Genomic DNA, 72,089 nt, shown 5'->3' with positions numbered 1-72,089 from the left:
TCTAAAATATACATAATGTTAAGATGTTCTAAGTCTAGCTTGTTTTTAACTTCTCTTTGAAATGTCAAGGTTCAAAATCTATAATGTAGTGAGTTGTATTGTTGTATTTGTTCTTCATATTTGTCGCTCCTTAAATAGGGAGAGGAGAGAAATAGACATTGAAGACTTTCACTAAAAGGTTGGATAACCTTTATACTTGATTAGACACATCAAGAAAACAACTTTCTGTAAGAGGAATTATCCATTGAAGCTAAGACAACCAAGAAGAGAATTTTTCTTAAGTCTCCACGTGATCAAAAGGTCTCTGAGTCTGTCACAATTGCCTCATTGAAGAGACTCTACTTTAGAGATTGAATTTCTTCAGACTTCACTCTTCAGGGGCTGATCACTTCATAGTTCACTCCCTCGCTTCTGAAGCTTCAGAGTCTGGATCACCAGAGGATGACTTTCTTCAGAGTTGACTTCTTCAGAGTTTGTATCTTCCATCAGAGCCAGAGTCTTCATAAGAGATCTTTAGAGCCAGAGTCTGATCTTTATATGGAAATTCCTCAAACTTCTCTTTACCTATTCTTTAATCATATAATCCTGCATACTTGAAATAGATGTTAGAATACCCAATTGTTCTTTAAATACTTTGTGATCATAAAAACACAAGGGATATGGTATCAACCAATTTTGTTCCAACAATCTTCCCCTTTTTTATGATGAAAAACATAAGTATTTAAGAATAATGGTTGTTGATTTAATTAGCCTGTTGATTTCAGGGTCTGAGGTTTGTAAGCTCCCTTAGAGTCTGATAATCCAAAGGGTGAGGTTTGTAAGCTCCTCATAAGTCCTATTCACTTTAATTAAATTCCTTTAACATCATAATAAAATTAATCTTCAGAAACAAAATTAAGAATCAGTAGAGTAATCATCAAATTTAGGTGCTTAAAAAGGTATAATAAGTGAAAGAAAAATACGGAAGAAAAATAACCATTTTTGGAAGAAAAAAAATAATTCTAAATAAAATTAAGTTAAAATCAGTCTTTACTTCCCTTTAGTCAAAGAAACTTTTGAAAAGGATTGGGCTAGTATAGTTGATAAAAACATCTTCAATTTTCAAGAAGGTCAAGTCTCAGTACTGACAATTAAGCACAGATAAGCAGGGGTAAGAACTGGGAAGATGTGCATGAAGACCAATACCAGTTTCTATTTCATGCATTCATTGGTGCATAGATATCAAAACTGACTACGCGTTATCCCAAACAGTCTATAAATAGAAGATTTGCATTATCAACAAGATCACATTCCTCTTCTTCCAAACTCCTCTTTTCAATTAGTATGGGCAAGCCAAAGCAGGATAAGAGTTTGATGAGATAGTTTTCTATGGATATTAGTAAGATCATGAAGAAGCAAGAGAAGGAAGATAAAATCAGATACGTTGAAGCTGCAAAAGCTCAGAAAGCCGTAGAAGCTGAAGGATCAAGCATATTTTCCCGAGCCTCTAAGATAGGGGAAATTTGGAGACAACAATGAAGAATACCAAAAGGAATGAGGATCTTGCTGAAGAATTTGAATATAACTCAGATGATTATTAGGAATGGATTGAATACCTCAGAACTACCAACTAAAGGTTGTAACCTTTTATCATGCATTTGTTGTCTTCAGAAACTGATTCTGAATCTTGTACTCATTTAATTTGATCAATAAAACAGATCCTTTTCTCATATCTTCTTATAATAATGCTTGTTATCCATTACCAACCTTTGATTTAACCACTGATATTGAGATTTCATAACAACTTTCAACCATTTCAACCATAAAAAAATTTTAAAAAAATTGACTAGGGAGAATCATGACATGATTTTATTTTACCAAAATTAAAATATGAAGTCCCGATTATTATAGCTCAGAGTATGAGCAAATAAGCAAAAACTGAAATCTTAATAGATATAAGACCAAGTTAAAACGATTTTCAGTTTGTGACACATAAGTGGGATGTATAAAACAAAGATAGTTTTAACAGAGAAACCACATATACGCCATCAGAAACATTCAATCAAGTTTTGAGTATCAGAGGTTGAGATGCATCAAAATTTACTACACATCAGAAGTTGTCAAAGCTTTTGATCATACTAGCTTCTAACCATATCAGTTTCCGATTCTCCATTCAGAAGCAAGCACTAATCTTCCATAAAATGCATGTTCAGATTCTTTTTAATAAAATCAAATCTTTCTATTGTAAGAGGCTTGGTAAAATATAAGCCCATTGATGATTTGTATCAGTGAACTGTATATCTATTACACCTTTATGAACCTAATCTCCAATAAAATGATGTTTTATGTCTATATGCTTGGTTATAGAATGTTGAACTGGATTTTTAGTTAAACAGATGGAAGCAGTATTATCACATAAGATGGGAATATTGTTTCCACTAATATGATAATCTTCCAACTGATATTTCATCCAGGGGAGTTGTGCTCAACACTCAACAGCTGAGATGCATTATGCTTCTTCTGTGGACAATGCAATAGTTGTCTGTCTTTTACAAGCCTAGGATATTAGGTTTTCACCTATGAATTAACAGTTTCCACTAGTGGATTTTCTTTCAATTCTATCCCGAACATAGTCAGCATCACAAAATCCAACTAGCTTGTAATCTAGGATTTTTTTTATAAAGTAACCATATATTAGTTGTTTCCGTCTAATACTTGAAGATCCTCTTAACAACAGTAAAATGGGTCTCCCTAGGATATGATTGGAATCTTGCACACATACACACATTGAACAAAATATATGGCCTAGAAGTTGTTAAGTAGAGTAAGTAACCAATCCTACCTCTCTACAACTTCTAACAGACTTTGGAGCTTTCTTCTTCTTTGTTCAGATTGGATGTTGGATGTATATGAATGTTCATAACGTTTCAGTCTTCAAGGTTGAACTTCTTCATAAGTTCCTTAGTATATTTTGACCAATGAACATAGACTTTATCTTTGCTTTGGTTGATCTGAGTTCTAAGAAAGAACTTTGATTCCCCCGTCATGCTTATCTTTAATTTAGCCTGCATGGTCTCAGAAAATTCTTTGCAAAAAGATGTGTTAGTAGAACCAAAAATCATGTCATCAACATAAACTTGGACAATTAAGATTTCCTTATTCATAGTCTTTCTGAACAATGTAGTGTCAACATGGCCTTGTTGAAAGATTTTCTAACAAGAAATTACTCAGTCTCTCATACGTCTTGGAGCTTGTTTGAGTCTATAAAGTGATTTTTTAAGTTTAAAAAAAATATGGGTGGATTGAGTCCTCAAACCCAAGTTTTTTTAATAAACTTCTTCAAAAATGACTCCATTTAGGAAACCACTCTTGACATCTATTTGATATAAAACACTGTCATGATTAATAACATAAGAGAGAAGAAGTTTGATTACCTCTAACCTTGCAACTGGTGCAAAGGCTTCAAAGAAATGTATACCTTCTTATGGACTGTAGCCTTGATCTATCAATCTAGATTTGTTTCTTACCATCTCTCCTTGCCATTAAGCTTGTTCCTGAACACCCATTGTGTTCCGATGATGTTCTTATAATGAGGTATGCGAACCAGATCCCACACATCATTCATTTGAAATTGGTTCAGTTCTTTTTGCATGAATACAATCCATCCATTATCAGGTAAGGATTTATCAAAAGAAGTTGGTTTTATAAATGAGATAGGTCCCAACATTGAATGCACATCTCTGAATGCATATCTTGTTTTTAGAGGACTATCTTTGTTTCCAATGATTAATTCTTCGGGATGAGAAGACTTATACTTGAAGGTTTTTCATGATTGTGAAGCTTCTTGAGAGTCACAATGAGCTTTTTCAGAACTTGCTTCCTCTGGATGTGTTTCATAAGTTGGGTTTGGTTCTGTACCACCAGCTTCTTAACATCTAGCTTCTAAAGCTCTAGCTTCTGAACATTCATCTTCTGAAAGGATCATAGCTTCTTATCCACCAGCTTCTGGAGAGACTTCTTATATATGAAATTCTGAAGAAAAAAATTCAACTAGCTCTGACATTTTATTGTCAGACTCTTTGTCATCAAATTTGATATGTATAGATTTTTCAACCACTTTGGTTTCAGATTTATACACCATGTATGCCTTTGAGTGTTCAGAGTATCCTAAAAAGATACCCTTTTGAGCTTTGGCATCAAATTTCTTTAGATATAATTTATTGTTTAAGATGTAACACGTGCATCCAAACTGATGAAATAAAGAAATGTTAAGTTTTCTTCCTTTGAACAACTCATATGCAGTTTTGTTCAGAATGGGTCTGATGTAGGTCCTGTTTTGAACATAACATGTGTTTACATCTTCTGCCCACAAGTATTTCGGTAAGTTATTTTCATGAATCATGGTTCTGGCCATTTCTTGTAAGGATTTGTTCTTCCTCTCTACAACTCCATTTTGCTATAGAGTTATAGGAAAAGAGAACTCATGGAGGATTCCATGTTTTCCACAAAAATTTTCAAAAGGTTCGTTTTCAAATTATCCTCCATGATCACTCCTTACTTTTAATTTTTTTTTACCCTTTTTCATTTTGTACTTGTATGCATAAGACACTAAACACATCATATGATTTATCCTTGGTTATAAGGAATTTAACCCAAGACCATCTACTAAATTCATCAACTATGACAAGTCCATATTTCTTCCCATTGATTGATGCAGTACTAACAGGATCGAATAAATCAATGTGAAGCAATTCTACGGGTCTAGAGGTAGAGACAATTCTTTATTTAAAAGAGGTTTTGTTAACTTTCCCAATTTGGCATGCTCCACAGAGAGCATCTGAATAATAGTTAAGATTTGGTAGCCCCTTAACAAGTTTTTACTTGCTAAGCTTGGAGATTAATCTCAAGTTAGCATGAACTAAATTTTTGTGTCCGACCCATTTTTCATCATTCACTAATAGAAGGCAAACTACCTTCTGATCACCCAATTCAGAAAAATTGATTTTGTAAACATTGCCTTTCCTCTTACCCTTTAACACTAGAGACTTATTAGATTCCTTCATGATTGTACATGTGTTCTAATTAAACACTAATTCATTACCACTATCATAAAATTAACCTATGCTAAGTAGGTTATGGTTTAGTCCATCTACCAACCTGATATCATTAATAGATAAAGAGGAGTTACCAATAGTACATGTTGTAAAACCCTAATTTTTAACCCTAAGATCCCACATCTCATTTGCATCTTTTGCATACAAGCAAGGTCATATCTTGACCTTTCCCCTATTCATCTTTGGGTTTTCTTCTTGCAGGGATCACCAAGTACCTCTTTGTTTTACCTTTTCGTTTATTTGATTCATTTCTTATCTAACCACTAATCAAAATACCAAAAATATGTTTTGTTTCTCTTAAGCTTATTGTGCAAGGTAGGTCTCCTCAAGTCAAAAGCATCTCAAAGTTTGGTGGCCTACTGATGCGTGCTTTTCGCAATTATACGAATGCGTCAGAGTAATATAAAAGATTTTCAAATCCATAGAGACCAAGTGTCAATCTATCGTTATCTATTGTTACAATGTTTATCTAAGGTAATCGAAATAGGGGTTTTTAGAGTGAACAATGAAAAATAAAGTATTAAATAAAATTCAATTGATAAAGATAGGTTCGAATGTAATTCACATAATCAATTAATAATCCAAGTACTTGCTAATAGAATTACTTATGGGCAGTGTTTCCTACTTTGAAAAGAACCAATTTAACGGGAACTGTCGCTTTCGCATATTCAGAACCAAGTTGTACTCCCTAATCAAACCCTCTTATTGTCACTTATAAAAAGGCGCGCATTGCGTTAGAGTAGTAAACCTATTTTTAAGAAATATAGTATCTTGACTAAGTTGAAAAGTATTTTGACCTGGATTTCTTAACCAAAAGAGATTCTCATGAACCAGACTCTAAACTTATAAACGCGTCTGAAAATAGTTTTAAAATCACTTTTCTTTTTAAGTTAAAAACTCCTAATGAACTAAACAAAGCGCTTTCGCTGTATTTGAAGTAGTTAAAAACAACTAAGTTTAAAAAGACGTTGGACGACTTTCGATCTTACCCAACGGAAAATAAGTGCGGGAAAACATAAGTTGAAAGTCAAAATAGCCCTTAAGTGTTTCTACGAACAATTGTACGAATTATCGGTTTAATTACGATCCTTACATTCTAACCTTTATAGGTTTAGCTAGACATGGTAAAGTAAATGTGCATTTTAATTTAAATAAAAGTAGTGCGAGTGCGGAAAGTAAATAAAAGTAGTGTGAGTGCGAAAAGTAAATAAAAGTAGTGCGGTGCGAGAAATAAACAAAGTAAAGTGCGAGTGAGGGAAAGTAAACAAAGTAAAGGCGGTGCGGGAAATTAAATAAAAGTAGTGTGGTGCGAGAAATAAACAAAGTAAAATGAGAGTGTGAGAAATAAACAAAGTAAAGGTAGTGCGGGAAAATAAAGTAGACAAAGGTAAAGCAATAAAACCTGCTCCAATCGGAGGGTTGAATAAAGTGCGTAACAAAAATGAAAATGGCGGCAGGATTAAACTTCCTTCCAAAGTTTCTCCAAACTCGATTACAAACTCGATTACATAGTGTGGCAACACTCCGATGTGAAGCGATTACCACTTTTAGAATACTGATATATGCCTAGTTGTAACTAAGTTTGGATGAAGAAACAATTGAAATCAAGACTCTATTTATAGGCAAGGAAAATAATGGAAATGACAAGGATGCCCCTAAGTTTGAATTTGGGAGGGAAACATCTTTGTTCATGTAGCGTCCGCCACAACATCATGGCGCCCGCCACAAGAGTAAATTGTGGCGCCCAATTGGAGATAGTGGGAGATGTGGAAGTTGAGGGGAAGTTGAACTAGGACACGTCATGGCGCCGGCCACAGTGGAAGCCATAAGTGTAAAATGCTGATTTTTAGGCTTTTTAGCTCATTTTCACTCCTTTTCTCGATCGGGGCTCCAATTAGACTGAAAACCTGAAAACAAAGAAAAACATAGTAATAACATAACCAAATAAGAATAAAACAACTAAAATGCATGCGAAATCGGAGTCAAAAATACGGCGAATTTCAGTGTCATGAAATTCTCCCACGCTTAAACCCTTGCTTGTCCTCAAGCAAGACACTTAAAAGCTCAAAGAAGAAAAATCGATGTCAACGAGTGATTCGGGATGCAGTGATAGGTACTAACTGAGTGAACTAAGGGTATCGTGATGACACTTATCCGCAGACACGGACATAAACTCCATTCCTATATTAACCAACCCATATTATCCCACAATACCTAGGCCTACCTCTTCATCTCTTTTTGGGTCCTTTTCATTCAGGCGCAATCACATTAAGCCCGTTACCCGTACATGCTTCATAGCAGAGTGACCGGTTAGTGATTTTGATCCTAAACATGGGGTTTCTGGCACATAAATCTGTGTAAACCCTTTTATTTGGCCCAAATGCAGTTGTGGGGGATCGGATCATAATCTGCCCTACCGAGTTCAGCGCCAGATACCTCCGAACCAACTAACAGCGGGTGAGTTTTTCTTTTTCTTTTTATTTTTGGAGCAATTTTTTACAACTTTTTGGTTTAAATGACTCTGTGAGGGTTACCTATCCCGGAGTTGCCTTTTTCTTTTATTTATTTCACTGGATCATTCACTTATGTTCATCGGTCCCCTACGTAGAGGATGCTTAGGCCGGAGCTGGTTGCTGGAATAAACTACTGAGGACTATACTGAAATGATAATTAAGGTCATGGTATATGGGGTTTCGGGATTGATTCCTATATTCATGAAGTCTATGGTGCTAAAACAATACTGATGTTTCAAAAAGTTCTCCCAAGTCACCACATCCTAACTCAAACCTGTCTTAAAGCCCAAAAACTTTCAGAATAACACCATTTTCTTTTGCAAAATTTTTTTTTGGTAGGGATAAAGGAATGGGGAGATTAGGATGTACTAAAGATACACTATACTGGTGACTCGTCAGACACATGCATTTTCTAAAACACTCTAACTAAAAGCGAAATAAAACCAAGTAAACAACTAAAAAGCAATAAAAATAAACAATCTAACTAAAAACAACAAAGAAAAATAGAAAGCGATGAAATCTCCTCCCACACTTAAATTGAACATTGTCCCCAATGTTTCGAAATAAGATAAGGGGAGAGTAACCTGTCACACTACTGCTGACCACTGGTTCCTTCGCCATCCTGAGGTGGACGACGGGATCTGCTGTGACGACGGTCTCTCTGATCCATCCTGGCTTATAAGGCATCCTGAGCAGTCCTCACCTCTCGAAGGTTGCCTAAAATGGAACCCTGAGTGGCCTCTATCAGCGCAGAATGCTGAAGGTGGTAGTTCCACTGACGGGATTGCTCATTTGTGATCGCAAGTAGAGTCTGTGCAACAGTCTCATAGGATCGATCTGTCCTCCGCTGCGATTCTTGCATGAAGCTCATGTTGTCTGCCAGTAGTTGCTGATTGATAGAGAGTAGGTAATCACGCTTTTGTTCTCTAGCCATGTGGTCGCGCCACATCTCCTCAGTAATATAGAATCCAGGAGCAGAACCTACAAAAGAAGAAGATGGTGCGGTGTGTGGTGGTGAAGGGTGATGGGGGGACACATGAGGTACGGGAGATTGCTATCTCCGATCAAACTATTCATCAGTGTCGTGTCCCTCCTCATCAGGAACATTAGGAGGAAGTGGACCCAAAACGGGTGGAACATCTAAAACATAGGTCCAATTCCTTTCATTACGTACATCAGTACGTCTAGTGCATGGTAAGACAACAAATGGGATAGCTATACCATGAATCATAAGCACATAACCTCCCTCTCTTCTCACTCAGCACAATTTCATATCTCTCAGAAATTTAAGGTTGATTGTGCGAGGAGCTAAGGGATCTAAGGTAGCTATCTCATTGGTCAGGTTAAGAGCCCGAGCAATAGACGTAATGAGTCCTCCAAAAACAATAGGTCCCGCTTTATTAAGAGTTAAAGCCATATGAGCAATCATAAACGGGACCGAATTAATCCTCCTATTTGTGAGGCTTCATTGTAAAAATAGAAGCTCCCGAGCATTAACCTTGTTTGGGTTCTCCTGGCCAAAAATAGTACATGCCAACAGATATCTAAAAACTCTGATGGTCGGGTTATGGATGGTCGAGCCAAGAATTCCTTCAAAAGAATTTATTGAAGTATTAGACAATCTCTGCCAGAAGGAAAACACCTCGACCGACCAATCTGAATCCAAAGGGCCCTCACAAATAACACCTTTCCCATGAGGAATTCCTAACAGACTTGCTAGTTCATCGGTACTAAACTCATACTCAACAACAAACATTCGAAATTTAATAGTACCAACTGTACTAGCAGTGTTAGGACTGACAATATAAATTAAAGAACTTAAAAACTCGACTGTCGGTCGCTTAAAGGTAGGTTCTTTGTTTGAAAAGATAGTGTGCAACCCTAAAAAATCTAACAAATGAAAAACACTATGGTAGATACCCAAAGTATAAAGACAATTATCATCCACGTACCTCGTCGGAAGAATTTCCTGATTTTGCAACCTTTCAATAATCCTTCTCTGCCTATCCCCAGGTTTCCCTTCGCGAAGAATATATCCGTTAAACTCCATTGTTTTGCTCTTGGAATATGATGAAGAAGATGAAGATGGGTTTATATAAATAGGATGGTAAAGGTGGGATTTTTATGAATATTGATGGATGAAAATTAAAATGGAAGTTGGGAAGGTAACTTGTATGGTGGGAAGATGAGAAATGTAGGAGCTTTTATGGGGTTCAAGGGAGTTTTTGGAAGAGGAAAAATGGGTTTTCGAAGTTTGAAGGGTTAAAAATGGTGAAATATGTGAATCTGCCCCGAGTTTATTAGACGCTGTGGCGGGCGCCACAATATCCATGGTGGGCGCCACAAGAGCAATTGCAGTTGGGCCGAATTTTGACTCATTTGGTATGGGCTTCTCCATGCTCTTTTTGTTCTGGGGGTCCGGATAGCATTTTCATTGTTTTTCCTAGTGAAATAAAGCTTGCACAATTTATGAAAAATAAAATTAAACATTAAACAAATAAAATAATGCTATTAGATTATAATATAAATATAAATAAAATAAACACACATAAGATATATATATATATATATATATATATATATATATATATATATATATATATATATATATATATATATATATATATATATATCAAAGTGCTAACATAATTAGAAAATATACCGAATGCGATAATATAAAATAAGTCAGGGAAATGCAAAAAATAATATAAGCATAAATGAGAAAAAATAAACGAGACGGTAAACTCAAACAGCAGGGGGCTCCTCTCCCTGACTGGATCCACGAAGTACGACTATCTCCCGACGAAGCTCTTCGTGACCTTCCAAAGCATAACTCCAGTTAGTTGGGTCATGAACACTGGTCATCATCGGGTCTGGCAGTGTAAAGTAGTGTATCGTCTCGCTATCAATCAACAATCTGAACTGTCTAGGATTGAAAGAGGATCTCCTCATCAATCCTCTGGTCAAGCAGAAATCAATATCCATAGTAGTATAGCTACAGAAGGTCCTGAGATTGAGCAGCTTCCGGGACAGACCTAAGGCAATGGCAATCTGCGTGACAATCCCTCCTACATGAATAACTCCTTCAGATGATCCGGCAATACTGCTAAGGCCATACAACAGAAAGTTCCCACATGCAACAGGGCCTGACTGGGATGCCTAAAATAACAAAAATATCTCCTCCTCACTCAGCAAAGTCTTAGCATCTGGTCTTCCAAGAAAAGAGTGCGCCAATATCATCTGGAAATACCTCATAGCAGGGTTGTGGATAACCTGGGACAACTGAGTGGAAGGATCCTGACTTCCTCCACCAGAGATATCGCTCCAGAATTTCTCCACTTCCTTACTCAGAAAGTATCCCATCGGTGTCTCAGGGATATTGTCGGGGGTAGTCTAAAACCCTAATAAGTCACCGAACTCCTTCTGGCAGAAAGAGTACTCAATCCTGAATAGCCTGAAAACAGCATGTCCATCTGGACCGGAGTAAGGATCATAATCGAACGAGCTGAGGAACTCCAAAGTCAAGTTCCTGTATGTGTTGTGATCGGAAAAATAGCAAGTGTACTATTTTTACCGATGTAGTAATAAGGAGTTTATTTCCAAGTATCGATCTCAGGGATTGCGTAGGAAATACTTACTTAACTTCGATTTTACCAGAACAAAAAGATAATGGTTTGGTTGTTTTTGGAATTTCAACAAGAAACACAAAATACAGTAAAAAGTAAGTGATTAAGAGAAAACATGCTAGGATGGGTGGTTGATTTAACCAGTTAAGAATTCAGTCAATATTTCCTTAATACGCATGAAACATTCAATTACCTAACCTCTGAATGATCTTCCTTAAGTCCTCAAGAAAGAAACTATTAAACTACCAATTCTTATCAAATGCCCATTCAATAAATCCTTGGTTTTAATCATAAATAAAATCGAGGTTTTCGGTGGTTTACAAAAGTTACTAGTCCTAGATGATGCATTCATAAACCGTATTGTGTGAAAACCCTCACAATCACAATCCTGTTATTGAAAGTCATAGATCAATTTGTATTTGTCCGATACAAAAGCATAACAACATCACACAATTGAATTGAAATAAGTAACATGGTAATAAGGAAATCATTAGTTCAAATTCATAACATAGGATCAAATCAGGACCACCCCCCTAACATAGGGGGTTTAGCCTCTCATAGTATTAACCGAAATCATAGTATGAAAATTAGACATTACAAAGAACTAGGAGATTTTGATCTTCAATGGTTGAAACCCCTGAATCTCGCCGTCTATAGCGTATAGGTGCCATAGGGCGCTGGTAGAGAACTATGTAACGCTCCCTCTGGGCGTCATCTCTGAAAGCCACGTGCATGTCATCAAAGTTCTGCATCCTGCAAAGGTTAGGGAAAAGGATCCTGAAAACACATACATTGCAAATGATATTTATTCCTGACGAAAATATGATTAAAAATAAAATAAAGTAAATAAATGCAAAAAAGTAAAACAAGAATAGAAAACCGTGGGTTGCCTCCCAAGCAGCGCTTGTTTAACGTCGTTAGCTTGACGATCGGAACTTTTATATCTGTCGTAGGAATTGGTGGATCTATCAGAGTGTGGCTCGAGTAGTCTGTTGGAATGTCTCCTCCTTCATAGAGCTTCAGTTTTTGCCCATTTACAATGAATGGAATACAGGTTTCATTCTTGATTTCTACAGCTCCGGATCTCAGAATCTTAGATATTTTGAAAGGGCCAGTCCATCTTGAACTCAGCTTCCCAGGGAAAAGTCGTAACCTAGAATTGAACAGGAGAACAGGGTCGCCTATATTGAAATCTTTTTTCACTATTCTTTTGTCATGCCAAGCTTTTGTTCTCTCTTTGTATATTTTGGCATTCTCGTAGCCAGATTGTCTGAGTTCTTCCAGTTTGTGGATGTCAAGGATATGTTTTCCACCAGCGGTCAGGTAATCCAAATTCAAAGTTTTAATGGCCCAATAGGCCTTATGCTCTAATTCAAAAGGTAAATGACAGGATTTTCCATAGACTAGTTGGTAGGGAGTTGTTCCTATAGGGGTTTTGAAAGCGGTTATGTAGGCCCATAATGCTTCTTGAAGCTTCTGAGACCAGTCTCTTCTAGATATAGAAACAATTTTTTCTAGAATTTATTTTATCTCCTTATTGGATACTTTTACTTGGCCACTAGTCTGTGGGTGGTATGGTGTCGCTACTCTATGCCTAACTCCATATTTGCTTAAAAGTTTATCAAATATTCTCGATATGAAGTGCGATCCTCCATCGCTTATGACTAAACGGGGTGTTCCAAATCTGGGGAATATGTAGTTTTTAAATAACTTGATCACCACTCTAGTGTCGTTTGTGGGTGCAGCTATAGCTTCAATCCACTTAGACACGTAGTCCACAGCTACTAAGATATACTTGTTTCCTAAGGATGGTGGGAAAGGTCCCATGAAATCTATACCCCAAACGTTGAAGAGTTCTACTTCTTCAAAGTTTCTTAGAGGCATTTCGTCATGTCTTGAAATATTTCCCGTGCGTTGGCATCTATCACATTTGACAATGCAAGCATGAACATCTCGCCACATGGTAGGCCAGAATAAGCCAGCTTGAAGAATCTTGGCGTATGCCTTAGAGGTGCTCGCATGTCCACCATAGGGTGCGGAGTGACAATGCTCAATTATACCTTTTACCTCCTCTTCTGGAACGCAACGAAGAAAAATGACGTCTTTACCCCTTTTGAAAAGGAGCGGTTCGTCCCAATAAAAGTTTCTTACATCGTTGAAGAACTTTTTCTTCCGGTGGTAGTCAAGATTGGGGGGTATGATATCAGCAGCTAGATAATTAACAAAGTCTGCATACCATGGCACGTTACTTACAACTAAGGATTTTTGGAAATGCTCATGAGGGCCTAGGCTATCATCTTCAATGGCTTCTAGTCTAGCTATCAGTCTATCATAGGCAAAACCATCATTTATGGGTACTAAGTCTGGTTTCAGGTGTTCTAGCCTAGAGAGGTGATCAACTTCTACATTTTTAGTGCCTTTTTTATCTCTGATATCTAAATCAAACTCTTGTAGTAACAGAATCCATCGGAGTAACCTGGGCTTGGAATCTTTTTTACTTAATAGGTAACGAATGGCAGCATGATCGGTGTAAACTATAATTTTGGCTCCTACTAGATAAGATTTGAATTTGTTTATAGCAAAAACTACAGCTAGTAGTTCTTTTTCAGTTGTTGCGTAGTTAAGTTGGGCAGTGTCTAGGGTTCTACTGGCATAATAAATCACATATAATTTTTTATCTTTCCTTTGTCCTAGAACGGCTCCAACGACATAATCACTAGCGTCGCACATTATCTCAAAAGGTTCTGACCAATCAGGGGGTTGCATAATAGGTGCTGAAATCAACGCTTGTTTTAAATGATTAAATGCTTCATTACATTTTCCATTGAAAATGAATTCAGCATCTTTCATTAAAATGCCAGTTAAAGGTTTAGTTATTTAGGAGAAGTCCTTGTTAAAACGTCGGTAGAATCCAGCGTGTCCAAGGAAACTTCGGACTTCTCTGATAGTTTTGGGTGGTTTTAGATTCTCTATGACTTCTATCTTAGCTCTATATACCTCAATACCTTTTTCGGAAACTATATGTCCTAAAAAAATCCCTTCGGTGACCACGAAATGACACTTTTCCTAGTTTAGCACAAGGTTCACCTCCACGCATCTCTCCAGGATTTTCTCAAGGTTAGTAAGACAATTTTGGAAATCAAATCCGCAAACCGAGAAATCATCCATAAATACTTCCATGATACCATCTAGGTAATCTGCAAAGATTGACATCATGCAGCGTTGGAAAGTAGCTGGGGCGTTACAGAGTCCGAATGACATTCGTCTATAGGCAAAAGTTCCATAAAGGCATGTAAAGGTAGTTTTTCTTGATCTTCAGGGTGGATAGGTATTTGGAAGAATCCAGAGTATCCATCTAGATAGCAGAAGTAAGAGTTGTAAGAACAAAAATAGTTCTACAACAGACTCTAGGATTTTGATGATAACAAAGGATGAAACCAAAATTGGCACTCTAACGAAAAGTTTCTAAGTGTGCAGGACTCTGAACAAGAACAAAGGAATCTGATCGCTTTATCAGATACAGAATAAAATTAGATACAAAGTACCAGAAGATCAGAAGTATCTAAAGTGGAAACGCTCCCTAGAAGTTCTGACTCTGAGCAAAACAACATATCAGAATATCAGAAGCATCTGAAGAAGAAGCACGCCCCAGAAGTTCTGACTCTGAGCAACAACATATCAGAACACCAGAAGCTCTCAACTTCCTCTGAAGTCAACACTGATGATCTAAAAGACCAAGACTACCAAAAGCTCTAATGTCATTTCTCAGATCTCAGTTTAATAGAGTAATTCAGACTTTGACGAAGAATTTCCTTATCCAGAAAGAGTAACGACAACTACAACTTCAAAGGGAAAGAAACCATATTTGGAAAGAAGTTATTCAGGGAGACAAACTTGTTTTGGCAAGAAACAACAGAAGTTATGGCATTAAACTCTCATCAAGACAAAATATCTGCCATCACTACAGCGGTCCTTTCACCTCTATATAAAGGACGGCAAACCTCATTGAGAGACACCTAAACGCACATAAATACTCTACTCTCTCTCTTAATCTTTCACGAGCTTTTGCTCATAACGTGAAACTTCTTACTTGCTCAAATTTCTGTAATATTTGCTTTATCCTAGAAGCATTCTAGATTACAAATTCTGTCTTTACCTAAATTGATTTTTTACTCCTCAAGTGACTCTTCACAGTCTGTATACTTGAGAGGACTAAGAGATCTTTCTATTAGACGTTGGTTGTAATAATCTTTCAAGATTAGTGGATTAAGTCCTTGTTGAAGGCGAAATCACCTTGGCCGGGTGGACTGGAGTAACTTTGTGTTATAAGCGAACCAGTATAAAATCCTGTGTGATTTTATTTTGCAAAAGCGCTTATTTTCCAAAACAATTCAAACCCCCCTTTCTTGTTTTTCTCACCTTCAATTGGTATCAGAGCTTCGGCTCTGTTATTGATTTTGCAATCAAACACTTAACCGTGTAGAGAGATCCAGAACGAGAAAAACTATGGCTCAGACAAATGAAAGAGACAGTTACAATGTTAAGCCTCCTGTCTTTGATGGAGAGAAATTCGATTACTGGAAGGATAGAATTGAAAGTTTCTTTCTAGGCTATGACGCTGATCTCTGGGACATTGTCACAGATGGATACAAACTTCCTGTAACTAATGCTGGAGTTGAAGTTCCCAGAAGCAAGATGACAGATGATCAGAAGCGCGAATTCAAGAATCATCACAAAGCCAGAACGATACTTCTCAATGCCATATCCTATAATGAGTATGAAAAAATCACCAACAGGGAAACAACTAAAGATATACTTGACTCCCTGAAGATGACTCATGAAGGAAACTCTCAGGTCAAAGAAACAAAGGCTCTGGCTCTAATCCAGAAATATGAAGCCTTCAAAATGGAGGATGATGAAGCTATAGAGGTAATGTTCTATAGATTCCAAACTCTTATTGCAGGTCTCAAAGTACTAGACAAAGGATACACAACTGCAGACCACGTCAAAAAGATAGTCAGAAGCTTGCCAAAAAAGTGGAGACCCATGGTCACTGCATTAAAGCTTTCAAAGGATCTGAACAACATCAGCCTTGAAGAGCTTGTCAGTTCACTCAGAAGTCATGAGATAGAACTGGAGGAAGATGAGCCTCAGAAGAAGAACAAATTTGTAGCATTAAAGTCCATATCTGAAAGACGCAAGCCTGATAGGAACAAAGCCTTCCAGGCCGAAACAGAAGATGCTGATGACTCTGAGCAGGAAGATTCTGATGATGAAGAAGAATTGTCCCTCCTAACTAGAAGAGTTAAACAACTCTGGAAAAAGAGGAACAATAACTTCAGGAGACCAAGACCCAGAGGGGATCGATCAGAATCAACCTCAAAAGGTAAAACTAACAAAGATGTTACTTGTTATGAATGTAAAGAAACAGGTCACTACAGGAACGAATGCCCAAAGTTAAAGAAAGACAGCTCCAGAAAAGATAGCTTCAAGAAAAACTCCCTCAGAACCAAGAAGGGATTAATGGCCACCTGGAATGACAGCGAATCTGACTCATCAGAATCTGACTCTGATGAACAGGCAAATGTGGCATTCATGGCTACCACATCCAGGAGCACTTCAGATGAAGAATCTAAATCAGAAGAGGTATTTTCTGAACTCTCTCGATCTGACCTAGAATCATGCCTGTCTGAAACTCTTAGCTCATATCAGAAACTAAAACAAAGATTTAAAGCAATAAAAGGTTGTCTTGAAGAAAATTTTGAAGAATGTGGCAAACTTGAGATGACAATTCTAGAACTAAAAGATGAAAACAAAATTTTAACATCACTAAGAGATGCAGCAAAGAAAAATTGTTTAAAACTAGAAGAAGCGTTATCTCAAGCTCCACAAACTTCAAACACGATAATTTATAAGTACGAAAAAGCCTTTCAAAAGTTTCTGAAAAATGGGATAGGAAGGAGTGTAATGGCATCCATGATTTATGGAGTCAGTCAGAACAATAGAAGAGGAATTGGGTATGATCCTAAGGAAGATAAAACTTCTACTAGTGACCAACCTAAATCCCCATTTTCATATCACTATACACACACACAAGAAAAAAAGTTTGATAATGCTAGAAAACCCAAGGTAATCAGAAACTCTGGGAAAACTAATCATAAAGGACCCAAGAGACTCTGGGTACCAAAAGATAAGATTGTTTATGTTGCAGATATCTTATGCAGCAAAGTTCAAACACCAGTCATGGTACCTGGACTCTGGATGCTCGCGACACATGACGGGAAGAAAGTCTATGTTCCAAAGCCTTGAACTTAAAGACGTTGGATTTGTAGGTTTCGGAGGAGATCAGAAAGGAAGGATCAGAGGCTCCGGAACTATTGGTAATGGTACTCTTCCCTCTATATCTGATGTTCTTTACGTAGAAGGATTAATGCATAACCTGTTATCCATAAGTCAATCAAGTGATAACGGTTATGATGTAATCTTTAATCAAAAAACATGTAAAGCCATAAATCAAAACAATGGTTCTGTCCTATTCACAGGCAAGAGGAAAAACAATATTTATAAAATTAATCTGTCTGATTTAAAAGAACAAAATGTGAAGTGTCTGATGTCCGTTCACGAAGAGCAATGGGTATGGCATAGACGCTTGGGCCACATTAGCATGAGGAATTTATCTCAGCTAAATAAACTCGAGTTAGTCAGAGGCCTGCCTAAACTGAAGTTCTCTTCAGATGCTCTGTGTGAAGCATGTCAGAAGGGAAATTTTTCAAAAACATCTTTCAAAAAGAAAACTATTGTTACTACCTCTAAGCCTCTGGAACTTCTTCACATTGACTTATTTGGTCCTGTGAAAACAGCATTAGTCAATGGAAAGAAATATGGACTAGTCATTGTTGATGATTTCAGTCGCTGGACATGGATAAAATTCCTAAAGCACAAGAGCGATTCTCACTTTGTATTCACTAGCTTCTGTTCCAAAGTGCAAAAAGAATTTGACTCTAAAATTGTAAGAGTCAGAAGTGATCATGGTGGGGAATTTGAAAACAAATTCTTTGAGGAATTATTTGACTCTAATGGAATATCCCATGATTTCTCCTGCCCTAGAACTCCACAACAAAATGGAGTTGTAGAGAGGAAGAATAGGACACTCCAAGAGATGGCAAGAACTATGATCAATGAAACAAACGTGGCTAAGAACTTTTGGGCCGAAGCTGTAAATACAACGTGTTATATTCAGAATAGAATCTCCATAAGACCCATTCTGGAAAAGACTCCCTATGAACTGTGTAAAGGAAGAAAACCAAACATTTCATATTTTCATCCTTTTGGATGCTCCTGTTTTATTTTAAACACTAAAGAACATCTGAACAAGTTTGATTCCAAAGCACAGAAAGGTATTATGTTAGGATACTCAGAACGCTCTAAAGGCTACAGAGTATACAATACAGAAACCAAAATTGTGGAAGAATCAATTCATGTCAGATTTGACGATAAGCTTGACCCTGAAAAGTCAAAGCTAGTTGAAAATTTTGCAGATTTAGAAATCACTCTTGCAGGATCTGACAAAGCTCCAGAAGCAACTGCCATTCAAAATCCTGAGGAAATTAATCTTCCATTAATCCCAAAGAAAGCTAAAAGTCACCTCAACATATCTGAAGAATTGATTCTGGGTAACAAGGACGAACCTGTCAGAACCAGATCTACCTTCAAGACCTCTGAAGAGACTCCTTTGGGACTAGTGTCTCTGATCGAGCCAACGTCCTGTGATGAGGCACTTCAAGATAACGACTGGGTTCTAGCCATGCAAGAAGAGTTAGATCAATTCACAAAGAACGATGTCTGGGATCTTGTTCCCAAGCCTAGAGGCACTCACGTTATCGGAACCAGATGGGTATTCAGAAACAAGCTGAATGAGAAAGGAGAAGTCGTCAGAAACAAAGCTCGATTGGTAGCTCAAGGTTACAGTCAACAAGAAGGTATTGACTACAATGAAACCTTCGCTCCAGTCGCCAGGTTAGAATCTATTCGTCTTCTTGTATCCTTCGCTATAAATCATTCTATCAAACTGTATCAAATGGATGTCAAGAGCGCATTCCTTAATGGTTATATATCAGAAGAAGTGTATGTCAACCAACCTCCAGGTTTTGAAAATCCAAATTATCCAGAACATGTTTTTAAACTTAAAAAATCTTTATATGGACTTAAACAAGCTCCCAGAGCTTGGTATGAACGATTAAGTAATTTTCTTCTGGAACATAATTTCATCAGAGGGAAAGTTGACTCCACACTCTTCTGTAAAAACCTTAACAATGATCTCATGATATGCCAGATATACGTTGATGATATTATTTTTGGTTTAGTTAACGCCTCTGTTTGTCAAGAATTCTCTGAGTTAATGCAGGCAGAATTTGAAATGAGCTTAATGCAAGAACTAAAGTTCTTTTTGGAAATTCAAATTAACCAAACTTCAGAAGTCACGTACGTTCATCAAAGCAAATACATAAAAGATGTTCTGAAGAAATTTGACATGGCTGAATGCAACTCTGCAAAGACTCCCATGCATCCAACATGCATTCTTGAAAAGGAAGAAGTCAGTAAAAAGGTTTGTCAGAAGCTCTATCGTGGTATGATAGGCTCCCTTCTCTATCTGACTGCTACTCGACCTGATATTCTCTTTAGTGTCTGTCTCTGTGCCAGATTCCAATCAGATCCTAGAGAAACTCACTTAACTGCAGTTAAGAGAATTCTCAAATATCTGAAAGGAACTCCTAACCTGGGCCTGATGTATGAGAAAACATCAGAGTATAGACTTTCTGGTTACTGTGATGCAGATTACGCAGGAGATAGATTGGAACGAAAAAGCACATCTGGAAATTGTCAGCTCCTGGGAAACAATCTGATATCCCGGGCAAGCAAAAGGCAATCACCTATCGCTCTGTCCACTGCAGAAGCAGAATACATCTCAGCATCACTGTGCACTACTCAGATGCTCTGGATGAAGAATCAGTTAGAAGATCTGCAAATCTTCGAGAGTAACATTCCTATCTTCTGTGATAATACTACTGCCATTTGTTTAAGTAAGAATCCCATCTTGGACTCCAGAGCTAAGCACATTGAAATAAAACATCATTTTATCAGAGACTATGTTCAGAAAGGGATAGTAACATTGAAGTTCATTGATACATATCATCAATGGGCAGATATCTTCACTAAACCCTTAGTTGAAGATAGATTCCTCTTTATCTTAGAAAATCTGAACATTCAAAACTGCCCTGATTAAAATGTGCCTCTGAGGTTGCTAAATGAGACTTTAACATAAACAAATGGATTCTGCCTCTGACTCTGATACTTCTACCCAGTTAGATGTTATCTGAGTTAGAAATCTCCAGGAACCAATCCCTTGGTATTCCTGAAGATCAGATAAATCAAACCACGTGGACCATCTTGCGTCTAACCTTGAAACTTCTAGACAGCTGTCCAGCAGTAATCAAGGAACAGACTCTTGAGATCTCCTCGAGCAGTGTGCAAACTGTTGGGATTAGACATCATTTATGAGCTATAATCATTTCTCCCTCTAAATGTGCTAACTTGGTTTTTGTGCTAAACTCTGATTTCTGTGTCGTTTTGCATGCGCCCTTTTGGGTATTTAAACACTCCTTTCACACTTTGCACACACTTCACTCTCACTCACTCGTTTAACCCCAGTTCTCTCAGGCATTTCTGCAAACAGTTCATCTTCATCTCAGTTCTTCATCAACACCATGGATACTCAACTGCTTCAGAGAATGCCTCCTCCTCCCAACCCTTAGGCACTTAGGATGTTTTTCTTGCTTGTTGCTTTGCTTGTTTTGTCTCTGATGTTTTTGCTCTTATCTGGATATATATATATATATATATATATATATATATATATATATATATATATATATATATATATATATATATATATATATTTTTTTTTTTTTCTTCCTGCTTATTATTTTTTAAGTCTTTTTGATTCTGACAAAAAGGGGGAGAAATCAAACAGCTCTGATGAAAAATTGTCTAAATCCTCAAGCACTCTGCAAACATACTATTCAATTAAAATCCATCTAACACTCTTTTACTTAGAAAGATGCAGAAAGGTATCTAGAAAACTTCATTGCTTGGAAGCTCTGGTAAGAACTTCTGAACTCCCTAGCTTATCTCAGGGGGAGCTCACTTCTATCTGATCTGATAAACCCTTATATTTGAATGTTTCATCTGTCATTTAAGTTTGTTTTGTCATCATCAAAAAGGGGGAGATTGTAAGAACAAAAATAGTTCTACAACAGACTCCAGGATTTTGATGATAACAAAGGATGAAACCAAAATTGGCACTCTAACGAAAAGTTTCTAAGTGTACAGGACTCTGAACAAGAACAAAGGAATCTGATCGCTTTATCAGATACAGAATAAAATTAGATACAAAGTACCAGAAGATCAGAAGCATCTAAAGTGGAAACGCTCCCTAGAAGTTCTGACTCTGAGCAAAACAACATATTAGAATATCAGAAGCATCTGAAGAAGAAGCACGCCCCAGAAGTTCTGACTCTGAGCAACAGCATATCAGAACACCAGAAGCTCTCAACTTCCTCTGAAGTCAACACTGATGATCTAAAAGACCAAGACTATCAAAAGCTCTAATGTCATTTCTCAGATCTCAGTTTAATAGAGTAATTCAGACTCTGACGAAGAATTTCCTTATCCAGAAAGAGTAACGGCAACTACAACTTCAAAGGGAAAGAAACCATATTTGGAAAGAAGTTATTCAGGGAGACAAACTTGTTTTGGCAAGAAACAACAAAAGTTATGGCATTAAACTCTCATCAAGACAAAATATCTGCCATCACTACAACGGTCCTTTCACCTCTATGTAAAGGACGACAAACCTCATTGAGAGACACCTAAACGCACAGAAATACTCTACTCTCTCTCTTAATCTTTCACGAGATTTTTCTCATAACGTGAAACTTCTTACTTGCTCAAATTTCTGTAATATTTGCTTTATCCTAGAAGCATTCTAGATTACAAATTCTGTCTTTACCTAAATTGATTTTTTACTCCTCAAGTGACTCTGCACAGTCTGTATACTTGAGAGGACTAAGAGATCTTTCTCTTAGACGTTGGTTGTAATAATCTTTCAAGATTAGTGGATTAAGTCCTTGTTGAAGACTAAATCACCTTGGCCGGGTGGACTGGAGTAGCTTTGTGTTATAAGCGAACCAATATAAAATCCTGTGTAATTTTATTTTGCAAAAGCGCTTATTTTCCAAAATAATTCAAACCCCCCTTTCTTGTTTTTCTCACCTTCAATAAGAGTGTCTGGCTAGACGTTCCAACATCTGGTCTATAAATGGTAAAGGGAAATGATCCTTCCTGGTTGCTTTATTTAACTTTCTGTAGTCTATGCACATCCTCCATCCTCCTTCTATCCGTTTTGCTACATGTTCGCCTTTATCCTTTTGCACTACTGCGATGCCTATCCGAGATCTGATAGATTGTACCTGCCTCAAGTAACTTAAGAAGTTCTTTTTTAACAACATCACTCACTATAGGGTTTATCCTTCTCTGATGTTCTCTAGAGGGCTTTGAATCTTCTTCGAGTGAAATCCGATGCATGCATATGGATGGGCTTATACCTTTCAAATCAGAGATATTATATCCTAAGGCTGAGGGGTATCTTCGTAAAACATCTAAGAGTTTGTCTGTTTCCTCTTGGTTCAAGGTAGCACTGACTATAACTGGACGGTTCATCGCTTTATCGAGGAACTCATAACTCAGGTTCTTAGGCAGTTCCTTAAGTTCTAAGGTTGGTTTCCTAGGGCATGGCATAGGATCTGGGGTAAGGGATAAACATTCGTAAAGGTTATCATCGATGTAGGGCTTACTAAAGTTATCATCTTCCAGTATGAGAGTTGATGGCAACTTAATTGTTTTTATGATTTCTTCTTGTTCTATTTCCCTAACGCATTCATCAATGATATATATGGCATAACATGCGTCTCCCATCACAGGTGCCATAAGAAATTTTGAAAGTATAAACTCTATCTTCTCGTCACCTACCTCAAAGGTCAACTTTCCTCTCTTGACATCTATTATGGCTCCTGCAGTTGATAAGAATGGTCTACCTAGAAGGATTGGTATATCATTATCCTCTTTGATGTCCATGACAACAAAATCAGTAGGGATAAATAACTGACCTATCCTAACATGGACATCTTCTAATATGCCTATCGGATACTTAACAGATCTATCGGCTAATTGATCAGTGCATTTTGGATGCACGTTCTTCCATATTTGTACTTAAGCATTTCTTCGATTTGCTTTGATTATTTTTATGTTTTAATGTGTTTTCATAATTTATGTTATTTTTGCACTTATTTAATTTTCGTATTTAATTTTCAGCATTAGCAGCTTTTGCGAGAAAAATCATATCTTGAGCTAGGAGTATCGGATTGGGACGTGCTACCAGTCGATGGAAAGCTAAGAAAAAGATCTACAACTTTTGTTCAAAAGTCGAGAGATGAATCAGACTGTAGCAGGGCCATAAATTTCGTTGAAGCTGCTGCATTATTTTTATATTTTGTTTGGGTTAGTTGTATTGGGCCCGGATCGTACATTTGACCCGGTTGAGTTGTGAAACGGGTTTGGGTGTTTTTACCTAGGTTAGGCAGCCAAAAACAGGGTTACGTTTTCCTGTTCATGTATGATTTTTTGAGAGCTAGCAAGATGACTATGGAGAACTAATCACTTTTGAATCAACCTGCTGTAATTAAGAATCCGCTTTGAGGTTTTTATTAATTCCAATTTGTTTCCTTTGAATTCTTCTTATAATTCCAATTATTTGCTTAATCTAATTGTTGCTATTGGATAGAATCCTTAAATTCGATTGATGAATGATGATCCCGAATCAATTTCGTGTTAACATAGCTTTTATTTTATCATGAACGATCAAGTTGCGTCTGCTTAATTCGCAATAGTTTTTAATCCGTTTGCTTAATTCGGAATTTGGGAATATTACTCGCATAATTTCCTTTACGCTTGTTAATGGTAATTGTAATCGAATAGGAGCAGACCCGTTAGGGATTTGGAATTTTATAAGAATCAATGATAAGTCGGAAGATGATGCAGTAGGTTGGTTCGTGTCAGCTTATTTTATAATCACTTTTAAAAATCACTTTTTTCGAATCTAAACCAACCAAACCCCCCCTTTTTGTTCTATCGGTAGATTAATTAAACAAGAATCCTTGAGAACGATATTTGAGTCAATTTTTCGTTAAACTACATTTTTGAAAAACTACTCGTTTTGATCCGCGTGCGACAGTGGATCACTAATTGAAGTGACATATTAGTAGGCTGTAATTCTCCTAAGTTTAACCTCTCACAAACTACTAAAGGCATTAAGCTCACACTAGCTCCTAAGTCTAGAAAAGCTTTTTCGATGACATGACTACCCAAAAGACAAGGAATGGAGAAATTTCCAGGATCTTTATCCTTTTTGGCTAACTTATTCTCGGAAATAGAATTGCATTCCAAGGGCTTTGGATCGTCTAGTCTACGTTTGTTGGTAAGGATGTCTTTGAGAAACTTTGCATAAGAAGGTATTTGGGTGATGGCTTCTTTGAAAGGGATTTATACGTGAAGTTTTTCTATAACCTTAATGAATTTCTGATACTGGTTCTTGATCTGGGTTTGTTTGAGTCTTTGCGGATATGGTATCGGTGGTTTGTATGGTGGGGGTGGTACATAAGTTTTGTCTTTAGGTTCTTCTCCTTTTTCTTGACCTTCCTTTTTTTCAGATTCCTCTGGTTCCTTTACTTCGTCTGTGGGTTCGGTATATTCCTTAGAAGTTTTGGGTTCACTCAATCTTGAGTTAAATGGCTCATCATAAGAGGTCCCACTTCGTAGGGTAATGGGATTGGCTTGTCCTCTCGGATTCTGTTGAGGTTGTCCAGGGAACTGTCCTCCAGGTGCGGTCCGGGGGGCTTGGTTTAAGGCCACCTGAGAGATCTGGGTTTCAAGCATCTTAGTGCGAGTGACTATTTGGTCAACCTTGGTTCCTAACTAAGTAATCAGTTCATTAACGTGAATGTTCTGGTTCATGAACTCTTTGTTTTGTTGGGTTTGAGCAGTGATAAAATTTTCCATAATTTTCTCAAGGCTCGAATTTGGTGGGACAGGTTGCATATGTAACAACCCAATTTTAGTAATTATTTCTTATATTATTATTATTATTATATTTTATTTTATTTATTTGGAGTGTTAATTAATTAATTGGTTGTTAGGTAGTATAATAATCGATTATATTAATTAATTTGGTATGTTAATTAATTATTTAGTTGATATGAGATATAATTGAATAATTGATTATATTAATTAACTTGGTGTGTATACTGTGTTGATTTAATTTATTTGAATTAAATAGAGATATTATAATACTAGGTCTTATTGGGCCTAATAATTAAATTAGAGGTATCATTCTTTAAGCCCAAATATAATACTAGGATATAAGAGGTGAGGAGAGTGAGAAGTAGGATTCATTTGATCATTTGATCATTTGATCATTTGACAGCAACAGAGAAAGAAAAGAGGAAAAGTAAGGAGAAGAGGGGAAGAACAAGAGAGAAGCTAAGGTTTCCAGAAAATTGAAGAGGTAAGGGGGAGAATCCTTATTATTATGGGTTAGTATGATTGGGTCAATGGGTAGAAATATGTTTACGTTGAAATCCCTAAATTTTATGGTTTTGGAATTGTTAGGTTTTGATGAGTATTCTTGATTGTGGTGATTTAATTGTGTTAAAAATGAAAATTAACTTTATATACTTAGAGTATTGTATGAGTTATAATTTTCTGAGCGTTTGGCTTTTTACGGAATCGAAATCGGAGGTCCGAAAGTCCTCCAACGATGAAAAACGCAGAAAATTCTGCATTCTGTTTTGTGTTAACCGGTTACCCTAGAAGCGTTAACCGGTTACTTGCTAAAAACCTGCCCAGAAGTGGATTATGTTTTACGTTAACCGGTTACCCTAGGAGCGTTAACCGGTTACTTGCTAAAAATCTGCCCAAAAGTTGATTTTGTTTTGTGTTAACCGGTTACCCTCCGAGCGTTAACCGGTTACTTGCTAAAAACCTGCCCAGAAGTTGATTCTGTTTTGTGTTAACCGGTTACCCTCCGAGCGTTAACCGGTTACTTGCTGTTGAAAAATGAAAAATTGAGATTTTAAAAGTTGTATTCATTTTGAAATGAAATCTAAGTGTGCGTAGTTGATAATTAGCCTATATTTGTGAATGATATATTGTTATGAATGTGTATATGTACCATTGGTGGATAATTCATAAAGTTGAATTATGGTGATATGTGGAATGTTAAGATGATAGAGATGATCTTAATTGCATATGTGTTGGTATTTGTACATTCATTCATGGCATGGTCGGCTTCATGGTGGAAGCGGTGAAACTGTGGGTTCACATGGTAATAGACGTTGATCCTTGAATGGAAATAGGCGTAGCAGACGTTGATCCTAAATTGGAAATAGACATAGTAGCTTTGATCTTGTCCGGATCGGAAGCGTGGCTTGGATTCTAGATATTGAATCGGAAAGCGGTGAAACATTGGGTTCACATTGCGGTACCACATGCATAGAGTCACATGTCTTGCATTGAGTCACATTAGAGTTATGTGATAATTAAATGTTTGCATTGATATGATTGTGAGGTGTATTGTATATTGATGATGAATGATGTTTGGTTTTTGAAAGCTTTTAGTTTTTGAAAACGTCGATGTGACGCCCTTTTGTTTATATGTATGCTTATTTACTCTGATTATATGTTAAGTATTTTGGGGTAGAAAAAGGGGTGTTACAGCATAGGTTGATTTGGTCTTAGGGCTTGGTAACCTAGTTGTCTCGGAGGTGCAGTGTTTTGGATAGGACTATTGTTCTTATAGGAGAAGTTCGGATGATTCCCCCATCCAGGGTTATAGGTATTCGAATTTGGGTTCCCTTGGGCGTAGTTCACTTGCTCAGAGTTGGTTTCGTTTAAGAGACTGCATTCTGCAGATTGGTGTCCTTTGGTTCCACATATCTCACAATCTAACAAAACTGCAGCTGCAGTATTCGGGTTTATTCACATATGCTCAACCTTGAGGGCTAACGCGTCCATTTTAGCTTGCATCATGTCTATAGAGCTTAACTCATGTACTCCTCCTTGGGCTTCCTTCTTCTCAACTGTCGCTCGTTCAACTCCCCATGATTGATGGTTTTGAGCCATATCTTCGATGAGGGCACTAGCTTCAGGATAAGGTTTGTTCATCAGAGCGTCACCTGCGGTGGCTTCGATGGTCATCTTAGTGTTATAGTGAAGTCCATTATAGAAGGTCTGAATGATTAACCAATTTTCTAGACCATGATGTAGGCATGCTCTTAACAGCTCTTTATATCTCTCCCAAGCTTCGAACAACGATTCTCCTTGGTTCTGGCTAAATCTGGTTATGTGGTTTTGAAGAACGGAGGTCTTACTTGGGGGAAAGTATCTAGCAAGGAATACTTTTCTAAGGTTTTCCCAAGTTGTTATGGAATTGGGTGGAAGGGAATCTAACCATGATAGGGCTTTATCTCTGAGGGAGAAAGGGAATAATCTTAAACGGATTGCCTCAGGAGAAGCTCCATTGGTTTTAAAAGTGTCTTCTAATTGGAGAAAGATTTTTAAATGTTGGTTTGGGTTCTCAGTAGCAAGACTTGCGAATTACCTCTGTTGCACTAGTTGCAACAGGGAGGGTTTAAGTTCGAAATTATTCACTGGGATGGTTGGGTTTACTATACTAGAACTAGGTTCTTCGTTGGGTGGTTGGGCGAAATCCTTAAGAGGTCTTTGGTTTTGGTCTTTGACCATAGCTCTCCTAATTCTATGGAAAAATAAACGAGCGCGAGCGTAACGTTCGGGTTCCGCCAGAGGATATACTAAGCTTCCGGTGTTGCGAGTCCTCCGCATTGACCGGTAGGTAACAACCTAAGTCTAAACGATATAACAACTGGGTACGGAATTTGACGAAATTGGTCCCCGACAACGGCGCTAAAAACTTGATGCGTGCTTTTCGCAAGTATACGAACGCGTCAGAGTAATATAAAAGATTGTCAAATCCTTAGAGACCAAGTGTCAATCTATCGTTATCTATTGTTACGGTGTTTATCTAAGGTACTCGAAATATGGGTTTTTAGAGTGCACAATGAAAAATAATATATTAAATAAAATTCAATTGATAAAGACAGGTTCGAATGTAATTCACATAATCAATTAATAATCCAAGTACTTGCTAATAGAATTACTTATGGGCAGTGTTTCCTACTTTGAAAAGAACCAATTTAATGGGAACTGTCGCTTTCGCGTATTCAGAACTGAGTTGTACTCCCTAATCAAACCCTCTTATTGTCACTTATAAAAAGGCGCGCATTGCGTTAGAGTAGTAAACCTATTTTTAAGAAATATAGTATTTTGACTAAGTTGAAAAGTATTTTGACCTGGATTTCTTAACCAAAAGAGGTTCTCACGAACCAGACTCTAAACTTATAAACGCGTCCAAAAATAGTTTTAAAATCACTTTTCTTTTTAAGTCAAAAACTCCTAATGAACTAAACAAAGCGCTTTCGCTGTATTTGAAGTAGTTAAAAACAACTAAGTTTAAAAAGATGTTGGACGACTTTCGATCTTACCCAACAGAAATTAAGTGCGGGAAAACTTAAGTTGAAATATAAAGTAGCCCTTAAGTGTTTCTACGAACAATTATACGGATTATCGGTTTAATTACGATCCTTACATTCTAACCTTTATAGGTTTAGCTAGACATGGCAAAGTAAAGGTGCATTTTAATTTAAATAAAAGTAGTGCGAGTGCGGAAAGTAAATAAAAGTAGTGCGAGTGCGGAAAGTAAATAAAAGTAGTGCGGTGCGAGAAATAAACAAAGTAAAGTGAGAGTGCGAGAAATAAACAAAGTAAAGGCAGTGCGGGAAAATAAAGTAGACAAAGGTAAAGCAATAAAACCTGCTCCAATCGGAGGGTTGAATAAAGTGCGTAACAGAAGTGAAAATGGCGGCAGGATTAAACTTCCTTCCAAAGTTGCTCCAAACTCGATTACAGACTCGATTACACAGTGTGGCAACACTCCGATGTGAAGCGATTACCACTTTTACAATACTGATATATGCCTAGTTGTAACTAAGTTTGGATGAAGAAACAATTGAAATGAAGACTCTATTTATAGGCAAGGAAAATAATGGAAATGACAAGGATGCCCCTAAGTTTGAATTTGGGAGGGAAACATCTTTATTCTTGTGGCGCCCGCCACAACATCATGGCGCCCGCCACAAGAGTGAATTGTGGCGCCCAATTGGAGATAGTGGGAGATGTGGAAGTTGAGGGGAAGTTGAACTAGGACACGTCATGGCTGGACCCATGGCGCCAGCCACAGTGGGAGCCACAAGTGTAAAATGCTGTTTTTTAGGCTTTTTAGCTCATTTTCACTCCTTTTCTCGATCGGGGCTCCGATTAGACTGAAAACCTGAAAACAAAGAAAAACATAGTAATAACATAACAAAATAACAATAAAACAACTAAAATGCATGCGAACTCGAAGTCGAAAATACGGTGAATTTCAGTGTCATCACCTACTCAACAAGCAACTTCAAACCTTAAGCAATTTAATCAAGAGACCATCAAGGAAACCTTATAATGATTTCATATGATCACCCATGTTCTTTGAAATACAAGGAAATTCCAATTGCACAAGCTTGTTCCAAGGGGTTTGACTTAAAAGTCAACATTTAGAGGTCAAGGTTCCAAGGACCACAACTCCTTCAACTCTCAATATTTTTGATTGCCCCTTTTTGCATACGACTCTTCTTGACATCCTCTATAACTTCTCTTTACATGAAAAGAGCCAATTATGATTGGAGCATCATCAAAATTTTAGAGACATTATAGGTCATTTGTGGACTTAGTGAAATTTGACCTATTTTCAAGTGACTTTTTGCCAACTTTCAAAGATCATAACTTCTTCAATTTTCAACATATGGAGCTTATTCTTCTTGCACAATGTCATTTGTGATTCTATATACAAGTTTGATTGAAGTATCAAGGTCAAATTATGCTTGGATGGTCATGGAATTCATTGGGACATTATAGGTCATTTTCAGCCATGGAACACTCAAATTTTTCTAAGTTATGGAACCAGTATTTTATGCCAACTTCAACACACTATAACTTTGTGCTCAAGCATCCAAATGCAACCTTTCTTAGTTCATTGTAATCTTTTCCATGATGTTAACATATTGTAAAAGGAATAGGATCAAAAAGCCTCTTGAGTAGGATGCCCCATTGAATTTAACATGGTGACTTGAAACTTAAGAAATCACCATTGCCCAAAATTTGATTATGACTAACCTCAATTCCAAGCCAAATTAGCAAGTGTTTTGGTCCTAAACATGTTTAATCAAACCTCTAGAAGTTAATTGACACTTAAAACGCATCATTTGGCTGAGTTTTGAGGATTTTCAAGTCACACTTTTCACACACTTAGATCAAATTCGTTTTGCATGAATTCAGCATCATTCCCCACGTATTTGGGTCCAATTACATTATCTATAAATAGAGGAAGATTTTGCATTCATTTGCAAGCTTTTGAGAGCCAAGAAACCCTTGGTGCAACTTGAAGTATTTCTAGAAAATTCAACTACCGTGTTTTGAGTTTCAGCCTGTTTCAATCCATTTTCTTGATTCTATTAGCTTCATCGGCATCCTCTGAAGCTTTTACAACAATTCCCAAGCTCTGAGTTGCTCCAACTAGATCAAGCTTCATCAACTTCTGATCACCATCTGGACAAGGTAGTTCTGAGCATCATTTAAACTCAAACAAGTTACCATAATGTAGTCTTTCACTCTCTGATGCTTAACCCTAACTAATCTGGTGTTGATCGATCATGTTCATCATTTAATTTTATTTTTCGTGTTTTGCTTGTTTCTGAAAATTCTTTGAAATTCCCTTTGCTCAGTTCACATACATGAATTTGAAGCATAAGGTTGAATTCGGGATGAGAAGAGGATCATAATGGTGGTGATCTTGTGTCTTAAAGTTACCAAACGATGAATCTTCGGTGAGAGCTCAATGGAGAAGATGACTACAGTATTTCTTAGGTGATATGAGTTTGGACTAGACACATTGGCATTTTAAAATATTTTAATTGGTTAATTTCAAACTGGATCATGTGTTTGGTTTGCAGCGCGTTCCATTGTATTTCACATCATTTGGAGTGTTGGATATGCCACGTCAATTAATGAGGCGTGATCCAACGCCCTGGTTTTTTTCTGATTTTTCTGATTTTTCTGATTTCTCTTTTATTAGTTTAAATTGCTTTTCCTTTAAAAATTCGTAGTAATTTTATTTTTATCCAAAAAATTCCAAAATAATTTCTAAAACTCTCTTTTATTTTTCTTCATCTGATTTTTATTTTTTCACATTTTATTTCATTGATTTTCTATTTTTCTCGAATTTTCATTTATCTCCTTTGTTTATATTGGTTGAAAAATACTTTTATGCATTTTTAAATTCTGAAAATTTTATTATATGTTTCTCATTTTGTTTTCAACCTTCCATAATTTTCTTGGCCGTTTATTTGGTATTTTGAAGGACTTTATCGATTTTTCATTTTATATCTATTTTTAAAATACCTTTAATGTATTTTTATTATTTAATTTCATTTTTAATTTGTTTGACCTTGTGAATTTGTATTAGCCTTGGATCATGATGATTTTGACTTCAAGTCTCATCAAACTCAATGTATCTTGGGTGTTGAGGGGGTGAAAATCCTAATCCACCAAAGTGGATGATTGATTTTGATGATGACTTGACCAAAATTTGTGATTCAATTGAGGTGTGATCTCTTTTGTTCCCTTTCATCTTCATCCCTTTCTTTTTCCTTTGATCAATTGGATGAGTTTGTGTCTATCTTGTACTTAATGTGTGAATTGGTACTTGATGAACTTTCATCATTTCAAATCTACCTTCTAAGTGATCATGAATCATTTAAGGTACTTTGGATTGATACATAAGTTTTTCCTAAGTATCATGAAATATGGATTTAAATAATGGACCATCCTTCTAGCCTTTGTGCTTGATCATCCCCTTTCATTTTCTTTTCTTGTGTGGCATAACTTAGGAGGATGATTTATATATCATTTCTCTAGCATGTATTAACACAAACATTATTATTGACCGACCTCGGATAGTTGTGACTTCTACATAAGTCCAATTATGACTTTTTGACATAAATTTGTCACAAAGGCAATGACATTTTTATAAGTGAGATTGTAACTCTCCTATTCCTCATGGTATTGTGTGAAAATTTTGCTAATTTTCCATTTGTGAGAGCTATTGGCATACTTGTTGATTTTATCCAAGTTGGAACCTTTCTTATAAATGATGTATATGAAGGAGAATTGCGGTCCAAAACGCAGCGGAAATTAAAATTTTCTCCTTTAGAGATCCTTACGAATGGTCATGATCAGTGATAGAATATTTACCTCTTGTGACGATTGAAACCTTTGGTGCAGATCTCTTGTGACGATCAAAACCTTTGATGCTAATCCACGAAGCGATCACGAACGTTGAACGATGACAACGTCTCTACTCAGTCCACACGAACGGGTTCCTTCAATCTCAGTGCTAGCTGGTATGAATGAAGGCTTTGAATGAGAGAGAGAGAGTGAGAGAAAACGAAAATAATGCAACCGCAATGAATGCTTATGCACAAGGGTTCTATTTATAGAACCACTTGTGTGGGCTTCAAGCTAAAAAGCCCACTTAAGTGTATTTTGGCCCATATCTTATAATATGCCCAAAATCACTTAAGCCCATGGTACCTTACCATATTTCGTATTCTACTCAAGTACATCGTACCTTACGATGTTCTATAATTCACTTAAGGGCACCGTACCTTACGGTATTCCTTAGTTACTCTATCTCTCATCAATCCGTCCTTTGTGTGTGACCCTGTAGGTTTTCGTGACGTTGGCAATTATATTAAATGTCATGTGATCTAGCAACACATCACTGCTACCCAAGACACGAAAATGTCATGTGATCTGACAAAACCTTATGTGATAATAATTATGTGTATAATTACCCTTTTGCCCTTATGTCTATATTGAATACAAGGCATAGATCGTGTCATCCTTGTCCAGTTCAATATTGGGCCCATAGACATTTATCCTGTTATGCAGGATGTGCAAATTCCATCTAGGTCACTCATGTCCCTCAGCATGCTTTGTGGAGTACCCATCAACTGTCTTTATGGTTATCCAGTTACGGACAACGTTGGATCAGCAATAAAGCACTCGACTCTACATCTAGGATCCATAGTGGTTTCAGGTCGAAGAGTGGAATACACTATTATCACCATGAGAATAACTTATGACACTTTGCATAACTTTCTATATAGTATTCTCATAGCGGGTCAATCCGGTATAAATATTACTCCTAATATTCATACCTATGTTTAAGACTTGATAACTCTTTATCCAATCCATGAGATGTGATCATCAGTGTACAAACATAATAGTCTTAATGCTTTAATGTTATCCCACTTCACACTAAAGCTCGACTACGGATACTTTAAGAATAGTGTCCTTATGTTTAATGTGTTCTCATGATTAATCACACTTAATACATTAAACGGACTATCTATTCCAGGGACTTTATTAATCAACCATAATAAAGAAAATGCCTTTTATTATTAATAAATAATTCGATACAAGTACCAAAAGGTATTGGCCTCTAGGGCTTACACCAACAGTATAAGGTTCATATTTTCATGCTTGTGAGTGGAGAGTTGAGTGTTCTTCAAAAAGTGAGCAAAACATCTTTTCATCTTTGATTACTAACATCCTTTACTAACACTTTACTTGTATTAACTTTTATTTCCAAGTCATTTACTTTATGTCCCTTTTTTTATGTCATTTACTTTATGCTTTATGTTTAGCATTTCATATCATATTACATTGTGATTATGTCGTTTTGTTCTTGGTCCATTTGGATCATTCTTTATGTGATTACTAAAAAAAACTAAAAAAGGGAAACTTGTCTCTCTTAATTCATGGACTTGTGATTACCATCCTTGACATCTTTGTGGAGTTATGGATTTAGAATTAGGATCTTGACCTTTTCTTTGGGGACTTGTGACCTGAGACCTTGAAATTCATATGATGCCTTTGACTTGGGATTTCCTTTGGAAGACTTGGATTAACTACCTTAGTTTCATCTGACACATGGATTATTATTTATTTTACTTACTTTGGTTTCATCTGACACATGAATTACTATTTATCTGACACATGGATTACTAACACTTTGCTTTCTTGATTTATGTCACAAAACTTGCTATCTCCTGGTTAGATCTTTCTTCTTTAGTTTTTACTTTACTACTTTAGGATAGTCTCTTCTTCACTTTCCCCCTTCTTTAATTTTCAAAATCTTCTATCTTTTTCCAAACCTTCTTGTTTTAACTTGAATCACTTTCTCAATAAACCTTGACTTTTGTCAAGTGACTTGTAAACCTTTTTCTTAATAAATGTTAATCTATCTTAAGAATGTTTAGACTAATTTAAAAAGACTTAAAAAAGTGTCTAACTCATTCAAACCATTTTGTACCCTTGTATACTTTTTTCTTTTAAACTTTTTCTCAAGGCATTAGACATGAGCCATTTCCATAGTTGAGTTAAACTTTTTCTTTTAAACCTTCCCTTTTCATAACTAACCCTCGGACCCTTGTTCTCTTTTTACTAGTTTTGTTTTAAAAACTTCTTTAGGTTTTGTTCATACTTTTTACTTTTCCTTTGGAAACAATAAAAGCGTGGTGGCGAATCTTGCTTTGCGAGTTAAATTAGTCAATAACTTAATCTCAAATTTTTTACCGCTACAGAAAAGTGGAGACTTTGCCGGGGAGTAATCCCTTGTGGGTTAAGCCCATCTTTGTTTTTACATATATTATGTTTGCTATTGTTTGTTATTGTTTGTTCTGTCTCATGCTTAGTGATCCCTGTGTCGTGAGATAAGTCATATACCCGGACTTTATAGCTCTTATGATAGGAAGGTGGTATATTCATGTTTGGCTTACGTGGAGTTAATCCTTAACAAGCTGACTTGAGATCCCCTACTCAGTGGAGGCCCATTTGGGATTACTAATGTCACATGAGTAGTCTTAGTTGGCATTACTTTTTTTGACATGGGAGCCCGAGAAGTTGAGGACCTTAGAACCCTTAACCCATCTTTTCCTTTTAGGACATAGTGTGGTGGCTATTCAGGTGTAAACTTGAATTAGTTGTTACGCGATACAACACTCGGACGAGTTTCTCTTGAGAATATTATTGGTTGACGAGTAGTCGTATAAACCGATAATATCCAAAAGATGGAATTATGACTCTGAGAACTTTTTAGAACCTTGTTCTACATGTGATTATATCCTTAGTACATACATTGTGGGTCGGTTCTTACCCTTGGCTCCATGCTCGTGACTCTGAATCTTTGGATCTTGTTTGTGTGCTTTGTGTGACCTTGTTTGTGATTGTTGCATCATGCACCTATGGCATTCATAAGAATTTTACTCAATTTTCAAGGAACTTAGAGACTCTTGTTGCAAACATCGCATATATTTTGGTCATGGATATTGGAAGATGAAATACTCGGAAATACAGTTTCAGATGTCCCGATCTCATGGAATTAATGAAGCTAGCATATTTTGTGGATGATCCTAAGGGTTTCAGAGACTGTTTTGGAAGAATTTTTTTCTGTGCTATCTACTGATATTGAGGATGGTCTTCTTTTCACTTTGGTTCAGTTCTACGATCCTGTCTATCGGTGTTTCACTTTCCCTGATTATCAGTTCTTTCCTACCATGAGGAGTATGCTCATCTTTTGGGTATACCCGTTTTTGAAAGAGTTCCTTTTAGTAGGGTGGAAGGAATTCTAGAATCTAGGGTTATTGCCGAAGCCATTCACCTGAGGAAGTATGACATATGTGCCAATCTCATTGTCAAAGGAGGTATCAGAGGGTTGACTTCAACGTTTCTAAAGGAAAATGACAACTTCATAGAATTAATAGAGCAATGTGTTGTGAAGAGATCCAAAGGCCAAGAGAATTTATTTTCCTCTAACAGTTCGTCATCTGCTCATCTTCCTACTTCCAGCGTTTAGAAAGGCATTGTAGACCAGCTCGTGATAGAGAGGGATGATATGAAAAGAAGCTACGAAAAGAGATCAAAAGACTTCACAAGAGGTGTCAGCTTAGAGTAGGGTCAGCATCGGACATGATTCCATAGATCTAGTTTCTTTCCCGCTTATGACCATTGAAATTGTATTTCCGATTGTAATCCTTTTATTATTAATAAAATGAGATTTTAGTACATTGGAATGTGTTATTATTATGTTTTAAACTTATGTCTTAAAGTTCCTTGGAAAATAAACAATATAACATTTGCATTTGCATATCATGCATCATGTTGCATCTTGGTCTTGCTTTGAGCAAGTTCGCCAGGGGTCTTATTTATTTATTGGTCTTCATTCAGCCAAGTTGTCTCACCAGTACAATACTCGAGCTAATTAGTTGAAAAAGATGGACCGCCTAGAGAAAGAGAATCGTGAGCTTTGTGAAGAGGTGACAACTTTGAGGGACGACTATGAAAGGTTTACTGCTATGATGGAAGTTTTGGCAGCTACTCAAAATCAGCCTCCACCTCCTACTCTAACTCTGCTTCAAAGGACCATGATTTCCGAGATTATCTCTACACCCATCTATCTGGCTCCCATCAGTGCTCCGCAGCACCACATGCCTTCTGGTTTCACTTGGGGCATGCCTCCCAACTTTGTGCCCGAGGGGTACCAACCTAAAGTTCCAGTTGTTGGTGTAAACCTTAGAGGCTAATACTTTTGGTACTCATATCGAATTATTTATTAATAATAAAAGGCTTTTTCTTTATTATGTTTGTTTAATAAAGTCCCTAGAATAGCTAGTCCGTTTAATGTATCAAGTGTGACTTAATCATGAGATCCCATTAAACACAAGGACACTATTCTTAAAGTATCCGTAGTCGAGCTTTGTTATAAAGTGGGATAACATTAAAGCATTGAGACTATTATGTATATAAACTGATGATCACATCTCATGGATCATGGATAAGGAGTTATCAAGTCTTAAATGTAAGTATGAATATTGAGAGTAATATTTATACTGGATTGACCCGTTATGAGAATACTATATGAAATGTTGTGCTAAGTGTCATAAGTTATTATCATGGTGATAATGGTGTATACCACCCTTTGACTTGAAACCACTATGTACCCTAGATGTAGAGTCGAGTGCCTTATTGTTGATCAAACATTGTCCGTAACTGGATGACCATAAAGACAGTTGATGGGTACTCAACGAATCATGCCAAGGGACATGAGTGACCTAGATGGAATTTGTCCATCCTGCGTAACAGGATAAATGTCTACCGGCCCAATATTGAACTGGACAAGGATGACACAGTTTATGCCTTGTGTTCAATATAGACATAAGGGAAAAATGGTAATTATACACATAAGTATTATCATAAAAGGATTTGTCAGATCGCATGACATTTTCGTGTCTTGGGTAGCAATGATGTGTTGCTAGATACTACTCACTATTTATTATGTTAAATACGTGATTTAATATAATTGCTAATGTCGCGAAAACCTATAGGGTCACACACAAAATGATGGATTGATGAGATATATAGTAACTAAGGAACACCGTAAGGTACGGTACACTTAAGTAAATTGTAGAACATCGTAAGGTACAATGTACTTAAGTAGAACACAAAATATGGTAAGGTACCACACACTTAAGTGATTTTGGCATATCATAAGATATGGGCCACATACACTTAAGTGGGATTTTTAGCTTGCAACCCACACAAATGGTTCTATAAATAGAACCCTTGTGCAGAAGCATTTGTGCAATTATAATTTTGTTTCTCTCTCTCACACACACTCAAAGCCTTCATTCGTAGCAGCTAGCACTGAGATTGAAGGAATCCATTCATGTGGGCTGAGTAGAGGTGTTGTCACCATTCAACGTTCGTGATCGCTCCGTAGATCTACATCAAAGGTTTCAATCGCCACAAGAGGTAATGATTCTATCATAAATCATGTTCATTCGTAAGGATCACTAAAGGATAAAAAAATTTAAACTCCGCTGCATTTTCGGTCGCTCTTCTCCTTTACCAGTAACTCAACATGTGATGTCTGCACCACCTCTTGTGGCTCATGTTATTCCGTATGTTGAAGAACCTGTTTTTCACGCTGACCAAAGAGAGACTGTTGCTGTTTATGAGAGGACGGACGAGTTCCAAGATTAATTTCAGGCTATGCAAAAAGAGATTCAAGCTTTAAAGGGGAAAGATCTGTTTGGAAAGGATGCTCATGATTTATGTTTGGTCCCTAATGTGAAGATTCCGCACAAGTTCAAGGTTCCGAATTTTGAAAAGTACAAAGGAAATTCCTATCCTCTGAGTCATCTGGTGATGTACGCTCGAAAGATGTCGACCCAGACTAACAATCATCAATTGTTGATCCACTACATTCAAGACAGTTTGACTAGGGATGGTCTGAAATGGTATATGGATCTCGACAGTACTCAGATCCGAACGTTCAATGACCTAGGTGAGGCTCTTGTTCTCTAGTATAAATATAATGTTGACATGGCATCGGACAAGGATTAACTTTGTGCTATGCCTCGCAAAGATAAAGAGACTTTTAGGGAATACGCGTAGAGGTGGTGTGTGATTGATGCACAGGTTAGTCCTCTGTTGGAGGAGAAAGAAACGACAAAGCTGTTTTTGAAGATATTAAGTCCGTTCTATTATGATCGGATGGTTGCAAGTGTGCCAAGTGACTTTACTGAGATGATGAATATGGGTTTGAGGTTAGAAGAAGGTGTCCGTGAAGGACAGTTGAAAGAAGGTAGTTCATTTGATGGTTTCAGAAAGTATAGGAATGGTTTACCCAAGAAGAAGAAACATGATGCAAATGCTATTTCGCAATAGAGACGAAGAAGGCTTTCGAGAAACAATCAGTGTCATCAACATGTGGTGTCAGTTACTCCGGTGATTAATTCTACTCCAGTTGCTCAAGCAGCACCGGGTTATCAACCGTCTTTCCAACAACATGTGAATCAAACGAATCAGCAAAATTGTACCCATAGACATGTACAGTTTGACCCCATTCCAATGACTTATGCAGAGTTGTTTCCAGCTTTAATTCAGAAGAATTTGGTGCAAACAAGGACTCCACTGGCTGTTCCGAAAGAGCTTCTGTGGTGGTATAAACCTGACCAACATTGTGCATTCCACCAAGGAGCACCAGACCATGATATTGAGAATTGTTTCTCTTTGAAAGCTGGGGTAAGAAGGTTAATGCAAAGTGGTATCTTGTCATTTGAATATTCCAATCCCAATGTACAAGCTAATCCGTTACCCAAGCATGGCAATGCAACTGTGGATATAGTCGAAGGATGTCTTGGAAAGTATCGAGTGTTTGACATCAATCTAATCAGAAGGTCCTTGGTTGAAATGCACGCAACATTATGTGAACTAAGTTATTATGAGCATGACCATGCTTTTTGTCAAGTATGTTCCAGAGAACCCTGAGGATGTGTTATTGTGAAAAGAGACTTGCAAGAGATGTTGTATCATAATCTTATTCAGGTTACGAGGGACAGAAATGAAGATGAGCATGAGGTGAACATCATAGTTCCCCATTTTAATCTCCCATAACCGGTTGTTATTACATATGATGGACAAAATACCAGTGTTTCTCCATTGATCATTCGCTTGACGGGCCCAACGCCTTACGAGTATGATAAATATAAGCCTTACAAGTATAATGCTACCATGATAGAAGACGGAAAAGAAGTGCCTATTCCTGCTCTTCCTTCTATTGTGAACATCGTCGATGTAAGTAGTGTGACTCGAAGTGGTCGGGTATTTGCTGATGTAGCTCCTAAGAGGACTTAAGATGTGATGATAGAGAGATCAAATTCAGAGAAAACTCATGTTATACAAGTCAAACAATCCAGTATTCTGAAGCATAATGTTGATCAAGATGAAGTGCTAAAATTGATCAAGAAGATTGATTTCAACATGGTGGACCAGTTGTTGCATACTCCATCCAAGATATATGTGTTATCCCTATTGATGAGTTCGAAAGTACACCGAGAAGCTTTGCAGAAGGTCCTAGAGCAAGCCTATATGGATCATGATGTGACAATTGATCAGTTTGATGGCATTGTGGATAATATTACTGCATGTAACAATTTAAGCTTCAGTGATGAAGAGCTTCCCGAGCAAGGGAGGAATCACAATTTGGCCCTGTATATCTCTATGAACTGTCAAGAAGATGATCTATCTAATGTGCTGGTGGATACTAGATACTCTCTTAATGTTCTAACCAAGTCTATGATGTCTAAACTTGCTTACCAAGGTGATCCAATGAGGTTTAGTGGAGTTGTTGTGAAAGCCTTCGATGGCTTAAGGAAGACTGTAATTGGGGAAGTTGATCTCCCAATAAAGATAGGTCTGTACTTATTTCAAATCACTTTTCAAATGATGGATATTCATCCCGCCTACAGTTGTCTCTTAGGACGTCTGTGGATTCATGAGGCTGGGACAGTTACGTCAACTCTACACCAGAAGCTGAAGTTTATGAATATTGGGAAGTTAGTGATCATGGGTGGCGAGTAGGCCATATTGGTGAGTCATCTCTCTTCATTTTCATACATTGATGCCGACGAAGCTGAGGGGACGTTGTTTCAAGCTCTTTCTGTTAATATTGTTGTTAAGAAGAATGGTGGATCCATGTCATCCTTGAAAGACACCCAGCCTGTGGTGGAGAATGGTCAATCCGTTAAGTGGGGACAGATTGTTGAGCTTGCAGAGAACAAGAACATAGCTAGTTTGGTTCTTTCACCTGGTGCAAACTAAAGAGATCTAAAGTGAATTCAAGAAGTGTTTCACAATGTTGGTTCTATTCATACCAAGGATCAGTTTACTACTACAATCTTAGAAGACGATGAAGAGTAAGGAGTTCTAGAATTTGTGATACATGGATCGATGTGCCCAAATTGGATTGATGTTGATGTTCCTTCTGTTATTCACTTGTCGAAGTAATATGTTTTTTTAGCTATTTTCAAAATCCTTTCACTATGCCCAAGGTGAAAGTGAATCTATGTGGGCTTTGTTTCAAATTTGATTATCATTAATAAAATGTTATTTTGTTTATCCATATTATGTTTTTCCTTTTTGTTTATTCTGGAAAACGGTAACATAAAAAAATAAAAACAAAAATCATTTTTATACCTGCATCACAATGTGCGCTTATTTGTTCATATTCTAATATCAAGCATAAAATCATTGTGCAGATTAATTGTTAAACCCATTGAAAACAATGACCTTATGCCCTCTCCCAACTTTGAATTTCCCGTGTTCGAAATGGAAGAATAGGATGATGAAGAGATTCCTGAAGAGATTTCACGGTTGCTTGACACAGAGAGAAGACCATTCATCCTCATAAAGAGTCGTTGGAAGTGATCAATTTGGGTTCAGCAGATAACAAGAAAGAAGTCAGGATTAAGGAACTGCTTTGTCCAGATGTTAAGAAGACGATGGTAGAGCTTCTTAAAGAATATGTGGAAGTGTTTTCTTGGTCTTATTAAGATATGTCAGGTCTTGATACCGATATCATGGAGCATCGATTCTCATTAAAGCCAGAATGTCCTCCAGTTAAGCAGAAGTTGAGAAGAACTCGCCATGATATGGCTGTCAAGATTAAAGAGGAGGTTCAAAAGAAGATTGATGTTGGGTTCCTTTTTACTGCTGAGTATCCTCTGTGGGTGGCTAACATTGTACTTGTTCCTAATAAAGATGGTAAAGTTAGGATGTGTGTTGATTACAGAGACTTAAACAAAGCTAGTCCGAAAGATGATTTTCCTCTACCACACATTGACATGTTGGTAGATAATACAACTAAGTTCATTGTGTTCTCATTTATGGATGGGTTCTCCGGTTACAATTAGACCAAGATGGCACCCGAAGACATGGGAAAAAACAACATTTACTACACCCTGGGTAACATTCTGCTATAGAGTGATGTCTTTCGGTTTAAAGAATGCTAGTGCAACGTACCAAAGAGCCATGACTACTCTTTTCCATGACATGATGCACAAAGAGATAAAAGTCTATGTTGATGATATGATTGCCAAGTCAAAGACTAAAGAAGATCATGTTGAGTATTTGTTGAAGCTGTTTTAGCATTTGAGAAAGTTTAAGCTCCAGTTGAATCCTAATAAATGTACTTTCGGTGTCCAATCAGGAAAACTGTTGGGTTTCATTGTCATCCAGAAAGGTATTGAAATAGATCAAGATAAAGTCATAATTATTCAAGAAATGCCAGCGTCGAAGACAGAAAAGAAAGTCAGAGGGTTCCTTGGGCGTCTGAATTATGTACCCAGATTTATATCTCACATGACTACCACGTGTGGGCCAATTTTCAAACTTCTTCGTAAGGATCAAGGTTGTGTTTGGACAGAGGATTTCCAAAAAGATTTTGACAATATCAAGGAGTATCTTCTTGAACCTTCTATCTTGTCTCCTCCAGTGGAAGGAAGAACTTTTATTATGTATTTAATTGTGTTAGAAGAGTCCATGGGTTGTGTGCTTGGACATCAATACGAAACTGGTAGAAAGGAGCATGTCATCTACTATCTGAGTAAGAAGTTTACAGACTGCGAGTCTCGGTATTCTATGCTTGATAAGACTTGTTGTGGTTTAGCATGGGCTGCCAAATGTTTACACCAGTATATGATCAATCATACCACTTGGTTGATATCCAAAATGGATTCGATCAAGTATATATTTGAAAAGCCTGCTTTGACTGGAAGGATAGGTCATTGGCAGATGCTATTTTCTGAATATGATATTGAGTACCGTACTCAGAAAGCAATTAAAGGAAGTATGCTTACAGATAATTTGTCTCACCAGTCGATCATTGATTATCAATCCGTTAGGTTTGACTTCCCTGATGAAGGTGTTATGTACTTGAAAGCTAAAGATTGCAATGAACTGTTGCCTGGAGAAGGGCCAGATCCTGGATCCCGGTGGAGTTTAGTGTTTGATAAAGTTGTTAATGCTTATGGCAATGGATTTGGGCAATCATTATTACTCCTAAGGGTTCTGATATCCCTTTTACTACAAGATTGATGTTTGATTGTACGAACAATATGGCAGAATATGAAGCTTGTATCATGGGTCTTGAAAAAGCCATTGATTTGAGGATTAAGATCCTGGATTTGTATGGAGATTCATCTTTGGTGATCAATCAGATTAAAGGAGAACGGGAGACACGTCATCCTGGTCTAATCCCCTACAAATATTATGCAAGGAGGTTGTAAACTTTCTTCAATAAAATAGATTTTCATCATATACCTCTTGAAAATATCAGATTGCTGACGCACTGGCTACTTTATCTTCTATGTATAAAGTGAATCTTTGGAATGATGCACCCAACATCAGAATTATGCGCCTTGATAGACCTGCTCATGTGTTTACAGTAGAAGAAGTTACAAACTATAAGCCTTGGTATTATGATATTAAATGTTTCCTCTAAAGTCAGGAGTACCCGCTTAGGGCATCCAACAAAGATAAGAAGACTTTGAGAATAATGTCTGGCAATTTCTTTCTAAATGAAAATGTGTTGTACAAGATAAACTTTGACATGGTTTTTCTCAGATGCGTGGATAGATACGAAGTTGACATGTTAATGCAAGAATTCATGAAGGTTCCTTTGGCACCCATGCCAATGGACATGCAATGGCTAAAAAGATGTTAAATGAAGGTTACTATTGGATGACAATGGAATCTGATTACTGTAAATATGTGAAGAAGTGCCATAAATGTCAGATTTATGCTGATAAGATTCATGTGCCTCTGGCGCTTCTCAATGTTATTTCATCCCCGTAGCCTTTCTCTATGTGGGGAATTGATATGATTGGTATGATTAAGCCCAAATCTTCGAACCGACATCGTTTCATTCTGGGAGCTATTGATTACTTCACTAGTGGGTTGAAGCAGCATCATATGCTAATGTGACCAAGAAGGTTGTGGTCCGATTTATCAAAAATCAGATTATTTATCGATATGATGTTCTAAGTAAGATCATTACTGATAATGGATCAAACTTGAATAACAATATGATGAAAGAGTTGTGTGACGACTTCAAGATTGAACATCGTAACTCTTCTCCTTACAAACCTAAGATGAATGTGGCTATTGAAGCTGCAGATAAGAACATTAAGAAGATCATTCATAAGATGGTTGTGACATATAAAGATTGACATGAGATGCTCCCGTTTGCTTTGCATGGAAAACGTACACATGTCCTCACTTCAACAAGGGAATTCCCTTTCTCTCTCATGTATGGCATGGAAGAAGTGCTCTTTGTGGAAGTTGAGATCCCATCAATGCGAGTCTTGATGGAAGCCAGTTTGTCTGAGGCTGAACGGTGTTAGAGCATATATGATCAGTTGAATTTGATTAAAGAGAAAAGAATGACGACATTGTGTCATGGTCAGTTATATCAAAAGAGAATGAAGAAATCATTTGACAAGAAGTTTCAACCTTATGTATTCAGAGAGGGTGACCTTGTGCTCAAGAAGATTTTGTCTTTCAACAATGATTCTAGGGGCAAGTGGACTCCTAATTACGAAGGCCCATATATTGTCAAGAGAGCTTTCTCTAGTGGTGCATTGATTCTTACAACTATGGATGGTGAGGAGCTCCCTTATCTTGTGAATGTCGACGCAGTCAAGAAATACTTCGCCTAGAAAATAAATGAACAACTCACTAAGTTGAAAACCCGAAAGGGCGGCTTAGGCAAAAATGAGTGTCTTGGTGGATTGAAAACTGTAACGGGGTTTTCGTTACTTTTAGGTTTATTGACTAAACCAAAAGTCAACATACAATTCGAGTCGCCACCGCACTTTTATTTGTCCAAAGGAAAGGCTAAAAAGCGAACAAAAGCCAAGTAAGAAGTTTTTCAAATAAAAAACTAATAAAAATGTCAGAGATCTAGGTAAGGGGGTTGGTTATGAAATGGGAATGTTTTACACACCCAAAACATCCTTAGTACTCTAAGGGAACCCTTTTTGCAAATATGTGTTGTAGGTTGGTATTTATGAAAAGATTTGTGCAAAAGATTGGAGGGATGAGAAGAGAATAGATTATATTTACAAATTTGTTTGAATGGATGAACCCATTGCCTACGTACCATCACAAAGGAGGATCAAAACCTCGTAGTTCGGGGTAAAAATTTCAAATGTGGGTGAATTGATTTTAACCAAAAGCCCTAAGGTCTTTTGTTACCAAAGGGAGAACACTCAACCTAAACCAACAATACACCATGTGAGGAAGGCTTCAACATGCTAGTGAGGGGTTAGCTCTATAATAAGCATGGAAGACTTATAATCCAATCACTAAGGATGAGGTGAGATTTACATCAACCACTATGATGACTCAAACCTATGACTAATGTTTTGAAAAGGTTTTAACAAGTGGCCATTGGAACCACAAAAAACAACTTGAAATGAGTTATATTTACGAGTTAAAGCTATTTATAAAATGAAGTCAAAGTTGGATTAAAGTTTATTTACAATGAGTATTTATGAAGATGGTTTTGAAAACTCAAAGGCCTAAGGCCTAGGTTTCTAAGTTGAAACAAAGTCAAAGTTTTGAAAATGATTTTTGGCTTGGTTAAAGTGGGGAGAAGAAGAGAAGGGCTAGTCCTAAAGCAATCAAAGATAAGAGGGGAAAGAAAAACCCTTGAAGTTCTTTTTCTTGTAGTCATATAGAGATGACTCAAGATGCTTCTTTCCTTTGGACTTAGCACACAAACAAGCAATTAAATATTTGAAATCAAGCTCCTAGGATCTCCATTTGGCTTGTCTCTTAACTTGGCTACTCATGACAATGGTCCTCTTTTCACAATCTTAAGATGGGATCCCTATCACACAAAAGCAAACATCAAAAAGTTCACAACACAATAAAGGGAATGGACAAAGAATAAGTTTGAGGAGAAGTCCTTTGAGATCAACTTTGAGTTTTAGCATTCTAAAGGCATGAGGCCTAGTTGCTCTTTAACAAATTTTGCATTCTAAAGGCATGAGGCCTAGTTGCTCTTGAACTCTTTTAAGCATGGGTAAGTCCTAATTCTAAGTCCTTTCTCCTTTTTAATTTTGGTTCACATCAAAACAAACACAAGACAACACAAAATAGCAATATATTTATATACAATAATGGGCTCAAATGAGCAAAAGAAAAATGACATAAACATAAAATATGTGCTCAAGTGAGCAAAGAGAAAATAAAGATGAATAATGAGCAAGAAATAAATGACATTAAAAGTAAATGACAAGAATTTAAAAGCTCAAATTAAAGTTAATAGTTAGTAAGGTTATGTTAGCTTTTCATAAGACAATATAGTGCTATGTTAAGCAATCGTAAGTGGACTAATGTAGTAGTCACACCTATCTGAGGCCGGTCCATAAGAATATGGGCAAAGAACACAAGTTAGAGATCATGACTAGTAAGCCAAGCTCCATAAACTTGCCATGCCAAACAAAAGGGGAAGGGCCTTATTGACTTTAGGTTTTTTGCTTGACCAAGAAGCAACCTATCTTTGACACAAAATAACTCACTTGATCATGGATCAAGTTGAGTTTGGTTTGGATCAAAGAAGGTTAAATTTCTCATTTGTCAAGACCAACCTCAAGACTTTAACTCATTGGTCATTGATGGAAAGAAAGGGATGAAGATGAAAGGGAGGGGAATAAGAAGTCAACAACAAAACCCAATTGATCAAAGTTGAATTAAACCAACCTCAATCAACACCAAACAAAAGAGAAATGAAGATAACAAGTCAAGAAGTCAATCATACTTTTTTGGCATTTTTTGAATTAAAATAAAATACAAATAAAAAATAAACAAACCAAAAGGAACCTCAATTTCAATTCAAAGCAACTCCAAAAAGTCCAATTAAATTCTCATAGGTTCCACATAGTCAAACAAGCTTTGACTAATTTTCTCACAAATTTTTGAAATCAGAATATAATTAAAACCAATTAAAAACAATTAAAAATAGCATAATATGAATTAAAATCTCAAATAATCAAGAAATTGTTGAGACTATTTTTCATTGACTTATCATGATCCATAGATGCTATGAAAATATTTTTGGATTTTTTAAAAGTTAAAAACTATTTTAAAATGAATTAAAAGCATTAAAAACCAAGTCATTCATAAAAAATATCAAATGAAGTCACAAAAATAATTAAAAATCATAATATGAGACTAGATATTTCAAGAAATTTTTTGGAATTGGTCTCATATTTTTCTGACTTCAAATGAATTTTTAATGAATTTTTGAAAATAAAAGGAATTAACAGAAAATAAAATGAAAATGGAATAAACAAAAAATGTGCAGCCATCAGATGCGTCTCATTAATTGACATGGCACCAGGCAATGGTTTGGATCTGAGGGAACACGCTACTCATGAGTCAAACGCGCCACACAAAGGATTAAATGAAGTAATCAAAACGGATGCGCACGATTAGATCCTAAAATGGAGATCCAATGGCCAAGGAGTAAGACACGTGGTGGTGGTGGTGGTGGTGGAAACCACCATCTTCTCCGGCGAAGCAACAAATTCCGGCCACCAGTTGCAGAAAATAAATCTTAACCAAAATGAAAAACAAGGCCATGGAAATAAAGCTTTTGCGATGGAGATCATCACTGTACCAATGGATCTCCCTCACTCTTCCTATGTTGAGAGAAATGTGAAGGAGAAAATCATGGTGTCCACACGGATTGCTCATGAAATGAAGAATTGAAAGTATCAACAGCTTGCCTTAAGTATGAGGACTTCAGAAAACTACAGAAACACAAGAATGCTACATTGAATTAAGAGTTCTAGATCCAAAAAGTTTGAGATTATACCTCTGAATTGATGAACTTCTGTCCATAAATTCTCCAAGATCCTTGCTCCTTTTTGATCTATGAATGTAATGGGAGTGATAGGCTAAGGAATTTGGCTTTAAAACTCAGCTAATGATGCTGAATTTCAAGCTCGAAAAATTGAAGAAGAGTGATTAATTCCTTTAGTGATGGCTATGGTTTCACTTCTATAGCACTTGGGATCTCCAAAAGGTTTGCAAATGAAGCTCATGAAGGTGTTATTTATAGTTGAATGTGGCTGATCACACGCTTCTTTCATGTCCATGAGAATTTGAATTTGCATTGCATGGGCCTATGTAGGCGTGTGGAAGGCCCAATGATGGCTAAAACAACTTACTGAGTTCACATGAAATGCATTTGGACGTGCACATTGGAATTAAACAACTTTCATTTCAAGTTTTAGCATATTATATCAAAATTGCACATAAATGAAAAGAATTTTGAATCTCCCAAATGGTGAATCCAAAAGACAATTGTGAGTAATGGTTGGAAAGCTATTGAAATGAGGAAAAAAAGTCATGTTGGGCAAAAAATCATTTGGCATGTGAAAATTGATCAAAACTAGCTGTGAAAATTCAAGTACAAAACATGTTCAAATCACTTTGAAAAATTTCACCCAAAAGCAAGCTCAATCAAACCCCTCTGTCTTCATGATGCAAGCTTCAAATGGAAAACTCTCCAACATAAAAGTTTTATATCTTTTCAAAATGGTCAATCTATACTCAAATTTTGCATCATTTGGATTTTCTATGACAAAGTTATGGGCACTTGAAGTTGGGTACTTTTTCAATTTCAATGAATTAGGTCCAAGATGACCTATAATGTTTTGCATTATCACATGTATTTATTTTAGGATTATGAAATTTTATCCAATATAACATTTGAAGTAGACATCTCAAGATTTCCAATTACTTTAGTCTCACCTCAAAATAATAAAAATTAAGGAAGTTATGCCCTTGGTAAGTTGACCCAAAATTAGGGTTTCAGTCAAAATGACCTATAATGTTTTGAAATGAATGATGACCTTGCAAGTTTCAAATGGATTTTTGATGAACATTAAAGTTGTTCATATGGTTCTTAGGAACATTTTGTATCTTGGGGTCATCTTAATTTGACAAACACATCAAATGTTATATCTCATTGATCCTCAGCTTAGTCAGATGACTTGACTGGTCAACTTTTCATGGCCAAACTTCCAATCTTGATGAATAAATGATTGAGGGGACTCAAATAGGCTCAAATATGCATAAAATGATAAATTAAAGAACTTCCCTTGATTAAATTTGATCAGAGGTTGAGATTTCTTCATGGGCAAGGCATAGTCAAAACACAATGAAATTAGGGTTTCCTTGGGAAACAATCTTCAAGCTCTTTGGGTTATCTTGATCAAATTGGAAAATTGGGATACTTGGGAGACATATATGATGATTAGGAACTTTGTGGACCATTGTCATGCTTTTTCTCATCTTCATCTAGCCATTTCATTTGGCTCATGAGCCTCCTAGGAGCATTGTGGAGCACATGATCACTTGAGCTTCAGAACAAAAAGAATTAGTGACATATTTTTGTGCTTTTGGTTAGTAATGAAATAAGAAAAGCAATAATATACAATACAGGCATGCTTGGTGATCTCAAGAAACTCAAAAAAGTCCCAACCCTAGAGTTAAGGAGCCAATCATGCTATGATCCTTGAGGCAATGCACTTGTGCAATAACATGATGCCATGAGGGATCTTAGGGTCAAAATTAGGGTCTTACAGATTCCCCTATTTAAGGTCATTCTAGCCAGAGATATGAAGGTTAAAATCTTCATTTCAACGAGATAAAATGAGCTTAAATAATAACAAAGAGACGAATTTTGGTCCCTAAGAGACCTCATGATGCAAATGTATGCATGCAAACATAAAATCTTCATGGTGAATAATTGCCACAAAGGAAAAGAAATCGGGAGAAACTGAAAATCCACAGGAGTAACACACTCACTAGGGAGACAGAGACTCTGGGGGGAAATAAGGTAAAAATGCGTGAGCAGGTCACGACTTGAAAACTTGCTGGGAGACACGAAGGGATTCCACGAAAATAAATCGAAGGAAAGACTCGAGCTGACGCAAAGATGCATGTATTGGGGAATATGCCAATACAGCAAAACTATCCATAAAGGATACATCGGATAGAAAATTCGGACTCAAACGGGGATGTCCACAAAGGACACAGTTGAGGAGGAAATAACGAGATATTACCGGTTACTGGGTAATAAACTCAAAGAGAGACATGTTATCAAAACACCAGTTACTGGGTGAGAGAACAACATGCTCAGGGAGAAAGAATATCTAAGACCGGTATAAGGGTGAAAGATATCAATCGTCTGAAACATCTGAGGAGGACCCAAAAGGCACATCTCAACTCAGGAAAGTCTGACTCCATAGGGGACAAAAGTCATAAAGGGAGCAGAAGGCAGGAACACCAGGGATACCGGTTACTGGGTATATAATAGGTGACCAACCAGGCGTGAATTGGGAACATCCAAGACACTCATCATCCTAAAGGAGGGTTGAAAAAGCAAACTCGACTTACAGGATGGACATTCGATTCCACAAGGAAATACGAATCTTACTCGACTGGGGAAGAAAAAGACTTCGACTGAAGAGCGCATGAGATATATTATCTACTACCATTATATGGGTAAACGTAAATAACATACTCGCATGGAAGATTATCCACAACCGGTTACTGGGTTAATAAAGGATAAATCCGCCGAAAAGAAAGGACATCGGGATACCGGTTACTGGGTATAAAATGATGACCAATCAGAAAGAGAAACAATCATTACCAAACAAGGGTAAATGATAGATGACTCGCTAGGGACAAATTTCCTGACAAGAGCAATTATCCAAGAGATATATCACCAGTTACTGGGTGGTATACTCAAAATGAAGGAATATCAGTACGGATTACTGGGTAAAGATAACCAAAAAAGAGGGGATTACATCTACCAGTTACTGGGTAGAAAACCACAGAAATAGGACTTACAACTACCGGTTACTGGGTAAAAGGCCACAAAAAATCCATTGGGGAAAGGATGAACAATTACTGGTTACTGAGCATTTGAACAACTGAACCACATGGAACTGCATAAAGGAAACAATCTAGGAACAAACTAGAAAGACACAATCAAACAAGACTCAACCTGATGAGGATATAACTCAGGGGAGTAATTCCATCCCGATACACAACTTGGGAGGAAACTGAAACAATAATCATCCACGAGGACATAACTCAGTGGGGAAGAAAGAAGAAAAGATAGACACTTTCTGCTTATGGGGATGACTCTATATGGAGAGATCAAACATAAACATCTGCTTGGAGAAGAACATTTCACCAATAGCAGGAGATAACAAGCAAAGATATATGGAAAAGAATGCAATCATGAATATCTGAATGCTATGATTATGCATGTATATGCATGGTTTGTGTATGATTAATGCTGACAAACAAACATATCTAACATAAACAAGTTCAAGAATCATGAGCAAACACTCGGCAAACATCTCAACAAGAAAGGGCGAAGCCTACTGGAGAACTCAGCTTGGGAACAACCCGAGAAGGATGAAAATAAATCATCAGGGATATCAAACCCTATCCCAAAGCTACACTCACTGAGGATACAAAGAAGATGTATTCAGGAGTAGCGAAAGAAAATGATCAAACTAAGAACTCAACTCTGATGGGGATCATCTCTGGAATAAGAATGAAAAAGGGAAGCCTTTAGCCATAGCTGGGGATAGGCAAAGTCAAAGCTTCCAACTGTAGGAGATAACACTCTGCACGGGAGAAGTCTTCAGGGAGCAAACAATCCTGACACCAGGAAGATGCAGAAAAAACCTGTCAGGGAGTTTCCATCAACTCTCTCGGGGACAGGTAGTTAAAACAATAAGATCCGTCGGAGAAGAAACTCTACTGGGGAAGCTTATCAAGAAATGATGTGGAACTCTATGGGGAACAACCATCAATCAGATGTACATCAATTAAAACACTCCCTTCTACCTGCTGGAGAGGAAACTCTGCAAAAGGGAAAAAATAACATTTTGCTCCACTGGGGAAGGAAATAAACATCTTCACCACCAGCTCTCAATGCTAGAAGAAATCTTCAGACTTGGAGGAGATACAAACATCAAACTCTGATCTGGCAACCCTACTAGGGACAAGCTGCAAATGCTCTCGAGGAAACTACCCTGGCTGGAGAAATTAGAAATGAATCCTTCATCAGCAAGCGATATACCGGGGATACCTCTTTTCAAAATAAATGAAAAGGGAAACAAGCTCTTCATCAATTGCACTAGGCAACTTCCTGATGAGGAGACAAATATCTGGAAAGATAGCTCTGCAGGGAACACATGCTTACTCCGTTGGAGATTCTTACTCAGGCTGGGGGAAAGGAAAACTTCCTCATGAGTAGACAGTCAGGACAAGGAATGTTCTCCACTCAAAGCATATCAACTTTTATCAATCTATAAGGGATTTTAGGCAAGTCCACACAAGGGATGACAACCATATAATTGATAAAACACAAATGATGGCGCCAGACTCTCTGGGAAGCGGATGATGCATCATTCTTTCTTCGCTCGATGGGGAGACAACTTGAAAGCTGATGAAGAGGATATAAGAATGCCAAAATATGAATAAATCTCTTACCCTTCGATGATCATACTATCCTTGGGAAAGCACTGAGGACATTCCACTTATCTTTTCAGTCATTGTGAATGTTCACTTTGTTTAAAAATAGTTTACTTATGAAACTTTATTTGTTTAAAACAATGATATTCATCAATTAAAACATGTAAATGTTTATTAAATAGAAACAAATGAGAGTGTAAAGATTTGGATAAAGGCTCAAATTTATATAAGAGAATGGTAGTCCGCAAATGGCGAGACTCCATGGATCTTTACAAATTTGAAATTGGTGATATACATGGAAAAGGGTTACATTGAACTTAATGATCGTTTCTCCACCAACTCTGAATCCACTGTATTCGAAACTTCAGTTGACGATGACTGAGCGAGAATCTTTGACAGATGACAGTTGTAGAACAGAGTCTTGTCAGGATGCAGTTACTTGCCAAATCCCTAATTTTTGCCTAGATTGCCCCAGGGTGAGGTACTCAATCTAGTGGGATATATATTCATTTTTTTTATGTCTCTAACTTTTTCCTGGATCGCCCTTTCGGGTTTTCAATCCACTGAGAAGCTCTTTTTTGCCTAAGCCGCCCTTTTGGGTTTTCAACTCAGCGAGTTATTCTGTTTTTATTTTTAGGAGAAGTATTTCTTGATTGCATCTGAATTCACAGGACGAGTGAAATCCTCCCCATCCATAGTTGTGAGCAACAAAGCACCGCCTGAAAAGGCTCTCTTAACAACGTATAGACCTTCATAGTTTGGAGTCCACTTGCCCCTAGAATCGGGCGCGAAAGACAAGACTTTCTTGAGTACGAGGTCACCCTCTCGGAACACACGAGGCCTGACCATCTTATCAAAGGCTTTCTTCATCCTTTGCTGATATAATTGACTATGACACATGGCAGTCAATCTCTTCTCTTCAATCAAATTCAGTTGGTCATAACGACTCTGAACCCACTCAACCTCAGTCAACTTGGCTTCCATCAGGACTCTCATTGATGGGATCTCAACCTCTACGGGGAGCACAGCCTCCATGCCATATACAAGGGGGAAATGGGTTGCCCCTGTTGAAGTGCAGACGGATGTACGATAGCCATGCAAAGCAAATGTCAGCATCTCATGCCAATCTTTGTACGTAACAACCATCTTCTGAATAATCTTCTTGATGTTCTTGTTAGCAGCTTCAACAGCCCCATTCATCTTGGGTCTATAGGGAGAAGAATTATGATGTGCAATCTTGAACTCGCTACACAGCTCTTTCATCATCTTATTGTTCAAGTTAGATCCATTATCAGTAATGATCTTGTCTGACATGCCATATCGACATATGAGTTGGTTCCTAATAAACTTCACAACCACCTTCCTGGTCACATTTGCATACGATGCCGCTTCAACCCACTTGGTGAAGTAATCAATGGCTACGAGAATAAAATGGTGACCGTTTGACACCTTAGGCTCAACCATGCCAATCATGTTAATTCCTCACATGGAGAAAGGCCATGGTGAGGAAATAACATTCAGAAGTGTCGGGGGAACATGAATCTTGTCCGCATAAATCTGACACTTGTGGCATTTCTTCACAAACTTGCAACAGTCAGACTCCATTGTCATCCAATAGTAGCCTGCTCTCAACATCTTTTTCGCCATGGCATGTCCATTAGAATGAGTACCAAATGAACCCTCATGGACTTCAGTCATCAACAGGTCTGCTTCGTGTCTATCCACGCATCTGAGCAGAACCATGTCAAAATTTCTCTTGTAAAGCACATCACCATTAAGGTAGAAACTACCAGATAATCTCCTCAAAGTCTTCTTACCTTTAATAGCTTTTTGAGCTCGATACTCAATATCATACTCAGATAACAACATCTGCCAGCGGGTAATCCTCCCAGTTAAAGCAGGCTTCTCAAAGATATACTTGATCGGATCCATTTTGGATATCAACCAAGTTGTATGATTCAACATATACTGGCGTAAACGCTTAGCAGCCCAAGCCAAAGCACAACATGTCTTCTCAAGCATTGAATACTGAGACTCACAGTCGGTGAACTTCTTACTCAAGTAGTATATTGCATATTCTTTCTTTCCTGATTCATCTTGCTGACCAAGGACACAACCCATGGAATCATCAAGCCCAGTCAAGTACATAATCAACGATCTCCCTTCAACAGGCGGAGATAGAATCGGAGGCTCAGACAAATACTCTTTGATACTGTCAAAGGCCTTTTGGCAGTCCTCGGTCCAATCATGACGCTGATCTTTCCGGAGGAGCTTGAATATAGGCGCACATGTGGCAGTCATGTGGGATATGAATCTTGAAATGTAATTCAAGCGGCCAAGAAAACTTCAGACTTGTTTCTCAGTTTTGGGCGCATGCATCTTTTGTATTGCTTTGACCTTGGCAGGATCAACTTCAATACCTCTCTCGTTGACAATAAAGCCCAATAACTTGTCGGAACAGACTCCAAATGTACACTTATTCGGATTCAAGCGGAGTTTGTACTTCCCCAACCGCTAGAAAAGCTTCAACAAGTGTTCTACATGTTCAACTTCCGTTTTTGACTTTGCAATCATATCATCGACATACACCTCGATCTCCTTGTGCATCATGTCATGAAACAAGGTAGTCATAACACGTTGATACGTGGCTCCGACGTTCTTCAAACCGAAGGGCATCACTCGATAACAGAATGTTCCCCAAGGTGTGATTAATGTTGTCTTCTCCATATCCTCGGGTGCCATTTTAATTTGATTATAACCGGAAAATCCATCCATAAATGAAAAGATATTGAATTTATCCGTATTGTCTACCAACATATCATTATGTGGTAGAGGAAAATCATCTTTCGGACTACCTTTATTCATGTCACGGTAATCCATGCACATTCGGCCTTTTCCATCTTTCTTAGGTACAGGCACAATATTGGCCACCCATTGAGGATATGTAGAAGTCACCAGAAACCCCACATCAATTTGCTTCTGAACTTCTTCTTTAATCTTTACTGCCATATCAGGGTGAGTTCTTCTGAGCTTCTGCTTCACAGGCACACACTCAGGCTTCAACGGCAAGAAATGCTGCACGATATCAGTATCTAGACCAGACATGTCTTCATACGACCAGGCAAAGACGTCGACATATTCTTGTAGCAACTCAATTAACCCCTTCTTAACAGACTCTTCAAGGAGTGCCCCAATCTTCACTTCACGAATGCAGTCTTCAGACCCCAAGTTGACTGTTTCCAGATTCTCAAGATGTGGCTGAATGATCTTCTCCTCGTGCTCAAGAAGACGGGTAATCTCATCAGGAATCTCTTCAACATCATCTTCTTTTGCCTCAAATACAGGAAACTCAAAGTTGGGAGATGGTGTTGGATCCTTATGTTCAATGGGTTTGATTAACCTGCATAATGATTTTGAGTATAAAAGAGATTTCAGAATTCAAACAAGGCAAATCATTATGCAGATGAAAAGATTGATTTTATTCTCTTTTTTAGGGTTTTATGGTGATCACCAATTTCATGCGAAAAGCAAAAATGAAAAATAATTTGAAAAACAAACATTTAACATGCGATTATTGAATGAATATCATTGTATTAATCAATTATGCCAACAATGTCTTCACTTCTCCTTTTGGCAGGGGAGAAGGGTTTTAAAACAAAATGAACATATCACGTTGACTTATGGATAATTGTTGGAACATCAACAGTGACCCAATTATTGCAGATTCCGCCAGGTATGACAAAGTTGTCGAGGTCTTCCTCTTCATCTTCTTCAATGATGGCAGCAGCTTCCTGATCTTCAACGGTGTGGATGAAACCTCCACTCTAAAACAGCCCAAGATCATTAGAAACACCGGAAGAATACCTTATACCAGCCCGAGACCTATTATCTTCCATCTTTATCATTTTCCCCAAACCAGTAGTTGCGCCATGCTTGATGGCCAACTTCGCATCATTATAGGAGACAAATGAAGAAAGTCATTTCCTATAAGGCTCAGCAATAGACAAGGTTTGGAATGGAGTTCCAACCTCATCCTCAGCATCAATGTAGGAAAAGGAAGATAAATGGCTAACCAAGAGAGCCTTCTCTCCCCCTATCACCACCAACTTCTTGTTCTTGACGAACTTCAACTTTTGGTGTAGGGTGGATGTCACGGCGCCTGCCTCGTGAATCCATGGTCTACCGAGTAAACAGTTGTATGACAGATGTATGTCCATAACTTGGAAAGTGATCTGGAAATCGCTAGGTCCAATCTTGATCGGGAGGTCTAATTCACCGATCACAGTCTTACGCGATCCATCAAAAGCTTTCACTACCACTCCACTCTACCTCATGGGAGGCCCCTGATATGAAAGTTTGGCAAGAGTGGACTTTGGCAATACATTAAGTGATGACCCTGTGTCCACCAACACATTGGACATGGCATTGTCTTTACAATTCATAGATATATGTAAAGCCAAATTGTGTTTTTTTCCCTCCTCGGGAAGATCATCATCGAAGAAGCTCAAATTGTTGCAGGTAGTTATATTTGCAACAATGCTATCAAACTGCTCAATCATGACATCGTGATCCACGTATGCCACGTCCAACACCCTTTGCAACGCTTCACGGTGTGGCTCTGAATTCATCAACAAAGATAGGATAGATATCTTTGATGGAGTTTGAAGCAACTGCTCCACAACATTATACTCGCTCCTCTTGATGAGTCTCAGCATCTCATCACCATCCTCTCTCAACATGCCAGACTGGCCAACCAGGATGGGAGCTTTATCAGCTTTGACAACAACAGGGTCAACACCATTCACAACAGGAATAAAATGATTTGAAGAAGAAGTCCCCACGGGACCGGCAGGACTGACAACGACGTCTTCATGGGATTTCGGCTGAGCCGAGAAAACACGACCACTACGAGTCACTCCACTAACATCAGATATTCTTACCACAGAGGTTGAGGGCAACAACACCTCCTTCCCATCTTCTAGCATAACAACATTGTAACAGTACGGGACCGCTTTATTGGACACATACAGGACAGGGCCCGCTGGCTTAATCACAAGAGTTGGCACCACCTTCTTCTTGCTGTCATCATACTTAATGACAACCGGATCAGGAATTTTGAACACAGGAGTGATAACATCGACTTCATCCTCATTACGATTTTGAAGTATCTCAGTCATCCCTTGGTCTAGCATCTCTTGGATGTCTTTCCTTACCTTGCGGCATCCTCTTTCGTTAATAGTGCACACCTGGAACCTATCATGATCATGCTCATAATGATTGTGCTCACACAATAGCCTATGCATCTCTACCAAGGACTGCCTCATGTCATTCACATAAAGGACTTTACATTTTCCAGGGCAATCCTGAACCATATTGACAACTGCCTTCCCATGCTCGGGCAATGGGTTCTTCTTCACATTTGGGCCTACATCTTCAAAGAATAGTATCACACTCCTCACAAGGTCTTGCACCTTGGTCTTCAATGGACAGAAATTCTCCATATCATGTCCGGGAGCACCGGAATGATACATACAATGGAGTTCGGGCTTGTACCACCATTGAAGATTGGTTGGCACAGCAGGAGCATCTCGTGGAGTTATCAGCTTCCTATCAATTAAGGAAGGATACAATTCAGCATATGTCATAGGAATTGGGTCAAGAGTCACCCTCTTCCTCTCGTAGTTGATGGTACTGTTGTTATTATTGTTGCGAGGCTGGTAAGTCTGTTGTTGACGAGGTTGTTGTTGTTGAGCTTCTCTGAAAGCAGGTGCTATATGAGCCACCTGGTGTTGGTTGACGACGGGTCGTACTTCTTTCCTCTTCACAGAGGGTCTTCTTTTGATATGGGAAGAAACAACATGAGTCTCCCATTCCTTCTTCCTGGCAAATCCTCCATATTTCTTTTCCGAATTATCCTCGCGGGACAGACGTCCTTCGCAGACTCCCTCTTCTAGCCTCATCCCCATATTTACCATTTCGGTAAAGTCCGAGGGAGCACTAGAAATCATGCGCTCATAGTAGAAAGAGCTCAAAGTCTTCAGAAAGATCTTTTTCATCTCCTTCTCCTCCAAGGATGACACTATCTGAGATGCCAATTCTCGCCACCTTTGGGTGTATTCCTTGAAGGTCTCCTTGTCTTTCTGGGACATCGCCCTCAATTGATCTCTGTCTGGCGCCATGTCCACGTTGTATTTATACTGTTTCACGGAAGCCTCTCCAAGATCATTGAAAGTGCGGATGCTTGCACTCTCTAGCCCCATATACCAACGGAGCGCAGCACCTGTCAGGCTATCCTGGAAATAGTGAATCAGCAGTTGATCATTATCTATCTGGGTTAACATCTTGCAGGCATACATCACAAGATGACTGAGTGGACATGTGTTTCCCTTATACTTCTCAAAGTCAGGCACTTTGAATTTTACTGGGATTTTCACGTTGGGCATTAAGCACAATTCAGCAGCACTCTTCCCAAACAAATCTTTGCCTCTCAGCGTTTTTAGTTCCTTACGCAGCTAAAGGAATTGGTTCTTCATCTCATCCATATTTTCATAAACGTCTGGGCCTTTAGATGGCTCAGAATGATAAATGGTGTCTTCAACACACAGAAAAGTGTGCACAACGGGAGGTGGCACAGACATGACCATGCTAGATTCCGGCATAGAAGCAAAAGTGGGAGCGAAACCCTCTGGTACAAAGTTGGGTGGCATTCCCCAAGGGAATCCAGCAGGAAGATTCAGAGCGAAGTGGGCGGTGGCAGCAGACACTGTTGAGGTAACCACTTCGGAAATGACCGTCCTCGCGGGAGGAGTTGTAGGAGTTAGAGAGGCTTGACTCTGCATAGCAAGAACTGACTCCATCATGGCAGTCAGCCTGGCAATCTCCTCTTTCAAATCTTTGTTCTCTTGTTCAAGGTGTTCCATGATCTTCTAATGATTTGCTCGAGTGTTGTACCGGTGCGTCAGCTTGTCTTCAAAATAAATGAAGAGCAAAGAGTTAGACCACTAATCAAGAGCTCGGAACAAAACCTGCTTATGCATATGATGCATGCAATGCTCGTGCATATGATTTGTTTTTGATCGGAGGAATTTTATAAGGATCTATTTGCAAATGTTTGAAAATATTGAACTTTTTGATACATATGTGGAATACTCATAGCAATATAATATTTGGAAACTTTTTACACCAAAGAAGTAGTACAGTCTCGGTAACCAAATACAATACAAGAGAAAAGGAGAATAAACATCCTATGGAGCCCTAGAAGAAATCGTCCAAAGCCTTCGAGATCAGAAGATATGTCGCACGAAGCCTCTTCACCTCTCTCTCATAAGTTGCTTCCATGTCGGCCTTCTCCTTGGCGAGCTGATCATATCTCTTCTTCCAAAACCTAGACGAGTGAGGAAGGAGAGAAGTAACCACATCATCAGGTTCATCAATAACCTGATGCTCTAGAAACTCTATCATTGCATCCTTATCCTTGAGCTGTTGAAGAAGCTCCTCATGCTCACGAACCCAAGCACGCGAACGGTCTTCGTCTCTCAACTCCTCTACTCCTTGATTAGGGAGGGTTGAAGGCCCAACCATAATCATAGGGGTAGATCTTGGATACTCATACGGCATGCGGTACTCGAGGGCTCTCTTCCTCACCCAAGAGGTGTAAGGTTCCAAAGCAATACAATTCTTCGGACCAAGCTCCTTCCTCCCTTTCCTATGAACCTTGCGCCAGGCGCGGACCATCCTATCCTTCAAGTTTTGGGGATCTTTACCCTCTTGAAAGAATAAGCCTTCCAACGAAATGTTGTTAGGTTTATCCTTTAAGGGCAACCCAAGCTGACGGCGAGCCAAAGTAGGGTTGTAGTTAATTCCACCATATTCACCAAGAAGAGGTACATTGGAGAACTCACCACAAGAATCAATAATCTGAACGCCATCATAAACACGATTATACCAAGAGATATCATCATTAGTGAGATACATAAGTGTCGTGGACCACCGTAGACATCCCTTGTTCTCCTTGAAGGCAAGCGTCTGAGGCAAGTGCGAAATAAACCACTTGTACAACAGAGGCAGACAACACACAATGGAACCACCACCCTTTGAATTCCTCATATGCAAAGAGAAATAAGTGTCACCCAACAGAGTCGAAACGGGATTAAGAGAAGAGAAAATCCTAATAGCGTTCACATCCACGAAGTTGTCGATGTTGGGAAATAACACTAGTCCATAGATGAGGAGTACAAATATGGCTTCAAAAGCTTCCTTACTCATGGCCTTCCCAAACAAAGTAGCTTTGGCAATCAGAAAATCAGACGGGAGACCTTGAATTCCACCCTTGGTAGTCATATTGGCAACAATGTCAGATACCTCCACATGAAGCATGTCAGCAATCTCTTGAGAAGACGAAATCTTCTCCAAACCACTAAACGGCAAACGGTCAAGAATAGGTATACCCATATGATAAGCATACTCCTCTAATGTAGGAAAAAGCTGAAAATCCGGGAAAGTGAAGCACTGATACAAAGGATCGTAGAACTGCACCAACACACTCATCAGACCCTCATCCACCTTGGTAGAAAGAATAGCTAGAAGCTTCCCATGGCGAGCTTTAAACTCCAAGGGCTCTAATACATAAGATGCCAAATTCCTTAACTCTTCCAAGTCGGGTTGTCTGAAATTGTACTTCTTCGTATTCCTTCTTTGCTTATCCATATCTGAAAATTTGCAAATAGACCTTTTAAGTTCCTTGTAAGATCTTATTGTTGATGACATGAATGCGAATGAATGCATGAATGCATGGATGCAACAAACACACTCAAGGATCAAGCAAGTCACACCATACAAAGTTCACGGGATGGCTCAAGTCATCGTCAACATCAATCATCCATTTTGGTGGATTATGGTTTGCACCTTATCAACACCTAAGTTCCATTGATATTGAGGATATACGAGAACGAATCGACCGTGAATCACGGGTTTGTTGTAAGTCACGAGCATGGAGTCTCGGTTAAGAACCACCCAACGGGAGTGTACTACAGTTTAAACCTGACAATCATGTTCTAAAGAGGTTCCCATAGTCATCATCTCATCTTTTGGATATTATCGGATAAAACGACTACTCGTCCTCCAAAAATATTCTCAAGAGGGACTCTTATAAGTGTAGTATCGCGTAACAATCGCCTCAAGTCTTACACTTGAACGACCTTCGCACTACGTCCTAAAATAGGCCAAGATGGGCTAGGTATCTAAGGTCCTTGGCTTCTAGGGTTCATATTGGAAAGAGTAATGCCTAACCACAACTACTCGTGTGACATTAGTGATTCCAATAAAAACCTACACCAAGTGAATGAACTTGCAAGTTAACTTGTTAAGGAATAACTCCATACAAGTCAACAAGACTATGCCATTCTCCTATCATAAGTGCACTCGAGTTTGGGTATAGAACTCATCTCACAAGAAACCACCAAGCATACAAGAAATTAATATATCAAACCATTCATACATTACAAACAATACATTCATCCCAAATTTGCACGAAAAAAATGTCACAAATAAATATAAACATGCAACACATACAAGCAAATAGTAGGCTAAACCCACGGGGCTATCTGGGTCCCCAGCAGAGTCGCCATTTTTCTGTAGCGGGGTTTTCGTTACTTTTAGATTTATTGACTAAACCAAAAGTTAACATATAATTCGAGTCGCCACCACACTTTTATTTGTCCAAAGGAAATGCTAAAAAGCGAACAAAAGGCAAGTAAGAAGTTTTTCAAATCAAAAACTAATAAAAATGTCAGAGATCTAGGTAAAGGGGTTGGTTATGAAATGGGAAGGTTTTACGCACCCAAAACATCCTTAGTACTCTAAGGGAACCCTTTTTGCAAATATGTGTTGTAGGTTGGTATTTATGAAAAGATTAGTGCAAAAGATTGGAGGGATGAGAAGAGAATAGATTATATTTACAAATTTGTTTGAATGGATGAACCCATTGCCTACGTACCATCACAAAGGAGGATCAAAACCTCGTAGTTCGGGGTAAAAATTTCAAATGTGGGTGAATTGATTTTAACCAAAATCCCTAAGGTCTTTTGTTATCAAATGGAGAGCACTCAACCTAAACCAACAATCCACCATGTGAGGAAGGCTTCAACATGCTAGTGAGGGGTTAACCCTATAATAAGCATGGAAGACTTATAATCTAATCACTAAGGATGAGGTGAGATTTAAATCAACCATTATGATGACTCAAACCTATGACTAATGTTTTGAAAAGGTTTTAACAAGTGGCCATTGGAACCACAAAAAAACAACTTGAAATGAGTTATATTTACGAGTTAAAGTTATTTACAAAATGAAGTTAAAGTTGGATTAAAGTTTATTTACAATGAGTATTTATGAAGATGGTTTTGAAAAGTCAAAGGCCTAAGGCCTAGGTTTCTAATTTGAAACAAAGTCAAAGTTTTGAAAATGATTTTTGGCTTGGTTAGAGTGGGGAGAAGAAGAGAAGGGCTAGTCCTAAAGCAATCAAAGATAAGAGGGGAAAGAAAAACCCTTGGAGTTCCTTTTCTTGAAGTCATATAGAGATGACTCAAAATGCTCCTTTCCTTTGGACTTAGCACACAAACAAGAAATCAAATATTTGAAATCAAGCTCCTAGGATCTCCATTTGGCTTGTCTCTTAACTTGGCTACTCATGACAATGGTCCTCTTTTCACAATCTTAAGATGGGATCCCTATCACACAAAATCAAACATCAAAAAGTTCACAACACAATAAAGGGAATGGACAAAGAATAAGTTTGAGGAGAAGTCCTTTGAGATCAACTTTGAATTTTAGCATTCTAAAGGCATGAGGCCTAGTTGCTCTTTAACAAACTTTGCATTCTAAAGACATGAGGCCTAGTTGCTCTTGAACTCTTTTAAGCATGGGTAAGTCCTAATTCTAAGTCCTTTCTCCTTTTGCATTTTGGTTCACATCAAAACAAACACAAGACAACACAAAATAGCAATATATGTATATACAATAATGGGCTCAAATGAGCAAAAGAAAAATGACATAAACATAAAATATGTGCTCAAGTGAGCAAAGAGAAAATCAAGATGAATAATGAGCAAGAAATAAATGCTATTAAAAGTAAATGACAAGAATTTAAAAGCTCAAATTAAAGTTAATAGTTAGTAAGGTTATGTTAGCTTGTCATAAGACAATATAGCGCTATGTTAAGCAATCGTAAGTGGACTAATGTAGTAGTCACACCTATCTGAGACCGGTCAATAAGAATATGGGTAAAGAACACAAGTTAGAGATCATGACTAGTAAGCCAAGCTCCATAAACTTGCCATGTCAAACAAAATGGGAAGGGCCTTGTATTGACTTTTGGTTTTTTGCTTGACCAAGAAGCAACCTATCTTTGACACAAAATAACTCACTTGATCATGGATCAAGTTGAGTTTGGTTTGGATCAAAGAAGGTTAAACTTCTCATTTGTCAAGACCAACCTCAAGACTTTGACTCATTGGCCATTGATGGAAAGAAAGGGATGAAGATGAAAGGGATGGGAATAAGAAGTCAACAACAAAACCCAATTGATCAAAGTTGAATTAAACCAACATCAATCAACACCGAACAGAAGAGAAACGAAGATAACAAGTCAAGAACTCAATCATATTTTTTTGGCATTTTTTGAATTAAAATAAAATACAAATAAAAAATAAACAAACCAAAAGGAACCTCAAATTCAATTCAAAGCAACTTCAAAAAGTCCAATTAAATTCTCATAGGTTCCACATAGTCAAACAAGCTTTGACTAATTTTCTCACAAATTTTTGAAATCAGAAAAGAATTAAAACCAATTAAAAAATTAAAAATAGCATAATATGAATTAAAATCTCAAATAATCTCAAAACAATCAAGGAATTGTTGAGACTATTTTTCATTGACTTATAATGATCCATAGATGCTCTGAAAATATTTTTGGATTTTTTAAAGTCAAAGAGTAATTTAAAATGAATTAAAAGCATTAAAAACCAAGTAATTCATAAAAAATATCAAATGAAGTCACAAAAATAATTAAAAATCATAATATGAAACTAGATTTTTCAAGAAATTTTTTGGAATTGGTCTCATATTTTTCTGACTTCAAATGAATTTTTGAAAATAAAAGGAATTAACAGAAAATAAAATGAAAATGGAATAAACAAAAAATGCACAGCCATCAGATGCGTCTCATTAATTGATGTGGCACCATGCAATGGTTTGGATATGAGGGAACACGCTACTCATGAGTCAAACGCGCCACACAAAGGATTAAATGAAGTAATCAAAACGGATGCACACGATTAGATCCTGAAATGGAGATCCAATGGCCAAGGAGTAAGACACGTGGTGGTGGTGGTGGTGGTGGAAACCACCATCTTCTCTGGCGAAGCAACAAATTCCGGCCACCAGTTGCAGAAAATAATTCTTAACCAAAATGAAAAACAAGGCCATGGAAATAAAGCTCTTGTGATGGAGATCATCACTGTACCATTGAATCTCCATCACTCTTCCTATATTGAGAGAAATGTGAAGGAGAAAATCATGGTGTCCACACGGATTGCTCATGAAATGAAGAATTGAAAGCATCAATAGCTTACCTCAAGTATGAGGACTTTAGAAAACCACAGAAACACAAGAATGCTACATTGAATTAAGAGTTCTAGCTCCAAAAAGTTTGAGAATATACCTCTGAATTGATGAACTTTTGGTCACGAATTCTCCAAGATCCTTGCTCCTCTTTGATCTATGAATGTAATGGGAGTAATAGGCTAAGGAATTTGGCTTTAAAACTCAGCTAATGATGCTGAATTTCAAGCTCGAAAAATTGAAGAAAAGTGATTAATTCCTTTAGTGATGGCTATGGTTTCACTTCTGCAGCACTTGGGATCTCCAAAAGGTTTGCAAATGAAGCTCATGAAGGTGTTATTTATAGTTGAATGTGGCTGATCACACGCTTCTTTCATGTCCATGAGAATTTGAATTTGCATTGCATGGGCCTGTATAGGCGTGTGGAAGGCCCAATGATGGCTGAAACAACTTACTGAGTTCACATGAAATGCATTTGGACGTGCACATTGGAATTAAACAACTTTCATTTCAAGTTTTAGCATATTATATCAAAATTGCACATAAATGAAAAGAATTTTGAATCTCCCAAATGGTGAATCCAAAAGACTATTGTGAGTAATGGTTGGAAAGCTATTGAAATGAGGAAAAAAAGTCATGTTGGGCAAAAAATAATTTGGCATGTGAAAATTGATCAAAACTAGCTGTGAAAATTCAAGTACAAAACATGTTCAAATCACTTTGAAAAATTTCACCCAAAAGCAAGCTTAATCAAACCCCTCTTTTTCATGATTCAAGCTTCAAATGAAAAACTATCCAACATAAAAGTTGTAGATCTTTTCAATATGGTCAATCTAGACTCAAAGTTTACATCATTTGGGTTTTCTATGACAAAGGTATGGGCACTTGAAGTTGGATACTTTTTCAATTTCAATGAATTAGGTCCAAGATGACCTATAATGTTTTTCATTATCACATGTATTTATTTTAGGATTATAAAATTTTGTCCAACATAACATTTTAAGTAGAAATTTCAAGATTTCCAATTCCTTTAGTCTCACCTCAAAATGATAAAAATTAAGGAAGTTATGCCCTTGGTAAGTTGACCCAAAATTAAGGTTTCAGTCAAAATGACCTATAATGTTTTGAAATTAATGATGACCTTCCAAGTTTCAAATGGATTTTTTATGAACATGAAAGTTGTTCATATGGTTCTTAGAAATATGTTTTCTCTTGGGGTCATCTTCAATTGACAAACACATCAAATTTTATATCTCATTGATCCTTAGCTTAGTCAGATGACTTGACTGGTCAACTTTTCAAGGCCAAACTTCCAATCTTGATGAATAATCGATTGAGGGGCCTCAAATAGGCTTATATATGCATAAAATGATAAATGAAATAACTTCCCTTGATTAAATTTGATCATAGGTTGAGATTGCTTCATGGGCAAGGCACAGTCAAAGCACAGTGAAATTAGGGTTTCCTTGGGAAACAATCTTCAAGCCCTTTGGGTTATCTTGATCAAATTGGAAAATTTGGATGCTTGGGAGACATATATGATGATTAAGAACTTTGTGGACCATTGTCATGCTTTTTCTCATCTTCATCTAGCCATTTCATTGGGCTCATGAGCCTCCTAGGAGCATTGTGGAGCACATGATCACTTGAGCTTCAAAACAAAAAGAATTAGTGACATATTTTTGTACTTTTGGTTAGTAATCAAATAAGAAAAGCAATAATATACAATACAAGCATGCTTGGTGATCTCAAAACACTCAAACAAGTCTCAACCCTAGGGTTAAGGAGCCAATCATGCTATGATCCTTGAGGCAATGCACGTGTGCAATAACATGATGCCATGAGGGATCTTAGGGTCAAAATTAGGGTGTTACAAAAACCTAAAAGGGCGGTCCAGGAAAAAGTTAGAGTCATAAACAAAAAATAATCATCCCGATAGATTGACCCTGAAAAGGCAATCTACGTAAAAGTTAGGGACTATGGCAAGTAACTGCATTTGGCCAGACTTGATCGTTTTAAGCAATAGTGCCCATCACAGATTCCTTTACTATCATCCTCGACCAAAGTCCAGAACATAGTGGAATTCAAAGTTGTTAGGGAGAATAGTGGTCATTGTATTTTAATGAATCCCTTTCCATATATTTACCATTTTCCAACTTTGTAATGATCCATGAAGTCATGCCATTTGCGGACTACCATTTTATCAATAAAATTTGAGCCTTTTTCCCACTTGTTTGTCATTCCTATTTTGTTTCAATTTTTGAGATTTCATTTATTTTTTATAATAATTTTTGAAACAGATACATATTTAAACAATCATGTTTTTGAAAACTCACACAAAAGATATGTATTTTCCCTCAGCTTGTTAATACAAAAGAGGATTGTAATGGAAATCCCAAGGATGATAAGATCTTGAATAGTGGAATTCAGTGACTTCCCCAGGCTTTATTTTCTTTTACAACAGTCTCCCTAGCATCAGATTACAATAGTGGTGTAATCCCGACAAATCTCTGCCAGCATCTCCATCTTGTTGAGATTAGCCGAGTATATTTTTGCATTGTGTTATCAATCTTGCACCTTTATGTTTGTTTTGTCAGCATAATCATACACGTATGCATAGCATCATGATGTTTATTTACGCATTTTTTCATTTTTCTCGATGCTCCCCCCACTCTTTGAAACCTTTCTCCCCGCAGAGTGTGTATGTCCTCTCTCCAATAGAGCGTCAACCTTAAGCAAAAAGAATTTATCCTTTCTAATTCCCTACTGAGTCTGATCCTCGTGGAAAATTTTGCTTCAGTTTTTCCCTCCAACTCATTAGCTGGATGGGATCAATTTCCCATTGGCTTCATGCCCTCATTGGATTGAGTCCTCTTTGACCGCTTATCTCCAGTTCATTCATGGTCTGAACTTTGGTCTCCCTTTGGCTTATTGCCTTTGTTAAGCTATCACTCGGCTGATAGTAGGTAATAGTTACTTTTACCCTTTGATCGGTTACCTTTGTTAAGCTATCGCTTGGCTGGTAGATGGTAATCACTCCCTTTAGCTTATTACATTTGTTAAGCTATCACTTGGACGATAGTAGGTAATATTACTCTCATATTAGAGTCAGGGTCTTTCCCTATTAATGATTTCTTTTCCCCGGTGAAGTATTACTTTGGTAAGTCTTCCCCGTTAGGTATTTAGTTTGTTTTCTAACCATGCATCGGTTATCTTCGAGCTCTTCCTATTCCCCTGCATAATTTCGTTTATCCCCAGCTGGGTATCCCTTTGGAATCTATCTTTCCCTTGTGGAATTTCAGTCTCCTCTTTTCTATAGCAGTTCTTTGTCTCTTGTGGCGCTATATTCCCCATAGATATTCTTGTTTGATTTCATGTCATATCATAAACATCTTGCGGTATCTTAGAGCGAAAAATTGGGTCTTTAATATTTAAGTCTCTTCAATCTTGTCGAGACAAAGATTTCAACTTTCATATCTCCGAATTGAAGAAACTTAAATAGGGGCATCTGTCATACCCTAATTTAAACCCAAATACCCCACATCTCATTTGCATCTTTTGCATACAAGCAAGGTCATATCCTGACCTTTTCCTTATTCATCTTTAGGTTTGCTTCTTGCAGGAATCACTAAGCACCTCTTTCTTTTACCTTTGAGTTTATTTGATTCATTTCTTATCTAACCACTAATTAAAATACCAAAAATATGTTTTGTTTCTCTTAAATTTATTGTGCATGGTAGGGCTCCTCAAGTCAAAAGCATTTCAAAGTTTGGTGGCCTACTTCTCAAGAAAGTCAAAGGTTCATGTGTTTATTTCCATGCCTTCTTCAACAAGCAACTTCAAGCTTTCAGAAATTTAATCAAGAGACTATCAAGGACCCTTATCATGAGTTCATGAGCTTTTAAATACAAGTAAAGTCCAAGTGCACAAGCTTTTTCAAATGGGTTTGACCTAAAAGTCAACATTTTGAGGTCAAGGTTCCAAGGACCACAACTCCTTCAGTTCTCAACATTTTTAAGTGCCCCTTTTTGCATATGACTCTTCTGGACATCCTCTAAAACATCTCTTGACATGACAAGAGCCAATTATGCTTGGAGGATCATCTAAAGTTTGGAGACATTATAGGTCATTTGTGGACTTAGTGAAATTTGACCTATTCTCAAGTGACTTTTTGCCAACTTTCAAAGATCATAACTTCTTTAATTTTCAACATATGGAGCTGATTCTTCTTGCATAATGTCACTTGTGATGCTATGTACAAGTTTTCTTCAAGGACCAAGGTCAAATTGTGCTTGGAAGGCCATGGAATTCATTGGAACATTATAGGTCATTTTTAGCCATGGAACACTCAAATTTTTCTAAGTTATGGAACCAATATTTTATGTCAACTTCAACACACTATAACTTTGTGCTCAAGCATCCAAGTGCAACCTTTCTTGGCTCATTGTAATCTTGGCCATGATGTTAACACATTGCAAAAAGAATGGGATCAAAAAGCCTTTGGAGTAGGATTCCCCATTTAGTTGAACATGGTGACTTGAAACTGAAGAAATCACCCGAAATTTGATCATGACTAAACTTAATTCTAAGCCAAATTAGCAAGTGTTTTGGTCCTAAACATGTTTAATCAAACCTCCAGAAGTTAATTGACACTTAAGACACATCATTTGGCAAAGTTTGAAGGAGTTTCAAGTCACATTGGTCACACACTTGGATAAAATTCATTTTGAACGAATTCAGCATCATTCCACGCGTATTTGGATCCGATTACATTTCCTATAAATATAGGAAGCTTTTTCCTTCATTTGCAAGCTTTTGAGAGCCAATAAAACCCTGCTGCAACTTGAAGTTTTTCCATAAAATTCAACTATCGTGTTTTGAGTTTCAGCCTATTTCAATCCATTTTCTTGATTCTATTAGCTCCATCGGCATCCTCTAAAGCTTTTGCAACAATTCCCAAGCTCTGAGACCTTCTGAATTTCTCCAACCAGATCAAGCTTTGGCAACTTCTGATCACCATTTAGACAAGGTAGTTCTGAGCATCATTTGAACTTCAACAAGTTACCACAATGTAGTCATTCACTCTCTGATGATTTCCCCTAACTTATCTGGTATTGATTAATCATGTTTATCAATTAATTTTATTTTTTGTATTTTGCTTGTTTCTGAAACTTCTTTGAAATTTCCTTTGCTCAGTTCACATAAATGAATTTGAAGCATAAGGTTGAATTCAAGATGAGAAGAGGATCACAATGGTGGTGGTCTCGTATCTTGAAGTTACCAAACGACGAAACTCCTGTGAGAACTCACTGGAGAAGATGACTCGAGTATTTCTCAGGTGGTCTGAGTTTGGACCATACACATTGCCATTTTGAAATGTTTTGATTGGTTAAATTCAAACTGGATCCTTTGTTTTGCTTGCAGCGGGTTCCATCGTATTTCTCATCATTTAGAGTGTTAGATATGCCACGTCAATTAATGCGGTGTGATCCAACGCTCCTGGTTTTTCTGATTTTTATTCTTTTTCTTTTATTATTTTAAATTGATTTTTCTTTAAAAATCGTAGTAATTTCATTTTTTATCCAAAAAATCCCAAAATAATTTCTAAAATTCTCTTTTATTTTTCTTCATCTGATTTTTATTTTTCATATTTTATTTCGTTGATTTCTATTTTTCTAGAATTTTCTCTTTTATCCTTTGTTTCAATTGGTTTAAAAATACTTTTATGCATTTTAAATTCTCAATTTTTTATTATATGTTTCTCATTTCATTTCCAACCTTCAATAATTTTCTTGGCCATTTATTTGGTGTTTTGAAGGACTTTATGGATTTTTCATTTTTATATCTATTTTAAAAATCATTTTAAAATACCTTTAATGTATTTTTATTTCATTTCATTTCATTTTTAATTTGTTTGACCTTGTGAACTTGTGTTAGCCTTGGATCATGATGATTTTGACTTCAAGTCTCATCAAACTCAATGGATCTTGGGTTTTGATGGGGTGAAAACCCTAATCCACCAAAATGGATTATTGATTTTGATAATTACTTGATCAAAATTTGTGATTCAATTTGGGTATGACCTTTTTTGTCCGGTTTCATCTTCATCCCTTTCTTTTCCCTTTGACCAATTGGATGGTACTTGATAAACTTTCATCATTTCAAATCTACCTTCTAAGTGATCATGAATCATTTAAGGTAGTTTGGATTGATGCATAAGTTTGTCATAAGTGTCATGAAATATGGATTGAAGTAATTGACCATCCTCCTAGCCTTTGTGCTTGATCATCCCCTTTCATTTTCTTTTCTTGTATGGCGTAGCTTTGTGAGGATGATTTATATATCATTTCTCTAGCATGTATTAACACAAACATTATTATTGATCGGCCTCAGATAGTTGTGACTTCTACATAAGT

At 37.4% G+C, this 72,089-nt stretch overlaps 1 non-coding gene across 1 annotated transcript; it reads left to right on the top strand.

Annotated features, from left to right (window-relative positions):
• The first annotated feature begins 27,655 nt into the window (after positions 1-27,655).
• LOC127109531 (small nucleolar RNA R71) lies at positions 27,656-27,762 on the top strand. The gene has a single exon (XR_007796807.1). It is a non-coding gene; the product is annotated as a small nucleolar RNA R71 (small nucleolar RNA).
• Positions 27,763-72,089: the final 44,327 nt, after the last annotated feature.

The sequence above is a fragment of the Lathyrus oleraceus genome, chromosome 7, assembly GCF_024323335.1.
Source record: "Lathyrus oleraceus cultivar Zhongwan6 chromosome 7, CAAS_Psat_ZW6_1.0, whole genome shotgun sequence".
In the NCBI taxonomy this organism is placed as follows: Eukaryota; Viridiplantae; Streptophyta; class Magnoliopsida; order Fabales; family Fabaceae; genus Lathyrus; species Lathyrus oleraceus.
This window is presented reverse-complemented; position numbering and strand designations above follow the sequence as displayed.